The sequence below is a fragment of the Bactrocera tryoni genome, unplaced genomic scaffold (genome assembly GCF_016617805.1).
Source record: "Bactrocera tryoni isolate S06 unplaced genomic scaffold, CSIRO_BtryS06_freeze2 scaffold_206, whole genome shotgun sequence".
In the NCBI taxonomy this organism is placed as follows: Eukaryota; Metazoa; Arthropoda; class Insecta; order Diptera; family Tephritidae; genus Bactrocera; species Bactrocera tryoni.
This window is the reverse complement of record NW_024395929.1, coordinates 7,238-68,185: the sequence shown is the minus strand read 5'-3', so window position 1 is coordinate 68,185 and position 60,948 is coordinate 7,238. Positions and strand designations below refer to the sequence as shown.

Genomic DNA, 60,948 nt, shown 5'->3' with positions numbered 1-60,948 from the left:
ATCACACATATATAAATCTTTTCAAGCTCAAAAATCAATTAAAGTTTTTCCTACTACCCACCCTAACCACATTTCACGGAATATTGGGTAATGACAGCATTACCTTACGTACGCAATAATCCATAGTAAGGATAATTTTATGATTATAGCAAATCACACAAAAATTCATCTAAAATAATACAAAACACAGAACGTAAACGCAATCCAAATTAGGGACACGCATATGAATACTCAAGATAGACAAGAAATGAGGAAACTCATCCATAAACATAGCCATCTTTTCTCCGAACCTAACGAAAGACTGACCTACACCACCAAAGTAGTGGCCGAAATAAGAACAAACTCCGAAACGCCAGTTTACTCGAAATCCTACCCTTACCCATTTTCCCTCAGGGACGAAATAGATAAATAGATAAATAAATTATTAGAAGACGGCATAATAAGACCATCCAGATCGCCCTACAACTCTCCGTTATGGATAGTCCCCAAGAAAGAGGACGCATCGGGAGAGAAAAAGTATAGAATGGTCATCGATTATAGAAAACTGAATAGTGTCACCGTGTCAGATAGGTATCCAATACCAGAAATAAATGAGGTACTTTCTCAACTAGGAGACAACAAAATATTTTCTGTAATCGATCTGAAGAGTGGCTTCCACCAGATTCCTCTTAAGGAATCCGATGTTGAGAAGACAGCTTTTCCGTGAACAACGGAAAATATGAATTCACGCGACTACCCTTTGGGCTTAAAAACCTTAAAGATTTGAGGTCATTCCTCGGCCTTTCAGGATACTATAGACGCTTCATAAGAAGTTATGCTTCACTTGCAAAACCATTAACAACCCTACTCCGCGGCGAAGAAGGTCGCATCTCGAAAAATATGTCAAAAAAAGTCCCCATTACACTTAATAGCGAAGCAAAAGAAGCATTTGAAAAAATTAAATCTGCACTCACTTCCGAAGATGTGATTCTTCAATATCCAGACTACTATAAAAAGGAATTCTGTCTAACCACCGACGCTTCCAAACATGCAATAGGAGCAGTCCTAGAGCAAAATGGAAGACCAATCACTTTCATTTCGCGAACTTTAAGCAAAACAGAGGAAAACTATGCAACTAACGAAAGGGAAATGCTTGCCATTATCTGGGCACTCAATTCCCTCAGAAATTATTTGTATGGTACTGCTAAAATAACCATTTATACGGACCACCAACTCCTTACTTACGCACTCAGTAATAAAAACAACAATTCCAAATTGAAAAGATGGAAGGCACTTTTAGAAGAAGTGAAATAAAATACAAACCAGGTAAAGCAAACGTTGTTGCAGACGCACTCTCCAGACCATTTGAAATAAATTCGTTATCAGTTGCCACTAATTCAGACGAAAGCTCTTCGCATAATTTAATTCCGACCATTAATTCCCCAATAAATGTATTCAAAAATCAAATTTGGATCTTAGCAGACCAAATCGATAGCTATCAATTCAAAATACCCTTCCCTACGTACCATAGGCACATTTTGACTAAACCTAATTATTCAATAGACGACTTGACAGCAATACTAAAGCGCTACCTCAACCCTTCAGTTATTAATGGAATATTCACAACCGAAAAAATAATAGGGCAGATTCAACAAATCTATCCCCTACACTTCAAGAACTACAAAGCTAGGTACACACACGCGAGTTAAAGATCTCATTACAAACGAGCAACAAGAGAATGAAATACTACGAACACATATAAGAGCTCATCGAAACCCAGTAGAAAATAAACAGCAATTAATAGAAACATTTTATTTCCCTAAAATGCTCCAGAAAATTAAAGCAATAGTTAAACAATGCGGCGTATGCGCAGAAAACAAGTACGACAGACATCCCTAATAACCCAAAAATTCAAGCAACTCCTATTCCCGAATACCCAGGACAGATAATCCATATAGATATCTATATTACCGAAAAAACTAATACTGACTGCCATAGATAAGTACTCAAAATACGCCCAAGCGAAAATATTAAAATCAAGAGCTACAGAAGACATTAGAGAACCACTTAGACAGATCATTTTCAATTTTGGAGTTCCACAAAACATAATAATAGACAATGAAAAATCATTAAATTCCAACTCAATAACTTTTATGTTAGAAGACCAACTCAGAATAAAAATACATAAGATACCCCCACATACTAGTACAGCTAACGGTCAGGTTGAACGATTCCATTCAACCCTATCAGAAATTTTAAGGTGTTTAAAATCGGAAAATACAGAAAGATCTTTTGAAGAACTGCTGGACAGGGCAATGCTTGCCAGTACAAGCATTGAGTACAATTATTCAATTCACACAACTACAGGACAAAAACCGATTGAATCATTTTTTGGACGAAGAATATTTACTAATCCCGACCAGTACGAAGAGGCAAGACAGAATAACATACAAACAATAAAACAAAAACAAGAGAAAGACCTAATATTTCACAATAAAAACAGAAGTCCATTTAAAGAATATAAAATTGGACAGACAATATATGTTAGAATCAATAAACGTTACGGAAATAAGTTAACTTCACGGTAAAAAGAAGAAATAGTAAAAGAAAATAAGAATTCTACAGTTTTAACACAAACCGGCAAGGTAGTCCACAAAAGCATTATATAAAAATAAAAAAAAATAAAAAAATTAAATAGGAAAAAATAATTAAAAATTAATCAAAACAATGAACAAAAAATAAATAAAAAAGAGCGCATAGTACGCTTATTATAAAAAAAAATATAAAAAAAATATTTTTTTCTTTTATAAGGATAAAAAGAGCGCATAGCACTCTTATTATTACACTTTTGACAGAAATATATATATTTGTTTTTTTTAGACTTTTTGCCTGCATGGCATACGGAAACGTACAAATACTAGACTATTCATCATCCCAACTAGTCACAATCGACGCAGGTCCCGCAAAACTACAAACAGGCACATTCAAAATAATCCATACAATTGAATTACAAGACTACGACAACACAATAAACCGTGTAGAAATGACAATTAATGATAAATTAGCAAACCATCCATTGAAACCCATCCTGACATCCCTCATAAACCAATCGAAAAATTATCTTGATAGAATTAGAATAAACAGTAAAGTTAGGAGATCACTAGACTTTATAGGCTCCGCATGGAAATGGATTGCCGGAAATCCAGACCATGCCGATTACAATATCTTAATGGAAAAAATCAATAATGTGCTAGGAAGTAATAATAGACAGCTAATAATTAACAAACTGACAAATGCGAAAATAAACGAAATCATAGACAATACTAATAAGATATCTAAAGTGGTGAAAGAAGAAAAAGAAGTTGCGAATGACTTAATATTACAAATAAAATTTAAATTAGAAATTATAAAGGAAGAGCTAATTAATATAGCATACGCCATACACTGGGCCAAATCTAACATAATAAATTCATACATATTGTCTGATAAAGAAATGGAAATAACTAAACAATTTTTAATAGATGAAAACATACCATTCGTTAATGTAGATGAAGCATTAGAATTTGCTGAAATAAAAATCGCTTCAAATAAAGAAAGCTTAATTTATATAATAAATTTGCCTACCACAGAGCAAAACGATTGTAAAACTTTAGAAATAAGACCAATAAAAGAAAAAGAATTAATAAATAAAATCGAATTTAAATCAATTTTAATTTGCCAGAATAAAGTTTACGGAAAAAGTAAAGAATGTAAGTCATATAATAAATTATCGATATGCTCAAGAAATATAGTAGAAGATATTACGAATAGCACATGCATAGCACATCTGCTAAAAAGTAAAGTCGACAATTGTACGAAAATTAATAATCATCATGTAAAAGAGATTGAAGAAATAACAAATGATGTATTGTTTCTAAACCAATATACAGGTTTCGTAAAATTTGAAAACGAAACAATGAAGTTAAATGGCACGTATTTAATAAAACACTACAATACTAATATCGAAATAGATGGTAAAAGCTATTTTTCTAAGGTAATAACTAGTAGCAATCCTTTACCAGCAATATTGCAACCAATGGCAAATAATAGTAAAGTAGAAGAAATGTTATCTCTCAAGTCCATAAAAAAACTACAATTAAATGAAGAAAAAGAAATTTCTTTGCTAAAGACAAAAAATTATATTTATTTTTCTGCAAATGTAACAATTATATCAATAATAATAAGTGTAGGCATATTTGTATTATTAAAAGCAAAATTAAAAAAAACATAGAGTAAATAGAAGACTAAATAAAATAATAACCGGCTGTAATACTACGAAAGTATGCGTTGAACCTCTACCTAAATTTTGTGAAGATCTTTCGAACGACGACGCTCGAATTTAAGGGCGGAGGAGTTAACACCAAATTGGTTAAGACCAAAATCTGGCTAACACAGCAATAATACAAGCACGGAAACACAAGCGAATAAAAACACAAAGTTCAAATAAAATTAATAAACCAATATTGCTGACGACATGTCTGCATTAATTCAACAACAGGAAACGCAAAATAACAAATTGCGGAAATTAACAACAACACCACAGCAGAGTTACAACGACAGCGCAGCCGAGTTTTATACGGTCACATTGAAGTGCAATGTGACCATAAATTATTGATAGGTATAAAGTAAGATATTATTGTTAGTATTAAGTAGTCGAAAAGTAGAGTTCAATAAAACATAATCAAACTTTAAAAAAATTTGTTTTTTTTCACGTTTAAGTGGAAGGATGAATAATTTGCATAAGCATTTCGGGTGCGCGTGCCGGAAGTCAAGTCGTTGTTACTGAGATTGCTGCGGCGATTTGCTTAAGTCAGTAAGTTATGTAGTAGTTGCGCAAGTTATGTTGTCGAATTGTTGATAGGTGTTGTATTAACTTATATATGTATGTATGTTCGTTCTCGATGGAATTTCCATTGTTTACGCTTCGAAAATTTGTAACATGTGCAAATTTTCAAAGCTGATACATTTTTTGCCACACATGATTCAAATCAGTCCAGCAGAAAATTGTTGTTGTTTGCTGTATTCATAGATTTACCCTTACATTTACTAGTAGATTTACTTATAGTTTACCCAAAGTTTCACTTCAATTCAAACAATCGTCGCAACGCTATGAACTGACATGATACGATTGCAACCGAAGCCAGCCATACGTTTACACGATCGTGGCTGCCGAACATCAGGTCAGTTGACACTGGTGGCTACTCCAATTGATTAACAGTGTTGTCTATGCTGAACTGAGTTGATTTGATTGTGTTTTTGGCATGACTGTTTGTTCTGATTTTACTATACTCCCCTGCCAACCACGGCTACACGCTTGTGACAAATATTCCAATACAACCACACATTTTTTCTCTATGCACTAGCACCAAAGCACATTTTCGGGTTATTTTTTGTTTACCTTAATGTGATGAAAAAAAGTTTCTTTCATTGCTTGATTTATTTGAATGAGTGCGAAGGAGAAAACATAATTGTCAATAGTGACAAAAGAAAATCCCAAAAAGGGTAATAAAAAAACGATTGAAAGACGCATGTCATTCGTGATCGTACTATCGTAAAGGAGGCTCGTACAACAAGAAGGTAAGTGAATGTTTTTTTTAAATAATTTGCAAATAATTACTTCATTTGTTTTTACAGCATTGGAATTAGCAGCTGCAGCAATATCATCAAAAGCAGCAAATATAAATTGTTAAGTAAGTATGTGAGAAAAAGCGTGTGTTGTTTGAAATTGGATTGCGCAGTTCAATATAATACGCAAAAATTATTACATATGTATGTACATATATATAGTTATAGCTGCAGGAAGCTTATAGTTTTCGACATATTTGCGTTTAAAGTTGAAAATTTGCAATATTTTAATTACATATTTTTGATATATAAAATTAATCTTGCACTTATATTTTTCACTTTTATATCATCTAACACTTCACTAATTTATTTGTACACATTTATTTTATATAATATAGTGCAAAAATAGCTTTTAATATACATTTAAATTATTGTTGAATTATGATTATTTAAGAATAACAAATGACTTACAAACTCACAAATAATCAGTGTTACTATACTAAAATATTTTAAAACTAAAACAAAAAAAAATATAAAGAAGTATTATACCCTAAATACAGGAAACATAATCGTTGATAAACAATAAAAAATATACGCAAAAAGGAGTAATAACATAGTAACAATAATTTAAATGTATATTAAAAGCTATTTTTGCACTATATTATATAAAATAAGTGTGTACAAATGAATTAGTGATGTGTTAGTGTATATAAAATTGAAAAATATAAGTGCAAAATTAATTTTATATATATAGAAAATATGTAATTAAAATATTGCAAATTTTCAACTTTAAACGCGAATATCTCGAAAACTATAAGCTTCCTGCGGCTATAACCATATATATTCGTCATCTGGAGAGTCTCCTCTATCCGACCATTCCCATTTTATTCCAGTAATCCTGGGACGGTATACTAAAGCCGACCCAAAAATTTAATGAAGCCGCAGGTATTCATCGTAAAAATCCGCCCTCAATCCTTATAAATGATAACAATGAGGTGATATTTGACATAAATGAAAAGAAAAGTTTATGAAAGAAATATATTGAAAACGTTTTTTCGGATGACAGCAGATTGAACCAGAACCTTCACCTCCATCACAGACCAGCTGAAAATGCAAGTTAATAAATGACAAAAATATTACTCTCTTAGTAAAGCTTTTTAACCAAGTTTATGACAATGGCCAATATCCATAAGAAAAATAATGCGAAACATTGTAGTGACTACAGACTAATTAGTCTAATGTCACATGCTCTCAAGATATTTCCAAAAGTCATTCACGCCATAATATATAAGAAATATGAAGAGTCAATGGGCAAGACGCAATTTGGCTTCAGAGAAGGTTTTGGAACACGCGAGGCATTGATCTCTATACAAGTTTTGGTTCAAAGCTATTAAGATTTCCAAAAAGATGTATTTTTATGCTTTATTTATTATAAGAAAGCTTTCGACACCATTAAACACGATAAACTTATGGAAATTCTTCATTCTATGGGAATAGATGACAAAGAGATTCGTTGCATAAGAAATCTACTTTGGCAAAAAACTGCCCATATAAGCATCAATGGTGAAATAACCGAAGAAATATCTATTTCACGAGGTGTAAGACAATGATACATTCTGTCACCCTTGTTATTTAACACATATTCGTAAGTAATATTTCAAGAATCGGTTACCAGTATATCAAGGTGTGAAAGTGAATGGTATTTTTATAAATAATATACGCTATGCAGATGAGATACACTTATAGCCGATAGCTTGATGGGATTACGAGAACTTTTAAACCGAGTTAACTTACGTAGTGACGAATATGGCCTACGCATTAACATAAACAAGACAAAGTACATGATTATTAGTAGGAAAAACATATATGTACAATTAGGGAGTTCACAAGTCGTACTATTTGTCGTATTTGGTCTATTGCGCTATTGTAATACAACAGTTGTAAAAGTTTTGTTTTTGTTTCGCAAGTAAAATTTTAATATCACAATACAACTCTGAAAGATATGTTTGCCTTGCTATTTGTGGATGCTATTCGATCAGCTGTTTCTATTTACATTCTGATTTTGTTAATTTGTCTGCAGGCTATTAGTTAAAATATTTAAAAACAAAAATGGAATCACCCCGAGATAATGACGTAAGTATTCTTGAATTAGAAGAAATATATGTAAACATGTATTACTAAATAACGTTTTTTAATTTTAGGTCAAAGCCAAGCGTATCCGTTGCAACCCAACCCGTAGATGGGCGGCAGCAGAAGAGAAGTCTCTAATTGAGTTTCTGTTGGAAAATCGGCAACTTGAGGTTTGTTTTTATTTCTTGAAATATTAAATTTAATAATTTGGAAACATATATTTAACAGAAGCCGTCCGCTCAAGATTACTATAAGCAGTTCTGCATGGCAAAAAATCTAACTATGGAGTGGAAGCTTGTGCGTTCTAAAGTGCGGAACATGAGAGTGAGCTACAACAAAGCGAAGCCATGTCTTCGACATGGGAAGGCTCGACGGGAGCAGGTAGCATGAGTGGCGAAACTATTAAAAGTGGGTATTTTAGATGTTTCAGTTGCCAATTTATTTGAATAACCTATATTTTATTTAAGTTACTCTACTAAAAATGTGCACTTTTTTTTACGAGCTCGAAGACATTTTTGGGAGCAGAGTTAATGAATGTGCCGCAATCGAAGATACGATGACCGCTGAGTATTTGGATTTTGAAGGTGCTGTAGAAACTCAGATAGCAGTACCGATTGAAGAACCGGAGAGCTCCCAAGGCCCAGATTGTGTGTTACATTTAAATGGTAACGAAAGTTCTGCCGAAATTAGTTGTACGCCAAGTACGAGCCGTAAGGGCATATACAGCAGAACGGGGGTTTCGGAAATAATGAAATTCCAAGCCGAAGTCATTAGTTTCAAGAAAGAAAAACTAGAAGCAGAATTGGCAGCAAGAGACAGGGAGTTAGTTATAAGGGAAAGAGAATTGGTGTTAAAAGAAAAGAATTTTGATTTGAAAGAAAGGAATTCTAAAAGCGAAAAAAAGCGAAGAAAAGCTGAAAGTTCTTGAGCTCGAAATGAAAGAGCGATTAGCTATGGAAGAGCTTAAGCTTAAATATAAACAATTATTTTAACGTAACTTAAATGATTTAAGGTAATATAGTGGCGAGCACAAATGAGTATATGTATAGTGATTTTTCTTACAATATTCGCAATGCTTTTCATGACAAATTTTTTAAACGAATTAGTTTAAAAAGCATATAAATCGAAATTTCAATCATTTTACAACATTTATAAAAATCCAACAAACTCCCATATGAACTTTTAAGAAATTTTTGAGTAAGTTACAAATCCGTCAGCAAAGAATGATCTAAAATCAACGGAAATTTTAAGGCACTTGAAACTTGGCATAATAATCTAAAATAAAATTTGTGGTGTTCGTCATATCTAAAACAACAAAATTTAATGTAATAATTTTTTATAAAAGTATAGCTCTTTCTATTATATAAACCATACAAATAAAAGTTTCAAGCTTTTTACGAAATTCACAAATATTTAATTGTGTAATTTATATTATAGAATGAGCTATACTTTTATTAAAAAAAATATTGAAAATGAATTAGTAAACGTAAGTTCCAAACAGTATTACATTGAATTTTGGTGTTTTAGATATGACGAACACTTACATATATACGATTTTATAAAATATATAAATGCTGCAATTTATAAAATAAATATTTGTTTACTTTTCTATAAAAGCTAAAAAACAAAAAACAAACAATCCGACCAAAGTACGTATGTGCATATCTATATATATATATATATATATATATATCTAACCAAACAATTTAAATGAAATAAAATTTGTCTGATTTAGTGAAATTAATCGTTTATTTTTTGTAACATTTGAAAGCATGGCGTCATACCGAATTCTGTACAGGTAAAGTGGAGGGTAATACTAGTAGGTAAAGTTAACTTTTTTATTTCAATGAATATTTATATAAGTAAAAACGTTAAACAATAGGATGGTTTTGAATAAAGTTCAGTAGACTTTGTCTAAGGTTTGTTGATGGTAATAAATTCACACTGGGTTCCACGCTGCTTTCATGATATTCGGTTTTGGATAGTGTGCAATCTGAACTTGAGTTCTTTTAGACTTGAAAATTTTTCTTTCAAGGCCCCAAACAATTTTCAATACGTACGCGGTATTTGGAAAAGTATTTATTGAAATTTTCTCTTTCTTCTCTGCTATATTCTGTACTATTTTTCCGAAACGGGGTTACTAAAAATGGCTTTAATGGATATGCACTATCTCCAGCTATCCATTGCGAGGTTGACAAAAATCTATTGGGATGTTTTGAGAGCAAACATCCCGAGAACATTTTCGCATCATGAACACTTCCCGGGTAACCAAGTGTAAGTTGTCTTATGCGTAGCCGATGATCACAAATAACTTGAATTTTTACAGAATATTGGCGCTTACGGAAAAAAAATATTTCGTGATTCCTCACAGGTGCTTCGGCCAACTTAATTTCAGACCCATCAATGTATCCAACACACCCAGGCATTTCCTTTTCTGTTCCTGCAATAAGCTTTAATCGCTCCCTTTCATCGGGCCAGTATAAAAACCTTTGTTTCAAGTTAATAATAGCATTAAAAACTCGCCTGGTTACAATCTGAATGCCATCTCCTATATCAAACAAGGATGCCACTTTACGAACCGAAAGACCTTCACCTGATGATCCTAATCGAAAAAGGACGATCTTAAGTTGTGTATCGATCGAAAGTTGTGCTGCGTTATAATCATTTCGAAACACATCATCATCTTTTATTAAGTTTAGAAGGTAAGCAAATTCTGTTTGGTATAAGCGCATCATTTGGCAAAATCTGTTTTCGTCAAAATGCTTTAATACATTCCGCTCCCAATGGTTCGACTTAGGAACTCCTAAGTGAGCACTTCAATAATATAAGCATATTCACTCTAAATTGTTCATCCACTTCTTCCTGCTCATCGTCATCACCTAAAAGAATTACATTTGCAAAAAATTTTTGGAGGAAATAATGGACAACTTACTTAATTCCAACATGAGTATGTCTTGTAAGTATTTTTCGCAAATTGCAGCTATTAATTTGCTCTTTCCACTTCTTCTAGGCATTTTAATTTTTATAAATTTTTTCTGTTTTGTTTGAATCAGCTGATTAATTGCAGAAATAGCGCATGCAATAGTGCATTAAATAGTACAGGACGCTCACAAGATTCGTTTTACAACTATCATAATTTAATAGGCAATAGACCAAATACCACAAATAGTACGACTTGTGAACTCCCTAAATGACACACACCTCATGATTAATAAAATTCAATCGAAAGAGTTAAAAATTTCAAGTACCTTGGTTGTCAGATCAATGAAAGTTGGGATTGTTCAAAAGAAATAAAATCGAATTTGCGCCAACAACTTTTCTCAAATACAAAAACATATATTATACGTTTGGTCAGTGCTTCTCTATGCGATGGAAACGTGGACTCTAAAAAACACAGATATAAACAAGCTAGAGTCCTTCGAAGTATGGCTTCTTAGAAGAATTCTAAAAATCCCATTGACAGATAGAGTTACAAAGTTACAAAAGAAGTTTTGAGAAGAGTGAACCGCAATAGAGAGTTTTAAAGACTATAAAACAAAGAAAAACAGCCTGCCTAGGACATATTATGAGCCACTCTAAGTATGAGCTCCTACAAATAATTATCCAAGGAAAAATTTAAGGAAAACGGGGTATTGGCCGTAAACAACTTTCGTGGCTTCAAAAGATTCGACAATGGACAGGAATCCAGAACGTTGGCAACCTTATACATAGATGTGGCGAGAGATAGAGAGAAATATGCTGCGATAATTAAAAATCTGTAATTTTTTTTTTTATTTTTTTTTAATATACAATCGATATATTTAACATGAAAACATTACATTATTATATTATTATTAAGCTTATTAATATTATACATATGTATTATTATTGGCAAATAAAGAAGAAGAATAGCAGGGTTCTGTTTTTTCCGCTATTAAACCTGTTTGGGTCTTTTTTGCTGAACTCCAAATTTTTTTTTTGTTTTTTATATTTTGGTTACTGCGCCGTTGGAATCTTTCCCGTTTTTAAACAGTGTAAGTGCTTATATTTTTCACCGCACTTTAATCACTCTGCTTGATTTTATTTTATTTTTTTTTTATATTTCTCAGTGCCTTACTTTGCGGCTCGAAAGAGCAATGTTTAAGCAGTAGTTCACTTCACTTAACCTTTTGAACACTTACCACCATTTTTAGTTTGTTTTTAAATAAAACTCCCCTTTTCGGTTGGTAATAAGGATATTTGAATTCAAAAATTTAGGTTTTTATTTATGTTGTGCAAATCCGCGTATATAAATGTAAATGTAACAACGTGTATAATAAACTGTGAAAATTGTTAGCGTAATAGCGTAACACCGACAGCGGGTGGCGGCGGTCGAGAAAGCGACTGTTGTGACGTGCATGTTCAAATGCAGACGAATAAGCACTGAACTGTTGAGATGCTGACTTTTTTGTGGAGTGGTACCCAGTGTGGTGTGTGATTGTGTGTGTTGATGTGAGGTGCTCTCGCGTGCGGGTGGTGTTGATGTGTGGGTCCTGTGGTATGTGGGTTCTGTGTGTATGGTGAATTGGAGTGTTGAGGTAGTAGCATTAGGCTTATCTCATTTAGCCAAATTTAAATTAAAATATCAAAAAAATTATAAGTCAGCGGCAACTTGTATGTATATGTATGTATGTATCATAAACCATAGTCGTTATAAGTTTTGTTTAAGAAATACCGTAATAATGATTATTCGTTCAGTTTTACGATTATCTCCGGTAGTGATTAATTTTATTATTTTTATAATAAATCATAAATAAACATTATTTTTAGCAAAAAACACGTATCACAAATAGTCGTTATTATAACAAAAAATCATTTTTTTGTTTTTGCCAAAATAAAAAAATAAAATTAATTTTTCGTTCAAAAATGAACGGATGCGTTTGTAGTAAAGGGCTCCATTTAGTCGGAGTACAGCAATACATTTAGTATTTCTATTATACTACATATTAAGAATATTAAACGATATATGTATGTAAGATAATAAATATGTAATACTCACGGTTATAAGAACACATGCAGTACACTAATCAAATATACATACTATGTAGATAGCTACATTCAAATATATTAAAAAAATGTTTTTTTTACGCGGACAAAGCATCGGTAGCCTGTCAGTGTGAAACTTTAATCCGAACTAAACCTCCTACCGTCCTGTACACCGTCACTCCCGGTACCACCGTCAAGTGTTACGTCGGGAGGGTGGTTAAGTGATAGTCATACGTACGTGGTGGTCAAAATGCATTCAATTATAAGTTGCATTTACTTGGCCGCACCTCTGTTGGTCTGATAATAACCCGCCTCGTACATTGTTTGTCGCCAACCCTTCCCGTCACGTTTATGTTGGTGTGTTTGATTCGTAGTTGTTCGTCACATTTAAAAGCTCTCTCCTCTGCCACTGTTCGCTGGCACTTTGAGATTTCATAACTCTAGCTGCAACTTCGCAAGCAGCTTTCCACTTCTCTACTGATTCGACCATTTGGTTTACAAAGTTATTGGGAGTTGGGTCTATACCGAACGCATTTTTTAATGTTGCCTCTCATGGTTATATTTCGGGCAATAGAAGAATGTGTGTTCCACATTTTCGACAGTCGCACCTCCGCATAATCACATACATATATCGTTATTTTCGTGCCCGAATCGTTTCAGATATGCCCAGAAGCAGCCATGTTTTGTGAGGATTTGAGTTTCCATGACAGCCGGTTCTATGCACCGGAATTTATCCGACCACTGTCTGTTTTTTCGGCGATCTAACCCCGTTTGGATCGGTAAGTGTTAATATTTGTTTGTCGTCATTAGAGCAATGCCTTGCAGCAAAGTTGCTCCATATCCTCCTGACTCGTGCTGGCATTCAGTCCAGCCCGGGCCCGGAGGAATTTGGGTTAAAAGGATCCATCAAACTTCACCTCGGTCAGGTGTAATACATGCAATGGATGGAGGTATCTTAAGATCTGCTTAAGACCCTTTGGGAGCGGACCACGAGTTACGTGGCCCCATGTTGCCGACGCAATATTGCGACACTAGCCTCCACGGCTGTGCAATCTGCACACAGTTCGCGCACTGCGACGTCACTCACCCCGAGTGGCTAACAGAGGACCTCCATGGTCCCCAGGAGCTCAAACAGGCAACATAGCTCCCACTCTGCCCAGAATAGGCTCAGACATATTCAATATATAACATGCATGCAATGAGTCTCCGCATGACAGTGCCCCCCCCCCCTTGCATGCCCTGCCAACCCCACTCATCTAACACCCCTTTCCCATAGGTCCGACCCCGTCGAAACAGCACGTTTCCTGGGCCTCCCGCTAGATGACGTCGACGACAACCTGGATAGCCGTTGCCATCCTATCGGGGATTGATATACCGTTAAAAAAACAACAAGATTTGAGTTAGGTGGAAATTTGTTTAACCGTGCGATCTATTTAGCCATATTTCAACGTTGTGGCAGTGGTTTATGGTCTCTTAAAAATAATTCCCAAGTATTTAATTGCTGATTGTGTAGTCTTGCTTACACCATTACTGTTGAACATGGTAACTTCACGGACTTTTCTGCCAGCAACAAATACCGCTTCGGTCTTGCTCTCTGCTAGGTTCAGTCAGTTTCAGTTAGTTTCGAGCCAATCGCTTATTAACGCTATTCTATTGTTGGTTATTGTAACTATATCGTGTGTGGGTTTTGCTACAATAGCGATATAGCCTCCGAACCCAATGATGTGAAAGTTTTTGGGTACTTTTAGTCGCAGTACTCCATCATACATGATGTTCCAGAGTAGCGGTCCAAGTACAGATCTCTGGGGTAATCCACGAATGATTTTATATTTTTTAGATCTTTTGTTTATGTTGTAGCTCAAAGTTATTTTCATAGAAGCTTTTTTGTGCACGCAATATATATACTATGCCAGGATGCCGAGTTAAAGGCATTCTTTGCATCCAAGATTATAATCCTACAGTTTCTCTATTGTGCCTCTTTTGCATCTTTTCCCCACTTATAGCCCCCTCAGCAAGGGTGTTTACTATGTTTACCGCTGCGGTTGTGGATATTGCCTTCCTGAATCCGAATTGGCATCGTTGATTACTTTATTTAGCTGTTGGTATATGATCCACTCCAGAACTAATCCTGTGGAGTCTAGCATGCAGAGAGGCCAGAAGTGGAACGGGTCAGTCATTGGATTATTAGGTTTTGGCAGTAATATCAAATATTGCCTTCTTCATATGGTGGAAAACCGGCCTTTTTGAATGGACACGTATATTTATTATACATTGTATATGTTTCTAACAATCGCTGTTTTTAGCGCTATATTCGGAATTCCATTTGCTCCCGGGGCTTTATATGGTTTTAACCGATTGCATGCTTTTCGGGCTTCTTCATTCGAAACAGCCGGTATAACCTGGGTTTGTGATACTCTCACGATCTCGTGATGGAGTGGGGTCGGATAGGGAAGGGTCCTGTTTTCCCATTACCGTTTTATATGCGAGTCCCCAAGCGTTGTTTTCGACATCGCCGCACAGTTTAACGAAACAATCCTGCTTACTTTTTTAATAAACTGTTTTAGTAATTTTCGTTTGCCTGAAAGTGCTTTTGGAGAGTGGTGTATTCAGATGTACCACGTGACCTTTGGTACAAGCGCCTTGCTTGCTAGAATTCTTTAGGTAATCTTGCGATTGTCTCGTTCCACCAATACACTGGTGAATGGTATTTGTGTCGAGATAGCTTGGACATTGAAGCGTCGCATGGAGACTTGATACAGCTCACAAAAGAGGAAGCAGCTTTGTTAGCCGACGACGAATTGTCGGGAAGAGTGGTTGGTCTGAAGGCTTCTTCAAAATTGCATAGTGTTCGCTAAAGGTGTAATGATCACTAATCTCGCAGTGCGAACTAAACTAGAATGTTCAAAAGTTAAGTATATTACCGATTGTCGAACTGTTGAATTTTCCAATCATCATAGCACTTGGGAAAATCCTCCGTCCTGATGGCCACTAGAGCTTTCTTCAATTCAGCTTTTTCATCTTCAATTGAGACAAAACGGTATCCTCGTAGTGCTCATGTGAATTTGCTGAATAGACAGAAGTTACACGAAGGTAAATCAGGCGAATGTGGCGTTTGTAGTACGATATTAATTGAAAATGTGGCGAAATGATAACAAATAACCAATGCAGTATGAGATGGTTCATTATCGCACTTCTTTGCTCAATAAATTCGGACATAGTAAAAATCACTTTTAGAGCATCACATAACGACGCGTTTCTCAAATACTAATGAATATTTTGACGTGAAATTTATCATTGATGTCACTAACAGTTTTACCAACTCACAGAAAGAATTTACAGACTCGAAAAATACGCGAAGTATAAATTAAAAGTTCACCTTTCAATTTGTTAAAGGTATTTTCGTTTCTTTTTTCGCTCCGTGGCGCCAATTGGATATTCCAAGCGAAGCCAGGTCCTTCTCCACCTGGTCCTTCCAACGGAGTGGAGGTCTTCCTCTTCCTCTGCTTCCCCGGTGGTTACTGCGTCGAATACTTTCAGAGCTGGAGTGTTTTCGGGCAGCAGGACCTAACCAGCGTAGCCGCTGTCTTTTAATTCACTGAACTATGTCAATGACGTCGTATATCTCGAACAGCTCATCGTTCCATCGAATGCGATATTCGCCGAAACTCGTAACGTCGACTCATCGGTTTCTGTCAGGCTGACATTGTTGTTGGTGTTAATACTGGTTCCTAAATAGACGAAATTGTCAACAACTTCAAAGTTATGACTGTCAACAGTGACGTGAGCCAAGTCGCGAGTGCGACGACTGTTTCTTTGATGACAGGAGATATTTCGTCTTGCACTCGTTCACTGCCAGACCCATTTTCTGTGCTTCCTTGTCCAGTCTGGAGAAAGCTGAACTAACGGCGCGGTTGTTGAGGCCGATGATATCAATATCAATAAATGCCATCCCACAGTTCCCTTATACCGAGTTGTTGACGAATGCTCTCAGAGAGCAGGAGTGCAAGCCGATAACTCTATTCTCCATCATTTACTCCACTCCTAACAGCGCGCATCGAGTCTCCGGAGTAGTGTATGAAATCGGGAGAAAACCATCAGTTTTTAGCAAATGAGAACCTGATTTGCTTTTTATCCAAATGGAAGCACAATTCCGAAACGCTGGAATTTCAATCGTGGCCGCAGTCAAACACCAGCACGCGACAACAAACAACGTTCTCGCAGTCGTTCACAAAGCCAAGTTAGCAAGTTTCCGAATTAATATTATCATCATCGATTCGGCGCTGATGCCAAGAAGTGTTCACAACCGTGCGCATTCAAGAAGGAGGGAAACTAAAGACCGCTTCGACTCCGACGGTCAGCGAAGCGGGCAGTCAAAAATCACGCCGTCCCTTTACCACCGATCGTAAGACTCATCTTAAACTTTTAGTCGACACAGGAGCAGATTGTTCAATTCTACTTAAATCATCAATTAAAGAAAAACTCAAAACATCGAATTATTCGCCGCCAACGGATCAATCATCAGCACATATGGTAACAAACTAATTTCAATCGACTTAGGACTACGAAGAGAATTCACATTCAGTTTCATAATGGCTGACGTCACAAAACCAATTTGGGTGCAGATTTTCTCGACAAATTTGGTCTTCTGGTTTATGTCAAAGGCAACCATCTCATTGACACAGTAACCAAACTCGAAACAAAATGCGTTTTTAATTTCATCATTTATGAGCCCGTATTTTCAATCAACAGCGACAACGTATGTATGTAAAAAGCTGCTAACTGAATTTAAAGATCTCACGACACCGACTTGTTATGACAAGACAAAAGCAACGAAAACAGCTGTTCGTCATCAAATCATCACCAACGGACAACCAGTTCATTCACCCGCTCGTCGTTTAAATCAAGGGAAACTCGACAACGCTAAGAAAGAATTTGAGTTCATGATAAAGATGGGAATTTGAATGGGCTAGTTCATTAAAAATGGTTCCAAAAAAGGATGGACTTTGGCGACCGTGTGGAGATTATCGCCATTTACACGCTCAAACAGTTCGTGATCGCTACCCAGTCAAACACACGCATAACAAACGGGAAGGAAATTTTTTTTCTGTTCTTGAGTTGGAGAAAGCTTATTGCAACATTCCAATCGTCGACGAAGATCGAAAGAAGACAGCCATAATCACTAGGGTGGGTCGATTCCGGACTTTTTTCGATTCGGGATTTCTAATAGTGCGGAAAAGTTGCCTTAGTATTTCCTGATTCCAATGCAACTTTTTGTTTTGAGATCGGATTGCATCTTCAACCCCAACTCCGGCCGTGAAATTTCGGAAATTCGCCTAAAGTCGTGAAATTGTCTACCTAGCGCCTGAAATACGCATCTCATGGCAAAATGTATAAAACAAAAGTTATTTGTCACGTCATTTGCTACCGAAATGGTATAAGTGATCATGGCCGTAGGACGAACCGTTCCCGAGATACGAGCGAAAATGCGGCGCGCCACAGCGCAAGGTGAAAACCGGCTTGCGGCCACACTTCTTGACGTTGATTTCACCGAGTGCTATCACTCACATTCATTCACTTACGCCAAAGGACACGTTCGGATAGGTCTCCACATAAATATTTTTTCATCGAGTTCCTTCACTCTTGTCGTTTATTTCGCTGAGTGTTATCACTTATATTCTCTCAACAGAACACAGAACTCAAAATGTCTTTATCTAAATTTAAATTTAGACAGAAATGTCCTGTGGTTGGCATATATCCGTACAATCTCTTTGAGTCCCAGTTACCTACTTGCTTAAGGAACATCCTGTCTTTTGTGTTATCAGTTTGAAAGATTTCGTATAGGGCGACTCCGAGGCGACAACTATGAACCTAGGAGTAAAGAGGTTACAGAAATAGTTGCAAAAAACGTTGAAAATACTTTCAAACAGTCATCTTTTTTTTTTTTTTTTTGCAATATCTTTTTATTTGTTGAATCTGCTGTTTGTTTTAAAAGCGTAACAATAAGTTTTCAAATCTTAAATCTGTTTAAAAACTAGACAAGCTCAAGCAAGTGTTTGAGCTGTTTTGGTGATACGTTGCTCCTTAGTACGCAGGCATATCTCTTCTTTTAAGGCGTGTTTGATCGCAGGAATGTACCAAAGCATTAGCCAAAGGGTTTGGGTGATCTCGGAGTTTAGATATATATTTAATTCTGCTGTCTTCTACTTCTTTCTTTACCATAGAAATACCAAGGTCTTTATGGATATTTTCATTACGCATGTACCATGGTGAACACGTGATTGTTCTAAGCATTTTTGATTGGAACCTTTGTATTATATGAATATTAGTTGCACAGGTCGTACCCCATAGTTGAATGCCATACATCCAAATCGGCTTTATGGCCGCATTATATAAAAGCACGTTGTTGTCTAGGCTAAGTTTGGAGTTTTTATTTAAAAGCCAATTTAAATTTGCAGCTCTTATCTTCATGCAAGTTATTTTACTAGATATGTGTTTTCTCCACATAAGTCTTCGATCTAGGTGAATACCAAGATAAGTTACGTCGTTCGCTTGGGGTACTAGAATATTGTTCATTTTTACTGCCGGACACATTTTAGGTCTTAGTGAAAACGTAACATGCCTGCATTTTTGTTCATTCACATTTATACGCCAGTTGGCTAGCCATTCTTCGACACACCTTAAGTGTTCGGCTAATATTCTTGATGCTATTATGTGGCATTTGTTACGGCTCACTAAAGCTGTGCCATCCGCAAAAGTTGAGGTCAATATTTTATTAGCTGTAGGAAGATCTGCAGTATATATGATGTATAGAGTTGGGCCTAAAACACTGCCCTGGGGTACACCAGCCCTTATCTGTCGTTCGTCAGATATGAAATCTTTCACTTTTACCATAAATTTTCTATTTTTTAAATAAGACTCCAATGTTTTATACAATTCTAAAGGTAGAATGTTTTAATCTCATAAAAAAGGCCTTCATGCCACACCTTATCAAACGCCTGAGCCACGTCTAGAAATAAAGCTGAACAGTACCCTCTTTGCTCAAATGCTTTTCTTATTTCGTTAGTAATTCTATTTACTTGCTCTATCGTGCTATGTTTTTCACGAAACCCGAATTGGTGCGTTGGTATTATATTATTTTCGTGGAGGAAAGGAGACATCTTTGATAGTAACACTTTTTCAAATATTTTAGAAAGACAGGGTAGAAGACTGATTGGTCTGCATGAAGACGGCTGTGTTAAGTCTTTCCCAGGTTTATCTATCAAGATAATCTGCGACTTTTTCCATGAAATAGGATAGTATCCGATATTAAGAATTGCACTGAAGAGCGAAGAGAGCACTTCTACAGCAATATTTGGTAACTCAATTAGCATTTTTGGGGTAATATTATCATGCCCTGGTGACTTTTTTATACTCTCGCAACAATGTTGCTGACGAGAGTATTATAGTTTTGTTCACATAACGGTTGTTTGTAAGTCCTAAAACTAAAAGAGTCAGATATAGGGTTATATATACCAAAGTGATCAGGGCGACGAGTAGAGTCGAAATCCGGATGTCTGTCTGTCCGTCCGTCCGTCTGTCCGTCCGTCCGTGCAAGCTGTAACTTGAGTAAAAATTGAGATATCATGATGAAACTTGGTACACGTATTCCTTGGCTCCATAAGAAGGTTAAGTTCGAAGATGGGCAAAATCGGCCCACTGCCACGCCCACAAAATGGCGGAAACCGAAAACCTATAAAGTGTCATAACTAAGCCATAAATAAAGATATTAAAGTGAAATTTGGCACAAAGGATCGCATTAGGGAGAAGCATATTTGGACGTAATTTTTTTGGAAAAGTGGGCGTGGCCCCGCCCCCTACTAAGTTTTTTGTACATATCTCGGAAACTACTATAGCTATGTCAACCAAAGTCTACAGAGTCGTTTTCTTTAGGCATTTCCATATACAGTTCAAAAATGGAAGAAATCGGATAATAACCACGCCCACCTCCCATACAAAGGTTATGTTCAAAATCACTAAAAGTGCGTTAACCGACTAATAAAAAACGTCAGAAACACTAAATTTTACGGAAGAAGTGGCAGAAAGAAGCTTCACCCAGGCTTTTTTTAAAAATTGAAAATGGGCGTGGCGCCGCCCACTTATGGACCAAGAACCATATCTCAGGAGCTACTAGACCGATTTCAATGAAATTCGGTATATAAAATTTTCTTAACACCCTGATGACATGTACGGAATATGGGTGAAATCGGTTCACAACCACGCCTTCTTCCAATATAAAGCTATTTTGAATTCCATCTGATGCCATCTCTGTATAATACGAGTATAAACATTAGGAACCAATGATGATAGCGGAATAAAACTTTACAAAAATACGGTATTTGAAAAATATGTAAATGACGTATTATGAAATCTCGATTATCACTTTACCATGCGAGAGTATAAAATGTTCGGTGACACCCGAACTTAGCCCTTCCTTACTTGTTTTGGTTTAAGTTCTTTTATTATTCTAATAATTTCAGTAGGTGAAGTCTTTAAAGACTCGAGTGGCTCGTTAACTGTGTTGGGTAAGCTGGACAACTCGAAGTTGTTCTTTGGGCAATTTGGTTGAAATACCTTTTCTAGGTGATTTGCAAAACAATTAGCCTTTTCCTCGTCACTCGAGCCCAATTTCCATGTGTCGTATAGGCATATTGGAGACAATTGGTGGCTTCATGGACTTTTAGGCTTTCCAAAGGGAATTTTGCTTGCTTGAATTTGGACACAGCTTCTTTATAAACATTTCAGTGTTGAATTCTTCTTCACGTTTAATTGTTTGTTTCTTAATTTACGTACAGCATTTTAATTGAAGCTGAGGGGTAGGGGAGCAATTTATCTGCCATACACGCCTTGCACGCCTTTTTTCGTTTACAAGCTTTTCTATTTCTCTGTTAGTAATTTTTCTGGCACTAAGCGGCTTATAGTTTTTGTTTGGTGTTGCTAAGACAGCTGCTTTAGTTATTATATCATTGAGTTCTTCTATGCTTTCGTCGATATCTCTACCTGTATTTATTTTGTACTCAACATTAATGTGGCTACTCACGTATTTTTTATATTTTAGCCAATTCGTTTTATAAGAAGTCAAACCTACTTTTGGATTAACGAATATGGGTTGTTTACATAACTTTATTAGTACAGGAGAGTGATCAGAAGATAGATCAGTACTTGTATCAGCTGTTATAAGCGATTTATCTATATTTTTAATTACAGCAAAATCAATTAAATCTGGTATTTTTTTTACGATCACTAGGCCAATATGTCGGCTTACCAGGAGATATTATGTCAAGGTTATTGTGCCTATTTATAATAGTGTGATACAGCTGTCGTCCTTTCGGATTAATTAGCCGTGAGCCCCAATATGTGTGCTTTGCATTGTAATCTCCACCTGCTATAAATCTATGGCCTAGTGTTCCAAAAAAGTCTTTGAATTGGATGTCTGTAATTTCAAACCGAGGTGGGCAGTATATGGCCGTCAGATTTAAGTCCCCGCAGCGATTTTTAATAGTTATTGTTGTAGCTTGTAATTGCGCGGTGGCATAAGATTCTGATGTGTGGTGATTTAACCGTTTTCTAACCAACACTGCTGTTCCTCCATGTGCCTTTCCATCTGGGTGGTTTGTAACATAGAGTCTAAATCCCGGAGAAAGAAATTGTTTTTGTTCGTAAGATGAGTTTCTGACAATAGCATTACATCGATACGTTTTTCATCCAGAAATCTAATGAGTTCCAATTTATGTTTGTTAACACCGTTAGCATTCCATAAACAAATGTTCAATACACTCATTTTTTACTTAAAAAAGTTTGCAACATTTGGTTTTGTGATTTGATTACCTCTTTAATCATATTTTGCATTGAAGCCATAAATTGTGTCATACATTGGGTGAGGTTTAAAATCATAGTTTCAACGCTTCCATTTGGTTGGTTTTGGGGCAATTGCATTTGTGTAGTATTGCCTTTCACCACGTTTGCATAACTCCCTTGTGTAGCATTGTCCTTAAGATTTACTGGTTTTGAAATTTGGACGGGGATTTTAATATTTTCATTAGATGGAATATTCATCATTTGGTTACGACGTGCTTGGATGCCCTGTGACAACTTCGATTTTAATTCTTTGTATACAGGGCAACCCCTGTAGTTAGCAGTGTGATTTCCTCCACAATTGCTGCATTTTTTATTTAAATCCTCTTTTTTAAGAGTACATTTTGAAGTTGGATGTAGATCACCACATACATACTACACATACACTTCGTAGAGTGCAATATGCTTTCGTGTGTCCATACTCTTGGCAGTTTGTACATTGTACTGGACCATTTCTCTTGTGTGGTTCCTCAACGGTGATTCTGCGATGGAGAAGATATTTTAAATTGTAAATCGGGTGTATTTCATTTTTCTTTAATTTGTTGGAATCTGGCATCCATTCTATTTTGAACATTGGTTGTGGGACTTTGTTCTTGTTAAAAATATTTACTACTGATTTAATGCTAAAACCACCTTCTTCTAGTGCTTCTCTAACATCGTTAGAGTCTACCGAAAATTCTATACCTTTTATGACAACAACTAGGCCTTTTGAGCTCTTCAGTTGGTAAGAGTAGTAATTCTTGTTATCATTTGATAGGAATTTCACAATTTCTATGAAACTTTTTTCAGTGTATGTTTGAATTTTTGTTTCATCTATGTTACCTTTTTTCAAAGGCACAATGTGGAAATTGTTTGAGTCTATTATATTGCTCATTTTTGAAACAAGCGCATTTGAGCTACGCTCACGCAAATAGATTGGAGGGGGTTTGGCATTCACGACCGTGGTGGTACCCTTTGCTTCGTCGTTAGGCCCTTTGCTTAATAAGGCAAATCTGTTGCCATTAAGAATTTCTGGCTTTTTGGTGTTTGGCGTGTTTGCTTGAAATTTTTTGGTATTGACCGCTGTTTTAATAGGACTCAATTTCCTTTTTACATTAATGTAGCGATCAATACCAGTCTGAACTGATGGCCCTTTTTTGCTTGGTACATTATCACCTTGCATTTTATTTTCCTTCGCTGTCCGGGTGCTTGCTGGCTGCATAGTGGCTGCTGTCAGTGAATTTGTTGTTGCCCGATTGTTGTTTACTGCTGCTTCTGCTGACTGCGCTTGCTTAGTCTTTCTTTCATCTGATCGATGCGATGACTCATCATCGCCGTTACATTTGTTTTTGCCAGGAGTTGCTTTTGTTGGCTCGACAAAACTGAATTAGGCATTTAAGGAATGCCTACGGTTTTGCGGTTGAGGCTGCGAAGCACTCATAATTGTTTGTTTTTTTGTTTTGTTTTTTGTTTTTATATATTTGTTTTGTGCACTATTTGTTAATTTTTATTATTAAAAGTTTGTGTGCACTGTTTTTTATTTGTTTGTTTGTTTTTATTTATTATTTTTGTTTGCTTACTTTTTGCAAAAATTAGAATCACTGAGCGAATTCAAAAACACGTCCGTACGCTTTGAACACAATCGTCGAAGACATCAAAAGTCATCTATTCCGATAGTTTCACACACCAGAGTTGTACAAATGCTCACCACATACCATAAGAATTTTCTGACTCTTAAACAAATGTTTTTAAGGAACCCAATAGGTTTGAGCTCTAAAAGAGACGACTTTGTCTCTTCTGCCGGAAAATTATTTTACATCGCTGCTTGTAAATGCATTTATTTTTCTTCTTGCACTTGTCCAAAGGAAAGGAAAGTTCCTATCAATGAACAACCATTTCTCTTGGACCAGAGAACCAGAAGAATTGGTCGCATTGAAAGTGTTGATCTACCTGAAATAAAAAAGATTGGAAAGAAAAATGAACGTAAAGAAAAGCTATCAAAACGTCATTCAACATCAACACTTACCAGAAACGTATCAGCTAGAACGCGTGACCATTCAGATCAGCCAGACTCTCAAACAGACGACAACAATGTAGGTGCGTCGCACATGGATTCTTCCAAAAACGATTCTGATGATGAATTTTCACTTCCATCCTCTTAAACCAAACAAAACACACTAGTATTAGAACACACTGCTTTAGCTGCCCAAAGATTTGGAATAAGTGATAGAGCAGCGGCCTTGAATATTTCATCTGCTTTTCTGGATGCCAAGAAAGCAGGTTTGATAACAGAGGATCAGGCTAGCTTTGTCACTGACAAATGCAAGATTAGTCGGGCAAAAAAAAGTGTTGGAGTTAAGCTCCAAAACACCGTAAGTATTGACTCTGCATATGGGCTGTATTTTGACGGCCGCAAAGGCAATACACTTACACAAGTCAGCGAAGGTGAAAAGTACTACCGCGACACTGTCAAAGAGGAACATATTTCTCTTATAGCGGTACCTGGTTGTCATTACTTTGGCCACGTCACCTCTCCTTCCGGGTCAGCTGAGGATGAGACGCAAGTTATATGGCAACATTTACAAGACAATTCAGTTGATGTGGATATCTAGAAGTGGTCGGTGCTGATGGCACCAACACGAACACAGGTTGGAAAAGTGGAATCATTCGGAAACTAGAAGAAAGAATAGCTAGGCCATTACAGTGGGTTGTTTGTCTTCTACATTTCAACGAACTTCCATTTCGTTCTCTTTTCGAACACTTAGATGGTGTCTCAAAGAGTACATTCTCTGGCGACATAGCTAAACTGTTCCCTGATTGTGAGAAGTTGCCTGTTGTCAAATTTGAAAGTTTTCCATACTGCCAATTACTTTCTGAGGTTATTAATCCGACCAGCTTATCTCTATAAAATATCAGAAGCTGTTATTTCCGGTCAATGTTCCTCAGATTTAGCGTCGATGCATCCAGGTAACATGTGCAAATCTCGCTGGCTCACCTGTGCAAATAGAATTCTGAGATTATACATTTCTACTGACAAACCAACAAAGGAAATAAAGATTTTGGTCAAGTACATACTTACAGTTTACTCACCTTTGTGGTTCTCAATAAGATTCAACAGTTCAATCAAAGATGGCTCGCGCCATCTCTATGCTGCAATTCAAAGGTCGAGATACTTAACTGCTAACCTGGGCAAGGTTGTCGATTCATCCATTCTTTGCTCTTCCAGAAAACATTCTCCTTTGTATGATGACTGACTAACGGATAGAAGTCAGAAAGTTGGACCTTGACCGTCTTCTGTCAGCCAGAGAAGCAGAGTCTGACACTGTAAATGGAAGGGTTAGATGTAATAAAGTTCCAAAGCTGAATTTCAAAGCTAATAATTATTACGATATGATTAACTGGAAGACTATTACCTTGACTGTTTCACCAGTTCTTTGTTCAGTTTCTAACGAAGAACACATAAAAGGGCTGTCGGGAGACACTGCAGAGGTATGGAAATTTAGTGAATTCCCCTCTCACACCGTGGCAGTCGAGAGAACCGTCAAACTGGTGACAGAGAAATCTTCTAAGGTTATTGACCCCCAATCTCGTGATCGTTTTATACGCTCTACACTGAAATCTAGGCAACAAGTGCCAAAGTTTAGTACAAAATCTGATTTTATCAATAAATTTGACACAGATTCAGAATAAAACAAGCCTGACATATGGTTGGTTGGTTGCGTTGGGCTTGGGAGGAACCCGAAGAGCAGCCACCTGCTGAGAGCTGCAACAATTTTCACCTTGCGCTGTGGCGCGCCGCCTTTTCGCTCGTATCTCGGGAACGGTTCGTCCTACGGCCATGATCACTTATACCATTTCGGTAGCAAAGGACGTGACAAATAACTTTTATTTTATACATTTTGCCAAGAGATGCGTATGTCAGGCGCTAGGTAGACAATTTCACGATTTTAGGCGAATTTCCGAAATTTCACGGCCGGAGTTGGGGTTGAAGATGCAATCCGATCTCAAAACAAAAAAATGCATTGGAATCAGGAAGTACTAAGGCAACTTTTCCGCACTATTAGAAATCCCGAATCGAAAAAAGTCCGGAATCGACCCACCCTATTAATCACACCGTTTGGGCTGTTTGAACTCAACGTTATGACCTTTGATTATGCAACGCCGCGCAAACATTTCAACGATTCATGGATCAGGCAGTATTCCGTTTGGACTTTATATTCTACTACATCGACGACATTTGAATCGAATCGAAGAACAAAGAAGAGCATTTTCAACATATTCGCGTAGTTTTGGAACGGTTACGCGAAAGCGGCTTGAAAATTAACGTCGCTAAATGCGAATTTGCGCAGGAAGAGATGTTATTTTTGGGTCATCGATTTGGTAAAGTCAGCATTCGACCATCAACCGAGAAATTAGACGCTATCGCAAATTATTCAAAACCAGAAATAGCCAAGAAACTTCGTAAGTTCCTAGGAATGATTAACTTTTATCGCGATTTTATTCCTAATGCGGCTCAAACTCAATGCCGACTACGCGTTCTAATCAAGGGCAACAAGAAAAATGATAAATCGCCAGTTATTTGTATCGAAGATGCCTTTTTACAAAATCCCGAGAAGGCATCGCCACGATAATTGAATCATTTGGATTTCATCGGTCAGTACACCGCCGATATCTGTTAAGATAACATCGTAGCCGATTTTTTCTCACGCATCGAGAGTTTATCAATCCGCGAAGCAATCAATTTTGAGGAATTGGCTGAGAGTCAGAAAATCGACCAAGAATTTAATAGTTTTTTGAAGGGCAACACGTCAAGTTTACAACAAAAACTAGTTAATATCCCGAACGTAACCAAAGCCATTGTTGGTGACGTTTAGACGGAGCACGTACGTCCATTCATTACTAAAGATTTTCGTCAACAAGTATTCAAATAGGTTCACAACACGGCTCATCCTAGTAAAAAGTCAACAATCAAAATGATCAGAGAGCGCTTTGTTTGGCTTAACATGAAAAAGGACATTACCGAAATGATACAAACTTGTATTTCATTCCAAAAATCCAAAATTGCGCAACATAACAGAGCAGCACTTCAAAGTTTTTTTACACCAAGTAAACTTTTCGAATGGATTCACATTGATTTGATCGAAATTCACGTCAAAGGTCGCAAAGTTCGCGTTAGCATAGATAGAGTCAAAGCAGCATTTTTGCCAATCGACGAACCGCCATCATAAGCATCAAACGCAATAATACCACCAGACACAATCGTATTAACATTAAGCAAAACTCAAACCAACTACACTCAAACCCAAAGCGAGCAAACAAAGTCAACGAGAATCGGAAGAACCGTCAACAAACCTAAACGATACGTTTCTTTCGCCGACAATTAGCTATTAAGTTTTCATTTTCATTCATTCATTTTATTTCATTCACCGACACCTACAACCTCTTTATTTCGAGTGTAACTTATCCAGGTTACACCTTGGCCGATTTTATATAGTTCACTTAGCCAAACCCCACAAATTTGCTTTTCGGCAAGTGACTGTTTTAATAAGTCATGTGCCGCTTGACAATGGTTTGCGTTCAGTTGTAAAAACCTCATGTGACCTGTTGAGCTGCTTACTTGTATATTGGGCACTTGACGCTTCCAGTAAAGCGATCAATTTCCTTTGTATCGGCTTTCAAGCAAAGCAAACATTTTGGCTTGTTGTTTCAGTCCTTTCTTGGTGCTCCCCTTCGCCACATCTCCTACAGAGTCTGGACCTGTCCTCATTAGTGCAGGGTTTTGCAATTTGTCCATAGTCGAGACATTTAAAGCATCGCTGTGGGTTTCCATATACTATGTACTCGAATAAAGCAATTTACCCATCCAACTTTCAGCTTTTTAGCCAGTAGAAGCTGTCTACCTGCCTCAACCGGGAGTTTAATGGTTGCTGTTTTGGTGTCTCCATAAGATTTTCTTAAGCTCTTAATTGTTGATATAGTAATTTCTGGGTTTTCTAACTCACTCTGTAGGGCATAAAGAAACTTTTTCTTTGCTTGTGACTTTATCAAGGTCTTTGCACTCCAGTGGAGTCTCCTGGGTCAGAAGTTTAACGTGGGCTTGGTCCTCAAGACATTTTTTCCTGGTCTCCTGAGAGTCGGTTGGAATGAGTCGGACTTGATTTTCCATAGAGTCTCCGCATAGGAAAGGTACCCATTTTTTTTAATTAGTATCGCTTGGGGTTTTGTTAGCTACTATATTTCACTGTTCCTCCATTGGATTTGTTATTGTTGCTTTATTTTCAGGCCCTTTTGTTGGCTACGTGTTTAATTGTCTTATTGCTGGCGACTTTGCAGTGGCTTCAAACATTTGAGTAGTATAAACACCATTCGCTAGTATAGATCGTTTGAACTAACTAATTAAACTGGTTATTGCTTGTGTTTTTGACGAATTGATACATGATCGTTTGTTTTGTTGTTTGGTCTGCTCCTCTGCCATTAGTTCTTTAGTAAGCGTGTCGCATTACATCTTTTCGTCTGGGTGATCAGGTGGATTGCCGACTCTCTAACCTCTGTTACTGCTTGTTTTTGCAATTTCGAAATCTTGTCTGGGCGCTTTGTCGATCAGAGGATCGGGGGTCTTGTTGCTCTTTGTGAACGGACTGTAATACTCCTTGTAAGCAGAGATGGTATGTGCTGCTTAAGCCTAAAGCTCAGCTACTCTTATAGCATACCAATAGTGCAGCTGATGCTCGGAAATTCCTCAAGATGAAATCCCTGCGCCTTTTGGAACTAACGTCATGTAAAATACATTTAAACATATTTATATGAAGTACGCATATATGTACATGCATATATGTGACCTGGTCTACGAAAAGGGAGCTAACGTGCGAAAACTAGTTTTATGGAAAAAGCTGTTAAAAATAATCGTCAGTTTCTCGTTATCTCGATAATTGTTCTCCTTTTTTTTGACACCTAAGCCCCCTTTCCGTAGACCAGGTCACATATATAAGATTGACATTTGCACAATTGATTACAAATGCACATGTGCATAAACAATATGCAACATACATACAAACATACACATACATTTAGTTCTTTAAGATAGTTTGAAAAATTGTATTCAAAGACTTGAAGTATGAAAATAAAATCAGAATAAATTATTGCTCACTAGATGACGTGTCTATCAATTTGGGTCCCCCACCAGAGGTAAGATAAAAATGTATAGTTCGTTTGGTCTTACAAACCAAATACTTATAGTTAACTGTGTTTTTAACTTCTCAGTATTTTCTTTTAGAACAAATCTCTCTAAAAATTTGAAAAAATTGAACTGCAAGCATAGTTATTGATCTAAGTATGACTTCAATTTTCACGTATACGATATATGTACATATGATCTGAATATATGTACACGTAATATCGTAAAGCTTTTACTAATGCCGTCATATAAGTGAGATTTGTATCTTATTATGTACTCGTATAACTTAAAATAATATTAAACATTGTCATTGGTATTTGATAACAAAAGCATCGTTGCCAGTTCTCGATGTTTTTACATGCTGGTGTTCAACATATCAGATGTTGAACATACTGCAAACCTTTTGTGAGAGGCAACTTAAGTCAATAATAAAGCTTACTTGGAGCGATTGGAATGAAATAAGAAGACTAACAGAGCCTTTGGAACCGGGGTTCACAGCAACTGAGAAATGGCAGAACAGCCAGTTATTTATGGGCGATTTTTATAGGATATGGCTAGAGCTTAAGTTTACATTTAATGCAGTTAATACCACACAATTCTTCTTATTCTTCTTAATTGGCGTAGACACCGCTTACGCGATTATAGCCGAGTTAACAACAGCGCGCCAGTCGTTTCTCCTTTTCGCTACGTGGCGCCAATTGGATATTCCAAGCGTAGCCAGGTCCTTCTCCACTTGGTCCTTCCAACGGAGTGGAGGTCTTCCTCTTCCTCTGCTTCCCCGGCAGGTACAGCGTCGAATACTTTCAGAGCTGGAGTGTTTTCGTCCATTCGGACAACATGACCCTAGCCAGCGTAGCCGCTGTCTTTTAATTCGCTGAACTATGTCAATGTCGTCGTATATCTCGTACAGCTCATCGTTCCATCGAATGCGATATTCGCCGTGGCCAACGCGCAAAGGACCATAAATCTTTCGCTGAACTTTTCTCTCGAAAACTCGCAACGTCGACTCATCAATTGTTGACATCGTCCAAGCCTCTGCACCATATAGCAGGACGGGAATTATGAGCGACTTATAGAGTTTGGCTTTTGTTCGCCGAGAGAGGACTTTACTTTTCAATTGCCTACTCAGTCCGAAGTAGAACCTGTTGGCAAGAGCAATCCTGCGTTGGATTTCCAGGCTGACATTGTTGGTGGTGTTAATACTGGTTCCTAAATAGACGAAATTATCTACAACTTCAAAGTTATGACTGTCAACAGTGACGTGAGTGCCAAGTCGCGAGTGCGACGACTGTTTGTTTGATGACAGGAGATATTTCGTTTTGCCCTCGTTCACTGCCAGACCCATTTCTTTTGCTTCCTTGTCTAGTCTGGAGAAAGCAGAACTAACGGCGCGGGTGTTAAGGCCGATGATATCAATATCATCAGCATACGCCAGCAGCTGTACACTCTTATAAAAGATGGTACCTTCTCTATTAAGTTCTGCAGCTCGATCTATTTTCTCCAGAAGCAGGTTGAAAAAGTCACACGATAGGGCCTTGTCTGAAACCTCGTTTGGTATCGAACGGCTCGGAGAGGTCCTTCCCGATTCTGACGGATCTCTTCGTGTTGCTCAACGTCAGTTTACACAGCCGTATTAGTTTTGCGGGGATACCAAATTCAGACATCGCGGCATAGAGGCAGTTCCTTTTCGTGCTGTCGAAAGCAGCTTTGAAATCGACGAAGAGGTGGTGTGTGTCGATTCTCCTTTCACGGGTCTTTTCCAAGATTTGGCGCATGGTGAATATCTGGTCGGTTGTTGATTTTCCAGGTCTGAAGCCACACTGATAAGGTCCAATCAGTTTGTTGACGGTGGGCTTTAATCTTTCACATAGTACGCTCGATAGAACCTTATATGCGATGTTGAGGAGGCTAATCCCACGGTAGTTGGCGCAGATTGTGGGGTCTCGTTTTTTATGGATTGGGCATAGCACACTTAAATTCCAATCGTTGGGCATGCTTTCGTCCGACCATATTTTACAAAGAGGCTGATGCATGCACCTTATCAGTTCTTCGCCGCCGTGTTTGAATAGCTCGGCCGGCAACCCGTCGGCCCCTGCCGCTTTATTGTTCTTCAGGCGGGCAATTGCTATTCGAACTTCTTCATGGTCGAATAATGGAACGTCTGCTCCATCGTCATCGATTGGGGAATCGGGTTCGCCTTCTCCTGGCGTTGTGCGTTCACTGCCATTCAGCAGGCTGGAGAAGTGTTCCCTTCATAATTTAAGTATGCTCTGGGCATCGGTCACTAGATCACCTTTGGGGGTTCTACAAGAGTATGCTCCGGTCTTGAAACCTTCTGTAAGCCGCCGCATTTTTTCGTAGAATTTTCGAGCATTACACCTATCGGCCAGCTTATCAAGCTCTTCATACTCACGCATTTCGGCCTCTTTATTTTTCTGTCACACAATTCAAGCCAATGGAAATTTAATAGCAAACAAAGCAGTTCATAGCAGTATTTACTTAGACCCTCTTATTAGGAGAGCACTGACAAAAGTCACTAAGTATTATGTTGGACAGAGTACAGTTTAAGGAGCTTTTAGCTCAAATTCTCAATTTGAAAAAGATTGTAAATACACCCAACTCTTTTTTTACACGGTAGATACGTTCCTCAGAAATCCGTGTAAAAAAAAACCGCGTACAAAAAGAGGCGTTTCCTGTAGTAAAATCGGGAAAAGGATCCATATCATCTGAAAACCGTGTAAGATGAAATAGAGAACTATATTTACTTCGAAAAACCATGTAAAAAAAGTTGAAAACTATAAAATTTCAGATATGCATACAAACTGTATGTTCATATGGCATTTTATTGAGCATTAAAACTTAAAATACATAATTCATACAGGTGAAAAATTGGGAGATTAAGCAAACAACAAAAGATATCTGTTAGCCCAGAACTAAGAACAGAAAAATTAGAATAGAAATAGGGAAAAAATATTTACATTGCTACATAATTATTCGTCGCTACTTGATAACAAGCCCAATTGTTTGCGACGAACTGGACTAAAGTCGGTATCGTCGCTGGATATATCCATTTCAGCAATGTAAATATCATGCGATCAAAATGTGTAAGTAAGAGTTATCGAATAAGGGGATTTGCCTTCAGCAATAGTGCTAAGTGTGATAAAAACAAACATAATTACAAGACAGTTTTTTTGAAATCGTAGTAGATTAAAAATTGTTTACAAAAATTTTTTTTTTCAACCGTGTAATTTCAAATCCGTTTAAAAACAAACCGTGTAAAAAAAGAGTTGGGTGTATATACGTATATTTAAGCAAATATATAACATTAAAAATTGACTTTAAAATACTATATTGCCTAACAGCATTAACACCATTAGAAGCACCTAATGCATTATGTTCTTAAAATTCGACCACCTACTCACTTGAAAAGAGTTTTTGGTGCTGGTGACGAAAGAGATAAATGTGTCAGTTTAAACATGAATAAAAGGAAATATTGGAAAAAAGAAGGATCTGCACCTTTTTTTGCAGGAGGAAGTTATTTTTTGAATAACTTTCATATCTCGGATCTGAAAGTAATGGAAACTATAACGTATACAATGCTATACAATACTATACATATTTTAATTTTAAGTGAGATGGAAAAGGGCGTGGTATTCATAAAATAAATCAAAACAAGAAAAAACGTTAATTTCGGTTGCACCGAAACTAATATACCCTTCACAGGTGCATTTCTTTTAGTAACTATGTGTTCAGTTTGTATGGAAGCTATATGCTATAGCCATCCGATCTGAACAATTTTTTCGGCAATTATATTATTTCTATGAACAATAACTCATACCAAATTTCATGAAGATATGTAGATCGTCATACAGTTTTCCATACAAGTCCTTTATTCCGATCATTCAGTTTGTATGGCAGTTATATGCTATAGTTAAGCGATCTGAAGAATTTCTTCCGATAAAACATTATTTCTATGAACAATAACTCATACCAAATTTCGTGAAGACATACATATCGTCAAATGCGAAAGTTTTGCATACAAGCACTTGATTCCGATCGTTCGGTTTGTATGGCAGCTATACACTATAGTGAGCCGATCTGAATAATTTCTTCCGACATTACATTATATCTATGAACAATAACTCATACCAAATTTCGTGAAAATATATCGTCAAATGCGAAAGTTTTCTATGCAAGCCCTTGATTCCGATCATTCAGTTTGTGTGGCAGCTATATGCTATAGTTAACCGATCTCAACAATTTCTTCACAGATTGTTTGCTTGAAAAATAATCTGTACCAAATTTCGTGAATATATCTAGTCAATGCAAAAGTTTTCCATACCAGCACTAGATTCCGATCGTTCAGTTTGTATGGCAGCTATATACTAAACTAAGCCGATCTGAACAATTTCTTCGTATATTACATTATTATCTTAGAAAATAACTTCAGCCACTTTTTGTGAAGAAACATTGTCAAATGTGAAAGTTTTCCATACAAGAACTTGATTCCGATCGTTCAGTTTGAATGACAGCTGTATGTTATGGTGGACTGATATCGGCAGTTTCAACGAATGAGCAGCTTCTTGAAAAGAAAATGATGTGTGCAAAATTTCAAAACGATATCTTAAAAACTGAGGACTCAGCTCAACATATTGATCATTTATATATGTATGTATGTATACTACTGTGCCCAAAAAATAAGGTGACATTTGAATTTAAACTGCGCGCATCGAAGGATTTGGAGAATTATTTTTTTTTTTAGGTTGGTAGTACTGTCAGTCACATTTATGTCAAGTTTCATGTCAAAATATTCATTAGTGTTTGAGATACGTGTAGTTTTGTGAGCTGCTAAAAGTGAGTTTTTTGTTTTTTGCGATGTCGAAATTTGTTGAGCAAAGAATTTGCATTAAATTTTGCTTCCGGAAGCAATTTTCTGCTGCGGATACGTTGAGGATGGTGCAGAAAGCCTTTGGTGATGAGGCTATGTATACACAAAATTTTTACAAGTGGTATAGTGAGTTCCAAGCCGGCCGTGAACGTGTCGAAGACGAAGAGCGTCCAGGGCGAACATCAACCTCAACCGACGAAGCTCACGTTCAACAAATTAAAGATTTGAAAAACCGTCGATTAACAATTAGAGACCTTGCTGATGAAGTTGGCATATCAAAAGGGTCAGCCAATACCATTTTGGATGATGATTTGGGCCTCAAGCGCGTCGAATCTCGACTGGTACCGAAAACATTGAATTTTTTGGAAAAAAGGCGTCGCGTTGAAGTGTGTGAAACCATGCTTTCCGACTACCAGGGTGTCATGAAAAGCATTATAACTGCCGATGAGACTTGGATCTATGCTTACGACCCCGAAACAACCGATCAATTGAGCGAATATCGTGCCAAAAGAGAGCCGAGACCAAAAAAATCGCGCCAAAGTCGCTCAAAAATCAAGGTCATGTTGACTGTTTTCTTCGATTATCGTGGTGTTGTGCATTATTTATTCCTCCCAACCGGTCAAACAGTCAACAAGGAATATTCTTTAAACGTTATGCGTCGTTTGCGTAACGCCATCCGCCTAAAAAGGCCGGAATTGTGATCATTTTGCCAAAAACTTAACCCATATCGTTCCGCAACCACCATATTCGCCTGATCTGGCGTCGTGCGACTTCTGGCTATTCACCAAGCTCAAAAGACCGCTCCGCAGCGAAGACGGAACTGAAGGCCATTCCGGAAAGTGACTACAACCAGGGTTTCGAAGATTGGAAAATCCGTTGGCATAAGTGCATTGCATCGGGAGGGGATTACTTTGAAGGGGATGACATTGATTTGGAAGAATAAATAAAGAATTTTCAAAATAAATATAAATAAAATGTCAATTTTGGGCAATCATAAAAATCCGAAATTAAAAACTTAAATGTTGCATTTCTTCTGCCCTATGCCCGGGCAGCCAAAGTTGTGTGTTCCTTTCGCAGAAAATAGGCTTCTAATCTGAGAACAGTGCAACCTTTGCCGCAGTTGTGAAAAAGTAAGGGTGAGAGTAGCCCAGACGATGTTTATTTTTCCTTTTTATATTCTTACAACCTGTTGCTACAGAGTATAACAGTTTTGTTCATCTAGCGGTTGTTCAAATCACCTAAAACTAAACATGAATCTGTAACCTTAGTAAAAAATATGAGTTTGTAGATAGGTGTGATTGACGCCAAGCGCACAAATTGCCATTGACCGAAAACGTATAAAGTGCCATAACTAAGCACTAAATTAAGATACAAAATTCTAATTTTATACAGGGGATCACATTAACAACGGGCAGTTGTGGGCAAAAATAAGTTCTCTAATAAGTTTAATGTACATATGTACACATCTCTCAAAACAACTAATGCTACAACAACCAAATTCGCTTAATGCAAATAATATAAGAATTTCTACCGACACTGTGAAAATTGATGCAATCGGATGATAACCCCGCTAACAACCCTTATAACGGTACGGTTAAAAACTACTAAAAGCGGAACAAATCATAAGGAAAATACGCCAGAGACGTTAAATTTTACCTCCAAAAATGAGAGGACTTTATAGAAGTCGGCACCTCCCACTTTTTGGTGAATCCCAATATCTCGAGACCCGACCGGCCGATTTCGACAAAATTTAGTGCGTGGCATTCCCCTTCTACTCCCATATCACAGAAAAAAAAAAAATGGTAGAAATCAGTCTACAAACACGCCTACTTCTTATATAACACAATTTGAAATTTCATTTGATGTTTTCACTTTCCAGTACACAAATCAAGGAGTAATTAATACAAAGCGATATTATTTTGTACTTTTACAACACCTATTCTCCGAATATATGGACCCTAGTATCTATAGCTAACTTTTGATCGAAAATATTGGTAAAAGCGTGAGATATTCAATTGAAATTCGGACAGAATCCTTTCTTGATAATAGCAATTCTGTGTATCAAAAATGGGTTGAATCGGGTCAATATTTCCCACAGTTCCCATATACCTAATATAAAGATTACCGAACTTCCAGGTGACCTTATGCTGGATGTATGGGTCAATAGGCGTATTTTATTTGACCAGTAAATAAAGCTATTAGCTTATTTTGTATGGAAGACTTAGCCAACATAATTATGTTGGCTTGTAATAAGCTATCGTAGCTTGTATATTGAACTAGAGGCATTGTCAGTTCATCAATATTATAAAATTTTGTGTTTCGTTTAAGTTAAAATTAATATAAATATGAACTTTTGCTATAATTTGAACAAAATAAATATAATTATGTAGTCATTTAATATACTGTTTACAAATTGAAGAATTCAAACTAGCCTGTTCTCCACATCAGACATTTTGAAACAAATTGAATATTAGCTGATTGTTGCCGCCCGCGTTGCCAAAACACTTTGTTTTTAAGCGAAAATATGAAATAAACTCAATGCGTTTTATTTGTCCATGGATTAGCTATTAGCTTATGATGGACAAATAAAACACGGCTAATATTTGACTTTTCGCAATGAGAATTACAAAATGTGTTTTGCTCACAACAAAGAAAATCACAACGCAAGGTGAGAATGTACCAATAAAAAAAGGCTCGTCTGTACAAACTGGCATTGACCGCTATGTTAATATAAAAAGGAAATTAAGTCCTTCAAAGTCAGCGGTCAATCCTAAAAAATTTCCAGGCGGCACACCAAATAAAAAGAAAACGGAAGTTTTAAATGGCAACAGATTTGCCATACTAAGCAATTGTTCAAACGACGAAGCGAAGGGTACCACCACAGTCATTAATTCCAAACCACCTTCAATACATTTGCGCGAGTAATACTCTTGTTGAGAAATTGAGTGAAATTGTAGGTACTAACAATTTTCATATAGTGCCTTTGAAAAAAGGCAATATAGATGAAACAAAAATTCAGGCATACACTGAAAAAAGTTTTATGGAAATAGTTAAATTTTTGTCAAATAAAAACAAGAATTATTATTCGTATCAACTAAAGATCTCTAAGGGCCTAGCTGTTGGGGGTAGGGTATAGAGTCCGCCGTAGACTCTAGTGAAGTCAAAGAAGCATTGGAAGAATGCGGTTTTGGTATTAAAACAGTTGTAAATATGGTAAAGTACCACAGCCAATGTTTAAAATTGAATTGTTGCCGAAATCAAATCAACTTAAAAAAAATGAAACACATTCAATATATAATTTAAAATATCAGCTCCATCGCAGAATCACCTTTAAGGAATAAGAGAAATGGTCCAGTACAATGTACAAAGAGTATGGACACACTATCAAAAATAGCTGCGGGAACTTAAACTCGACGGCCATATACTGCCCACCTCGGTTTGAAATTACAGACATCCAATTTAAAGATTTTTTGGAACACTAGGCCATAGATTTCTAGCAGGTCGAGATTACAATACAAAACACACATATTGGGCCTCACGTATTATTAATCCGAAAGGACGACAGCTGTATCAAACTGTTATAAATAGGCACAATAACCTTGAAATATCTCCTGGTAAGCCGTCATATTGGCCTAGTGATCGTAACAAAATACCAGATTTAATAGATTTTGCTGTAATCAAAAATTTAGATAAATCGCACATAACAGCTGATACATGTACTGATCAACCTTCTGATCACTCTCCTGTACTAATAAAATTATGTGAACAACCCATATTCGTTAATCCAAAAGTGGGTCTAACTTCTTATAAAACGAATTGGCTATAATATAAAAATTACGTGAGAAGCCACATTAATATTGAGTACAAAATAAATACAGGAAGAGATATTGATGAAAGCATAAGAGAAGTCAATGGTGTAATAACTAGCGCAGCTGTCTTAGCAACACCAAACAAAAACTATAAGCCGCTTGGTTCCAGAAAAATCACTAATAGATAAATAGAAATGCTTGTAAATGGAAAATTCGCAGATTATCTTGATAGATAAACCTAGGAAAAACTTAACAGAGCTAGATTTAATAGCCGTCTTCATACAGACCAATCAGTCTTCAACCCTGTCTTTCAAACGTAATTGAAAAAGTATTACTATCAAAGATGTCTTCTTTTCTCCACGAAAATAGTACAATACCAATGCATCAATTCGGATTTCGTGCGAAACATGGCACAATAGAGCAAGTAAATAGAATTACTAACGAAATAAGAAAAGCATTTGAGCACAGGGAGTACTATTCAGCAATATTTCTAGATTTAGCTCAGGCATTTGATAAGATCTGGCATGAAGATAATCTTTTATATAAGATTAAAAAAATTCTACCTTTAGAATTGTAGGAGTACAAAACATTGAAGTTTTATTTAAATAATAGACAATTTATGGTGAAAATAGGAGATTTCATATGTTATGAATGACAGATAAGGGCTGGTGTACCACAGGGAAACGTTTTAGGCCTAACTCTATACATCATATATACAGCAAATCTTCCAACAGCTAACAATGTATTAACTTCAAATTTTGCGGATTATGTACACAGCTATAGTGTGTCGTATCAACTGCCACATTTTAGCATCACGAATATTAGTGAAGAATTTAAGTTCTGTCGAAGAGTGGCTAGCGAACTGGCGTATAAACGTGAATGAACAGAAGTGTAAGCACATTACATTTTCGCTAAGACCAAAGATGTGCCCGGCAGTAAAAATAAACAATATATTAGTACCCCAAGCAAACGAAGTAACATATCTTGGTATTCACCTAGATAGAAGGCTCACGTGGAGAAAACACATCTCTAGTAAAATAACATGTATGAAGATTAGAGCTGCAAATTTAAATTAGCTTTTAAATGAAAACTCTAAAATAAGCCTAGACAACAAGGTGCTTTTATATAATGCGGTTATAAAGCCGATTTGGATGTATGATATTCAAATGTGGGGTACGACCTGTGTAACTAATATTGGAAATAATAAATGGAAATAATTAGGTTAGATCACCCAAACCCTTTGGCTGATGCTTTGGTACATTCCTGCGATCAAACAAGCCTTAAAAGAAGAGATATGCCTGCGTATTAAAGAACGACGTATCACCAAAATAGCTCACTCACTGGCTTGAGTCTGTCTAGTTTTTAAATAGATTTAAGATTTTATTACTTATTGTTGGCTTAAAAAAAAGCTGATCCAATAAATAAAATAAAATTAAAAAAAAACAACATCGGTGTTGGATTCGTTGTGGCAGAGAGACTTCGTCGCCGAGTACTGTCATTCAATCCGGTGGATGAACGTCTAGGCACAATCCGCATCAAACCGAGGTTCTAAAACTAATCGCTGATTTGGGCAGGGGCCCCGGAGCGCATGGAGCGAACCTATGAGAGCTGCCCCCGCCACGAGGTCAATATCGTGCTTGGCGACTTTAACGCCAGGGTGGGCAAAGAAGGTATCTTTGGCATAACTGTCGGTAAATTCAGCCACCACGAGGGAACATCCTCAAATGGATTGAGGCTGATCGACTTCGCCGTTCGGGCACCAAATAATGGTTGTCCGTTATAACAGATTCAAGCTTTCTATCTCCGGATTGAAAAACCACCAACCAGATCGATCATGTTGTGATAGACGGAAAACACGTGTCCAGTGTTTTAGACGTGCATACGCTCCGTGGACCTAACATCGACTCGGACAACTATCTTGTTGCAGCCAAAACTCGCACACACCTCTGAACAAACACAATTAAAGTTCGACGTTGAGAAGTGCAACCATAACAGATAGTCGCACAATTTTTTTCTGGGCTAGCACTCCTGTTTTTGAGAGCACCCATCAACAACTCGGTATAAGGAAACTGTGCGACAGCATTTCAAACTCCTTACGTACAGCTGCAAACGAAAGCATTGGTTTTCGAAAAAAGCAAAAGAACAGGTGGTACGAAGAAGATTGACGTGTCGCAGCGGAGAGAAAACAGACTGCTTACCTCGCAACGTTAAGATTGACAACAACTCGTGCGGGATGGAATAGATACCGAGAGTTGAAGAGTTATCACTCAAAGAACGTATTTTCATTGATTACGAGAAATACCTGAAATTAATTACTTAAAAGCTTAATGTTAAGAAATATATTTGATGCTCCTACTGTCTTACAATTTTTTTTTTTTTTTTTTTATTTTGTTTATACATTACAACTAGTTCAAATAAAAGAAAGGACTAACAAGCAACTTGAATAGGACTTAAAAATATAATTACAAAATCACAAAACTACTATGAGAGTATTGGCTAATTTGAAAGATCGCTGGGTTTGAGGCGTTTGAGTCGTCTTGGTGGTCCATCACTAGAAGTTAACATAACTACTTCTTCGTTACAATGCTGTAGCAATCTTGCACTATGTGCTATTGCAATTTTTAGTATTTCTGCGTTAACCGAGTTTACGCCTAGATCACGCTCTATATCAGCACATCTACAATACCAAGGCGCTTTGACAATTAGTCTTAGTACTTTATTTTGAAATTGTTGGATGACTTTCTTATTGTTTGCGTTAGTACATCCCCAGAGTTGTGCACCATAGCTCCATATCGGTCGGAGTATTTGCTTATAGATAACTAACTTATTTTCGATGGATAACACTGATTTGTTACCGATTAACCAATTGTAATTTTTGAGTCGCATGTCCAGCTCCTTACGTTTGTTTTTTACGTGAACTTTCCACCGTAGCTTAGTGTCAAGCGTCATTCCTAAGTATTTAATGGAATTAAAGTGCGGTATTCGTACACCGTCTATGAAAATTGGTAAGTGCTGTATCTTGTTGTATGTGAAAACAATGTGTACAGACTTAGCTTCATTCAGTTTTATCTGCCATTTATTTGCCCATTGTACGACTTTATTTTACAGCTTTTTGGAGATTAGTAGTGGACTCGTGTTCACTTCTACCAACAGCAAGCAACGCGGTATCATCTGCAAATGTGGCTGTTGTATAATTGCAGTCTATTGGCAGGTCGTGCGTGAATAGTATATAAAGAAGAGGGCCCAACACACTACCTTGTGGAACTCCTGCTTTTATTTCCCTAAGAATAGAATATTTGTCTCCTTGTTTAACGCGAAAGTAGGGATCTGATAAGTACGATTTTATGATGTCATAATGCTGTTTCGGTAAAATCTGTTTCAGTTTCGAAAGCAGTCCTTTGTGACAAACTTTATCGAACGCTTTTGCAACATCCAAAGCTGCTGCAGAACAGAACTTTTTTTTCCTCAAAGGTTTTTTCAATAATATGCGTAATCCTATGGATTTGATCAATCGTAGAATGGTTGGCTCGAAACCCAAACTGATGCGCTGGAATTATGGTCTTTCGTTCAATGATTTTATTGAGACGTTTCATGAGAATTTTCTCAAAAGCTTCGATATTATCGGTTGAAGTGATATGGGCCTGTTAGAAGATGCATCATAACCTGGTTTTCCTGGCTTTTGAATCATGATAACTTAAGCAATTCCAATAAGTTGGCACGTATTTAAGATGAAAAAGCCGCGTTAATAATGTTGGTAATTTTTACTATGCTTATTTGAGGAAGCTGTTTTAGGACCTCGGCAGTAATCAGGTCATAACCGGGGGATTTTGTTTTTCAGATTTTGATTTCCTCACTTTAGCTCACTGCTTGTGCAACTTGAGATTTCTTCGCTTTCTTGACTAGAAGCAGTAGGATAATCTACGTGTGTGTTTCATATGGGGAGAATATTTTGGCTAAATAATCCCGAAAATACTTCTGCTTTTTTAAATCGCCTCTGGCCCAGCTATCAGCACTCATTTTAAGAGGACATACTTGAGTTTCTGGTGTTTGTAGTCTTTTACAGCTTTTCCAAAGAGAGTAGTCAGAATTTTTCCATTGCTTAGGGACCGAAGATATTTTGCGAAACTATCATTTTTAAACTTCTTAATTTTCCGATTAAGATCTTTAGAGACTTTATTTAAAATAGATTTATCAACTGGACAACGAGTTTGATGCCACTTACGTCGTAGCTTTCTTTAATTTAATTATTTCTCTTATATCATTAGGATATTGAGAGTTTACAGCAATTTTCTTTAATTCCGGTGTACTTTTCCAAGCTGCGTGTTGTATACTTGTTGTAAAGTGTAAAATTTCAGATTCTAACTGGCCAGTATTTAACATAGAGTCATATTTACTTTCGTAACATTCCATGATCGTTCTAAAGTATTCCCAATCTGTTCGTTTATTATACAAGGCCGCTGCTTTTTCTTTAAAGATGATGGTTTCGCTATAGCTTAAATAGATTGGAGAATGATCCGAATTAAGGTCATAACCCTGATTGACCGACAAATAGTTCCGGATATTTTGCCGACAATGAAAAAATCTATCAGGTCTGGAATCTTTTGATTATCTGTTGGCCAATATGATGGTAAGTTCGTCGAGAAAGCGTAACTTCCGGTTGACTGCAGTGCTTTATAGAGTTCTCTCCCCTTTGTAGTCGTAAGCCTTGAACCCCAGTGCGTGTTCTTTGCGTTGAAATCTCCACCCATTATGAATCTGTACCTGTGTCTGTTTATTAAGTGTTGGTACTCTTCAAATTGGATTAGATGCCTTGGGGACTGTACACAGAGGTAAGTGAGAGGACTCTTAACTCCGTAAATAGTCACTGTTGTAGCTTGAAACTTATCAGTTGAAAGTTTTTCTTCCTCAAAATGTTTGATCGTATTTTTGATTAGTATTGCGCTTCCGCCACGGGCGCAATTGCTAGGATGAATTGTATGGTAAGTTTCATATTTTTAATTTTAAAATAGGTTTGTGACGTAAAATGTGTCTCCGATATCATACATACGTCAACATTTTCCGAGTTTAGTACAATTTCGATTTCATTTTTATGTTTGATTAACCCATTTGAGTTCCATAGAAGAATTTTTAATGATTTAGTCATCTTTGGTATTAAAAAGATATTTTTCAAGCAAGTGTTGAATTCGTCTTGTTTATTGAGTTTCTGTAAGATCTGTGATAAAATGCTGTTGGATGATACATTATCATTATTATTTGCTTGTAGAACATGAGCAAAAGTGAATTTTTTGGTTGTTTCAGCTGTAACTTTAGGATCTTCTTGTTGTTGATGTTCATTGTTTTTTGTTCTAAAGTCTACAGAACCTTCAACTTTTTGGGTTAGACCATCCCCTTTTTTGTGGCCAATTGTGCTAGCTCGTATTTTCTGTAATTCCTTAGCAACAAGGCACCCTCGATAGTTGGCTGGATGTGCTTCGCCACAGTTACAGCATTTAGGCCGCTGTTTCTCTGGTTTCGAACATTCAGATGTTTTATGCTTACCGGCGCACTTAACGCATCTTGGTTGTTTACCACAATAGTTTTGTGTGTGGCCAAACGACTGGCAATGTTTGCATTGTGGTATCATCTTAGGTAGTTTTACCGGTTCAATAGAAACAATAGAGTTCAATATAGTTTTGGTTTCATAAATCTTTTTATGTTCTCCATGGGATCGAATGTTACCAAAAACATATCGAGGGGAGTTTTAGTTTTCCATTGAAGACGATTGACAGCACTCAGTGCATTTAATCCTTGCTCTTTTAAGTCGTTAATTATCGATTTCGGATCAAAAGAGTTGTGTAAATTTTTTACAATAACTCTAATTGGCCTCGTTTGCTTATTCTCAAAGCTATACCAAGATATATTTCTACACGAAAGTGCTTTCGATATGCATCTATAGTCCTCTACGGAGAAAGTATTTACTTTATATATTCCGTTATTTAAAAGCTTAATGGTAAAATTGTTTTTTGCTTCTGATTTTGCAATAGCATATAGTTGTTGATAATTGCTGCTTGTGGCATCTCCAGACACCATAATTGGTGGAGGCCGCGAACTATTTTTTTGGGTTAAGCGGTTTTGCTATGGCGTTATCTGCTTTTTCCTGAAGATCAGGAGAACACTCCGCTTTTCGTTTTTTAGCTGGTCTTTTTTTTAGAATCCATTCCGTTTCTCTGGCTAGTTCTTCCTCATCCGTTGAGAATTCAACCTTATTTTCCAAATTCTGAATTTTTTTTACATCAGTGGACTTAAGCTTTATATTTTCGGCTTTTAGAGTATTTACTTCCAATGAAAGTGTTTTACACATTTCTTCCATTTCCTCTAGCTTTTTGGTTAGTTCTTCGATTGTGACGTCTTTTTTGGCAGTTTTATTTAGTTTGCCCCCTCCTGGAGGTGGTGTCTTGATAATTGGCATAATTGATTTTAAAGTTTGCTTATAATTATATTCATATAACAATTAAAGGTATAAATATAAAATAAACAATACTTGACAACCCTATAACTCAGTTGCCTTGTGAATAATTATTAATCTAAATTTTTAGTATACTTTTAGGCTAAGGTAACATAGGTAATTTTTTGTGGCGCCAAAAAAGTCTCCAAACAGCTGATGTTTTCTCCTCTGTGTGCAATAAAGTGTGATATCGGCGAAATTACAAACCTTCCAATCGAAACTAGTCAGTGGTTGTAGGTCGCTGGTTCTGCACTCCAATACACCTGGATACCGCGCTTTGGATTTTCCGGATTGATGGGCAGATTTTGTTAATTTTCTGCCTTTTTCCACCAAAATTATTTAATTTTTTTAGCACGCACAATTACTCACTCTTTTAACAAGCAGAGCTGCCAACGAATTCCCACTTACAATATCGGAAGGCTTCTTGCGTTTCAACCGGAAATTTTGATGACTCTGGAGGCTTCCTCATTGACATGCTGTCTGAGCCTCAGTTCGTGAGACTTTGCAATTTTGGAGATTTCATTTACCACTGAATTCATGAATTCATGCCTAGATGACGGTGCAGGTTAGCAGATCTAACGTACCAAGGAGCATTAACTAAAATCCTTAATACCTTACTTTGAAAGCGCTGGCTTTAGATCTTGATTACTTGTATATACTAACAGTTTGTTTTGAATTGATAGAGTGGACTTCCTCCCAACTAGGTGGTAAAATTTAGAAAATTACATAACAAGTTCGCTCCTTCTTTTTGACATTATCTTTCCAGGGTAGCTTAGCATCTAAGGTGATACCTAGGTACTTAGCACTGTTATGATGTGCTATAGAAATATTATTTATATAAATCGGGCGTGAATTCATTTGGTGTCGTTTAATTTGACGCGCCACTCAGATGCCTACTTAGTAATTGCGTTGACTGCTGTCTGCACTCGTCGAGTAGATACTGAAGTTGACTCTCCAGCTGCTAACAAAGCTGTGTCATCCGCAAATGTTGCAGTCATATAACTAGAGTCAGATGGGATGTAACTGGTAAAAATTAAATAAAACATTGGCCCTAACCGTCTTAGGTATCATAAAGACTTCAGATAATTTCCAAAGCGATGAAACGTATCTTAGGCATTATGCACTGTTTATAATGTTTACAAGTTTTTTATACAATTCCTTGATAAATTTCATAATATTTCTCCAGTTATTAAATCGTACCCAGGTGCTTTTTTGAGTCTTCCCGATAAGGATTTCGATTTCTTTAATGCTGATGTGTGGCTCCAACTATTTTCACGGTTTATCTCATATCCATCGTTAGATGTAAATGTGTTTTTTGCAAATACAGCAGCTTTCTGTTCAGTCGTTTTAGTCCATGTATTTTCGTGTAGTTTTAATGGTGCTACATGTTTTATTTGTTTATTAATATTTCTTGTAGCTTTCCAGAGCTGTAACTTCAGCCAAATAAATTTTGAAGAAAAAATTTTTAAATTGTTTAATTTGTGTTTTTAGTTTCGCTATACATTTATTAAGCTCAGTTTTGAGAGCAAAGGGCCTAGTTTGCTGCCATCTCCGTCGAAGCTTTCGCTTTTTATGGATACTTTCTAAGACATATATTGGGTAAGTGGTACCACTTAGATTCACGCGGGTATTTGATGTACTCTTCCACTCAGCGTTTTGAATTATTTTAGTGAAATCTTCAATTTCACAGTCCAACTCAATACATGTCGATATCTTCTTAAGATTTTGGTCGACTTTATTCAGTATACTTTTAGATATATATCAGTTAGTGTGTTTATTAAATTTACTTTCCATACAGAATTAGTAGCACTGGTAAATGGTCCGAACTTAGGTCTGAGCAATCTTTAGTAGATAAATTGAGTTTTGGTAGTTTATTAATTACAAAGAAGTCAAGATGGTCTGGTATTTTCTGTCTCTCTGTAGGACAATAAGTTGGTCTTCCTGTAGAAACCAAATTGCATCCAACTGCAATTTAGCTGAAATTGTCGTAGCTTGAATTTCTTCCGACTTATTTTTAGCTGAAATTGTTGTAGCTTGAATTTCTTCCGACTTAATCGGATCCTTCTCGCAGTGTTCAATATTGCTTTTGATTAGTATCGCGCTAAATTTGCAACTGACTCTGACGTCTCATCTTGATAATCAATTCTAATTGATTCCTCTGCACGCGGTTTGCGTTCTCGGTGCGAATTATTTGAATTGAGCACTCACTCATCGGACATTCAGGGATATTGTTTCCAAGTAATCCACCCATCTGTAATGATATTATCGATTTTTTGTGTTGAAAGTGCACAAAATGAGCTGTCCAATCCTAACGAGTCTTCTTATATAGAATTAAGGGCGCCCTTTACTCTTTGTTCATCCCTTTTTGTCCGCCCCACCTAAGTGGAACAAAACTCGTTCTGTTTGAATGCGATATTCGCCGTTGCCAATGCGCAAAGGACAATAAATCCTCCGCAGAACCTGTATTTCCAAAACTCTTAGCGTCGACTCGTAAGATGTTGTCATCGAAATGCCTCTTTACCATATAGCAAAATGGAAATAATGAGTGCCTTATAGAGTTTGCCTTTTGGTCGTCGAGAGAGGACTTTACTTCTCAAATGCCTACTCAGTCCGATGTAGCACCTGTTGGCAAGAGTAATTTTGCGTTGGATTTCGAGGCTCACATTATTGCTAGTGTTAACGCTGGCTCGTAGATAGACGGAATTTGCTTTGCTTCCTTATGAAGTCTGAAGAAAGCAAAACTAACGGCGCTGTTGCTGAGGTCAATGATATCAATATGTACCTTCTCGATTAAGTTCTGCAGCTCAAATAAATTTTTCTAGCAGCAGATTGAAGAAGCCGCCGGTATTGAACGGCTTGGAAAGGTCCTTCCCGATTTTGTCGGAGCTTTTGGTATTGCTCAACGTCAGCTTACTCAGCCGTATTAATTTCCGGGATACCATATTCAGACATGGCGGAATAAAGAGAGCTTCTGTTCGTGCTGCCAAAAGAAACTTTAAAATCAACGAAAAGGTGGTGAGTGTCGATTTTCTTTTCACGAGTCTTTTCCAAGGTTTGTCGCATAATAAATATCTGGTCAGTTGTTGATTTGCCAGGTCTAAGGCCACACTGATAAGATCCAATCAGTTTGTTGACAGTGGGCTTTAATCTTTCACACAATATGCTCGATAGAACCTTGTATGCGATATTGACGAGGTCTATCCCACTGTAGTTGCAGATTGTGGGGTCTCCCTTTTTAATACGCTTTTATTAGCTTCACTTGTATGTACAATATGTATGTATGTATGTTGGTTTGTAACTTTTTTAAGTGGTACTAAAACCTAGAATATTTGAGCGACACTGTAGGAAGTCGATAGTTAGCTTAAGCAGCTCACCAAAAAGATGCGCTTAAAAGTATGCAACATCTATATAAAACTAGTTTTGGTGACATTTGAATAGCATACTGAGTTGGGCGTCGACCGTTCATAAGATTCAAGATTGTACCAGAGAACGTATATTTCTGAATTATTTATAAATATACGTTTTCTGGTTGTACAGTAGATCATGCAGTAATTTATCTGGGCTCTCGACTGTTTGCTGCTGGACAAGCTTATATAGCACTTAGTCGTTGTAGATCTTTGGACGGTATTCGAATTGAAGAACTAGACTGTTCAAAGTTGACAGGTAAAACCCAATGTAACAGTGAGGCTTTAGAAGAAATGATTCGATTTAGCCACTACTATACAGTATACTACTAAACTGTATCTGCCAGAATACCAAAATGAGACTCATGACTAACAGAGCCACTAAATTACGATTGTGACAATTAGAGACATGAGACAATCGTGACAAGCAGAATACCGGCATAAGAAGTAATAATTCGTAAAGGCGTTAATGGAACTTGGTCGCAAATAATATAACAATTAGTCAATGAAAGGTTACGAGTAGATATTAAATGCCGCCTAATTATCGATTTACTTAACCAATACTACATGTTATAGTTCATATTTTAACAAATTTGGGGTTTCTCATATCAAACTAAAAAATCAAAAATAAATATAGTTTAAAAAAACTAAAAAAAAACACGCTTTTAAAACATATCAAACTAAAAAGTGAAAAATAATTCTTTGTATAAACTAACAATAATAATGAAGGAAAATTCCTGCATTATTGTGAGGAAACCGTGGGGTGCTTGGCGACATATGCTTCATATATGGAGCATTCCACGTATCATTGGGTTTTAGGGGCACAAGCGTTCGGGTATTATATACACTGACTTCACCCAGGCTTTCGATTAAGTAGATCTCTTGATTTTAAACATATTCTTGATCTTCTGGGCTTTCAACCAATACTTCTTCAATGGATATATTGCTTAATAATATAACATAATGTGTCTTCAGATGTTCCACAAGACAGTCATTTTGGCCCGATCCTGTTCATCTTATTTTTTAACGATATCTCTTCTGTCATTGAGTTTTCAAATATTTTATTATATGCCGACGATGTATAGCTTTTTAAATCATGTACATCAATTGATGAAAGGTGTCTGTTGCACACTTAACTGCTGCAGACTTAAACAATTTGGTGCTTGGTGTGATAGAAATGATTTGTCATTAAATTTTCAAAAATGTAAGACAATGTGCTTTTCTCGTAGATCTGTTACTAAGGAACCTAAGCTTAATTTTGATTGATACCTTGAAAGCAAAGACTATTCTCAGTTTTGATAAACGTTGGTCTAAAGAATTTAGAGATCCTTATGTTACGAAAACACTTTTTACAACTTTGGTTAGGCCTATATTGAAATGAGGCTCTGTTATAATGAATCCTAGTTACCAAATCCATTCTGACAAGTTAGAGTCGGTACAAAAAGTTTTTACTTTTCGTTTTAGGGCATTTCCGATGGCATTCTGGACTAAGTCTTCCTCCATACAGTAGTCGTTTAAAACTTGCTTGGTGTTATATTCTTAGTAAAAATTCTGAATACAAAAGTTAGTACAGGAGAATCGCGAAACAGTTAACCAAAATGGCCCAAGGTGTTTTTCTTTTTCGAATTATGACTCGCATGACTCACTTTTATTCATAACAAAACAGAGACTTTGATTTAATTTAAACTTTCCACATTATACATACATACTAACGTACATATAAATTTGTAAGGGCTGGTTTAAAGAAGTGGTCGAGACTTGTTTGTTTCTTTTCTTTTGTGTAATATCTCCTGACAATATTTGTGCGCATATTAATAAGATGTGATATCTGATTTGTATCATTCTTGTTTTCATACCACTTTATCAAGGTATTGATGCAATCAACTCTTTGCATATCTTCCTCGATAACCGGTTCTTCAATTTCATTGTCAGACACTTCGAAATCTTCATCATCTTCCGTATTTGGTCATCGTTCCAATTTTCGATGTATTTACTGCTGACATCCACCTTGGACTGTAATGATTGTACCTCTCGAAGTGTATAAACGAGAGAACTATTTGATTTAATCAGTGTAAGCAGTGGAATTTCGTCTTCACTGTCGTATTGATCATCGTCCAACTGTTTTATATTTCTCCACGCTTTGGCACAGCTCTTGGCAATTCATCCCTTGCAGATTTAAGAAACAAGAAGACTTCACGAATTGAATATCCTTGCAAAATATTCTAAACCGGAACGTTTTCTTGAGCTACAATGTTCCATAACAGTTTAGCCCAGCATCGTAACTTGAGCAGTCTAATGGGACTTTGATCCATGGGTTGCAAAATAGCTGTCACGTTAAGTGGTAAAAGCATTGCCACAATCTTTCCATCATCTGACTATAACTTGTCAACTGACTTATGTATGGCCAGTAAAGTTGTCAATCAGCAATAATGCTCTGGGTGGTAAATTATTTTCAGCAGAAAATTTGCGAACCAGAAAAATATTTTGGCACACTTAAAATTAAAAATGATAAATAAAAATAAATTTACCTTCTTAATAAATGAATGATGGAACCAGCAGAAAAATAGCTCTAAATTTACCAATGGTTTCAACTTATGCGAACCATCTGCGTTCGCACACAACATAAATGTAATTCTACCCTTAGCAATTTTTCGGCCAAGTGCCGTCTTTTCGTTTTCCGCGACAAATGTTTTATCGGGCAGAAAACGATAAAATAATCCAGATTCATCTGCATTTTTGGTAGCAAATTATAAATTAATGGCGTTATTTCTGACTTGTCGCTTGAGAGGATTCTCCCACAAATTTTTAAGTCGTGAAACCGTATCGTTTCTTGAAATTTGCTACCCATCCATTACTTGCATGAAATTGTTTTCCAGGGTGCAATTTGGCAAATTCGAGCTTGGCTGTTGCCTTTAAAATTGTACTACTCATTTCACAATGTCTTTGGCTTAAGAACCGTTTATACATCCTTGCGTTCTTGAGGCAAGGATATTACGATTTATGTAAGGTTTTCTTGGTTGGCTCTTCGTTTGTGCTTTCCATTGCCTTCAAAATTTCATGACGTTTTTTCTTTGTTTATGAGATGGCCGCCTTAGATACATCATAATTCAACGCCAAACGATATACCTTCATCGATTTTTTTTAAAATCTCAGCTTTTTGACGCAATTTTAATCTGATTTGCAATAACTTTTTCTGCTTTGTTGACATTTGACTGACTATAAAAAACTCACAAGTTCAAATGTTCATGACAAACTGCGTGTGCACCTCGCGACACCGACAGTAATTTTTTACATAGAACTTCGGGGAATGCATAGCAGTGATTTTTCTTGCTAAACAAACAGTTGGGTTTGAAAAACATGATAAGCTCAAAAAGGTAAACCAAAAGTTACCTTTTTAGAACAGTATGTGGACGCTCAAAATCGGTCCACTTAGCCGAAGGTTTAACTTTCTCGCGAGTTAGCTTTTCTGGGATTCAACTATAGTTCTTTTCTCCTGCCTGAAGTTAAATTTAATATCCCGGTTTAGATCCTTAAGGAGGTATTCTACTCTAGTTTTGAAAAATTCGATTTTTTTCATATATTTAAAGTTTAGACCCTTAAGAACATATCCTCCAAAGGATTTTTAAAAATTTAAATTCTTTTAAGAGCTACAGTTACTTTAGTGACGCAGCACCTAGCCCGGTTCGGCCGTATCGAATTTTTTAAACGCGTTTTTCTCGAAACTACTTTTTTCCACACGGTACCGGCATTATCTCAAGTTCTATACAACCGATATACTTGAAATTTTGTGTGAACCTTCTTTATATAATCCTTTATCGTTCCTAATCGTGTCAAAATTTCTGTTTTTAATATTGTAAAAAAATTCAGGAATTTCAAAAAAAAGCGTAAAAAATGATTTTTATTTTCACAGAGTCGCCATTTTTCAAAAAAATTTTTTTCGTGTTCCCTGAGGTAGGGACTATAACAGCATCCTTACTGATTAAGAATTTCTTTTGATTTTTTTTCAGACCACCAGGAGAGTCAGGATCAATGAAAGTCAAAGCGATGCCATAAAATACCTCTGATCTGTAGGAAGTTAAAGATAAAAAATCAGGATTGTAGTGTATTTTCTATGGAAAATTTTTACATGTCTTGGTCCAGTTCTTAATGTTAATATTTAGGGCTAAAATTTTCAGGGAATTTTTTTGGAGTATTTCCAAGGAAATTTCGTGACGGGACTGAAAAAAATTAATTCTTCTTCTTCTTGTTTCTGTCCTTGTCCCGTCCATCGCATCTCTTGGACGGCGGTGATGTCAGCCTTTGTTTTTACGAGGACATCAACCAGCTGGGCAGCGGCACCTTCCCAATTAAGGGACCGGATATTCCAGGTGCATGCCCTCAATTCGTAGTCCTTATTTCGTTTGCCATGGTCGTCATCAAAAGGGGGGTCTCTCATCCGAGGCTAGTTATACTTGTTTTTTTTACGTTGCGGGTCCCAAACCCAGCGCACAACCCTATGCAGGGGATGTTTCGCCTTCTCACTTTAGCTCGCCTTCAAACGGATGTTCTTAGGCTACCCAGAGTATACTTGGTCAAAGACCGGAAGTAGTGAGCTGCTTGAGCCATGTGTAAAAGAATCGTTTCTGGCCACTCCCAAGTGAATGGCGATCAGAGAACTTTCCTCACTTGCGTGAACTTCTACACATGACTCCATTGGTTAAAAAAAAAAAAACACCCTAATGTATATAAAAAGGGGGAAAGTATAAGTAGTTCAAATTAATTTCGAAAATTCATAGTAATTGAGTATTGTAATACATTTGGAAGAGATGATGTTTTTGGTAATATAAAAATGGTAAATATTTTACATAATAAAAAAAAAGTATAATTTATTCAATTATTATCTAATTCACTTTATTAATATATTTCTTAAAATATTTGATTTTAGATTTATAAAGTCACTTGACGCCCCAGGTGCCAAAATGATTTGCATAACATTTTTTTGTTTGAATTATTCAATTAATTCAAATATTATGACAGAAACTAGCAAAAAAGAAAAAAACAACAAACACATGCGGGGGCTGTAGCACATGAAAATTTTCATTAGCTCTGCTGTGCTACCGCTCCCAATTTTTTGCTACCACTACGCCAGAGCATAGAGCAGAATTTAATTTTTTGCTCCCGCTCCAGCTATCGTTTGTTACCTAACAAAACTCGGAGCAGAGTAGAGCACATACTTTTACATTGTTATGCTAAGGCTATGCTGTGGCTCCTGGCAAAGTGAGAGCGGTAGCGATAGCATAGCAATAATTTTAGAAATTTTGCTGCTACGGAGTAGTAAATGCGAACCCTGATGTAAAGGATCGCAAATGATTCTAAACTAATAAACAGATAAGAACTAGTTGTGTTATACCGTTGAGAACACCTATGATTAAGATATGTGTCGTTATTTACGGTAGCTTCCCTGTTCGGGTGGTGTCAATTACCAGTGCGCTAAACATATTAACGATTTCATGCATTACTGGTAATTAGTATTTTCGTTAATGATTGAATTGCAAGGACGCTTTACTCGAAAAATTAATTGGCAAAACGAACCCTTACAACAGTCCTTTTGTTTTTTTGTGTTCATTTCGCGATAGACAAAGAAGCTGTACTAAAAACAAAGACAATGCGAATATGGAATTGCAATAACAACATAGAAGTATAATAATGTATAACGGACACCTATCAGCAATCGAACTATTAGCTCTGACATGCGACAGCGCTAATATGCATTAGTGCGCTTAATTTACATTTATTTGCGCATTTGACCCATGTTAATGCAAGTTTGTAAAGCACAAGAATTTCGTGCATTTAGCTGAATTTATCAAATTTGAGTAGGCAACACTGCTCAAAAATTGCCGATTTTTGCTATTTTTTGACAGATGTCGCTTGAAGTCTGCTGCTTCCTTTGCGTTTACAGCATCAGAAGTATGCAGTTTTATATTGCTAATTAAATTGTGTGCAAGTATATTAACAAAAACAAATTTTAATATTTTTAGATGGCAGAAAATAAACAACGCATAGTTTGCTATCCATTTTTCCTATATTCTTAACTTTTTAGCATACTTTTATTTCACTTTTTTTTTTAATAAATAAACAAATTTCACTATCAGCTGTCTAAATGCACAAGTCTGCCGTCTGTCACCATAAAATTTCAATGCGCATTACCGTTGCTTAAGGCGCATTAATTTTGCTCGTCTGTCAGGGCTTTAAGCATGCTTGTTCTTAATTCAAATTATATTTTGTCACTTTTGTGGCAAAAACTTTTTTTCAAAAATTGACGCGCGCCCACGCATCATTTCACATTAACTCGTTTAAAAGGAAAGTGCGTAACTTTTGTGCGGAAACGATAATAATATATATACATAATAAGAGAGTTATAGTAAAAAAATGTTTATTGAAAGTGAAAATTTATTTGATAAGTACAAATAAATATAGTAATAATTAATAAATAAAAGTTTAGAGATAAAACAGTTTGCTTGTGAAATAAGCCAGCGTGTTATTTAATGGCAAAGTGTTGGTACATTTCACCAAGCAAATTTTATAATAAATAAAATAACTAATAATAAAAAAGTGAAATAAATAATAAAAAATGAAGGTAACAAAGAAAATTGTAGGCAAGAGGCATCTGCGTCGTTTAGTAAGAAATGAGAAGAATAGGTGCGTTGAAAAATTTTGAAATGATACAGGAAATAGAATTAGAGGAAAATTTAAATGTTTTTGAAGAAGATTGTGTAGAGCGTTTTAATTTAAATGAAGAATTAAGATAGTGGTACATAAAAAATAGAGTTTCACGCGCATGTGCAATTGACTTGATGAAAACTCCCCGAAGTAGAAATGTCAATGTGAGTTCGTTTTATAAGTTCGATTGTGCGTCCAAGCCATATATTTGGCGAATATTTGCAGGTCGGATTAAAATGGCACTTAAATAATATAAGCAAATTGGTTCAGTTAGACGACACCTTAAACATTGATATTAACATAGACCAGGTATGGGCACATTTTTAGCCCGCAAAGTGCGCACGAGGGAGTTTACGGAGGGAAGGGCATAAAATGTTGCGAAAAAATCAATTACATTCTTTCCTAACTTAATGTTCATCGAGGGGTAAGTAAAAATTCATTTTAACTACAATTGGGAAAACTTTTCTCAAGTTTTGGGCTTCTATACATACATATGCAAGGCAGTTTTATATGTATATCTGCATATATGTATGTATACAAAAAAAGATACATATATTTTGTTTAAACATATTGCAGTTCCATTTAATGAAAATGCTTATATAAATACATATATATTAAATATATATATATATAAATATATATTAATATATGTGATATTTTCAGTTTGGTTGTTTTATCAAAATATTCAAAGAATTGAGGTTTTTTTCTATAATTTTTCTGTTAAATTTTAAAAATCTAAGTTGCCTCTGGAAATGTATTAAAATAATAATACGCGCTATAGAAAGGGAACACATATTTTCAAAAATATAAGAAATCATCACATAAAAATATATTTGCGCGGTATGGCATTATTGATTGAGAGTGGCTAAGCACCCAAATAGAATACAAACGCTAATGGCAGAAACATCGTATTTCGCTTCTCCCTCCGCTACGAGCGGCAACCGTTTTGTTCTCGTTTTCATGCTAACAATGTTTCCATTACTCAATACGCATATGTAGTTTTGCACACATCTAACTTTTCAATTATAATTTTTCATAATATAAAATATCAAAACTGAAATAAAACTAGTAAAACTAGTTTATATATTAATATATTTTAACATTCGACTCTGATTTTGAGTTAGTTTAAGAAACTTTCGAACATATTGAAGACATTTTTTATAATTTCAACAGTATATCGATATTGGCAACCCTGCGAGAGAGCAATCTGCTGACGCGTTTCTACGGAGAAAACCCCAAATCGTTGGAAATTCTATGGTAAGCGGGCGGTAGAAGCGGTGTTGGCTTATCATTCACATTGCGCTCTCATAAGATTCATTTGGGCATATGTGTTTGAAGAAACAGTGGTTCAAAACCTGAAGTTCTTATTAAAATTACTTTTTATTAGGAAGTTTAAAGAAATAACCTGGTTTGAAACTTTTTGATTCGAAAATTATATCTTTGTTTGGAAGTACCTACACTTGCGAATACTTTTTTTCAATAATGAAATTAAACAAACATTAAATAAGAAGTAGGTTATCTGATTTAAATTTTGGTACAATAATGCCTGTAGCTACAGCAAATTAGATTAAACCAAACATAGAATTTATTATTTGAAATAAACTAAATTAAATGCTGTTATAAGGACATATTAAAAAAAATGATTACTAAAATAAAATATTTATTATACTTTTTGTTATTTGTCTTACATTTTATAAATTTATAATTATTACAAAGAAGCTTAAAATTGTTAGGGAATTTTACAGTTATTACCCACAGTGCAACTTCACATTTATGCGCTCGCTCTCATTTGTAAACATGGTGTGGAAAAATACGTTGCTCTCATTTGTAAATATGGAGTGCTAAAATACGTTGCTCTCACTTCCCTCTTCATGTTTGCCCGCGATGATCCCCTCATCTAGCCCTCAAAATGTGCACTCGTGCCCGAACGGGCAAAATGCCACTGAGGGCTAATATGCCCACCCCTGACATAGACGGTTTACAGCTTTTTCGAAGTTCAAGAATTCAGTTAAGGCCAATTTTAATTAGTATAAATAATATTTAGGGAAGGCCGGTTTTTCCTGTTGGTGTTTTTGTTGGCAAGTCTAAGCCTAAAAACTGTGAGGAATATTTAGGAGCTGGGAGATGGGATAGATACCGACAGTAGAAGAGGGAAGCGAGACGCATTTGCAGACAGAAAAAAAGTGGCCGAAATGCGTGAGTATGAAGAGCTTGATAAGCTGGCCGACAGGGGTAATGATGCTCGAAAATTCTACAAACAGATGCGGCAACTAACAGAAGGTTTTAAGACCGGAGCATACTCTTGTAGACCTAGGGACCGATGCCAAGAGCATACTAAAACTATGGAGGGAAAACTTGGCCAGCCTGCTGAATGGCAGTGAAAGTACAACGCCAGGAGAAGGCGAACCCGATTCGCCAATCGATGACAATGGAGCAGACGTTCCATTGCCCGACCATGAAGAAGTACGAATAGCAATTAGCTATCCAAACACGGCGTCGAAGCACTGATAAAGAGTATGCATCAGCTTCTTTGTAGAATATGGTTGGATGAAAGCATGCCCGACGATTGGAATTAAGATGTCTCTAGTCAATCCATAAAAAGGAAGACCCCACAATCTGCGCCAACTACCGTGGAATAAGTCTCCTAAACATCGCATATAAGGCCCTATCGAGCGTATTGTGTGAAAGGTTAACGCCCACTGCCAACGAGCTGATTGTACCTTATCTGTGTGGTTTTAGACCTGGCAAATCAACAACCAACCAGATATTCAACATGCGTCAAATCTTGGAAAAGACCCTTCAAAGGAGAATCGACACACCACCTCTTCGTCGATTTCAAAGCTGCTTTCGACAGCGTGAAATTACATATATCGCGATGTCTGAATTTGGCAAAACCAATACGGCTGTGTAAACTGACGTTGTGCAACACTGAAAGCTCCGTCAGGATCGGGAAGGACCTATCCGAGCCGTTCGTTACAAAACGAGGTTTCCCTATCGTGCGACTTCTTCAACCTGCTTTTGGAGAAAATAGTTCGAGCTGCAGAACTAAATAGAGAAGGTACCATCTTCTATAAGAGTGTACAGCTGCTGGCGTAAGCCGATGATATTGATATCATCGGCCTCAACACCCGCGCCGTTAGTTCAGCTTTTTCCAGACTGGACAAAGAAGCAAAGCAAATATTTAGGTCTGGCAATGAACGAGGCAAGACGAAATATCTCCTGTCATCAAACAAACAGTCGTCGCATTCGAGACTTGGCACTCACGTCACTGTTGACAGTCATAACTTTGAAGTTGTAGATAATTACGTCTATTTAGGACCCAGTATAAACACCACCAGTAATGTCAGCCTGGAAATCCAACGCAAGATAACTCTTACCAATAGGTGCTACTTCGGACTGAGAAGGCAATAGAGAAGTAAAGTCCTCTCTCGACGAACAAAAACTAAACTATATAAGTCACTCATTATTCCCGTCCTGCTCTATGGTGCAGAGGATTCCACGATGACAACATCTGATGAGTCGACGTTGCGAGTTTTCGAGAGAAAAGTTCTACGTAAGATTTATGGTCCTTTGCGCGTTGTTCACAGCGAATATCGCGCTCGATGGAACAATGAGCTGTATGAGATATACGACGACATTGACATAGTTCAGCGAATTAAAAGACAGCGGCTACGCTGGTTAGGTCATGTTGTCAGAATGGACGAAAAGACTCCAACTCTCAAAGTATTCGTCGCAGTACCGGCTGGGGAGCAGAGGAAGAGGAAGACGTCCAGCCCGTTGGAAGGACCAGGTGGAGGAGGACCTGGCTTCAATTGGAATATCCAAAATGGTGTCTACGCCAGTCAAGAAGAAGAACAAGTATATTCGTGTTTTAATTTATTTATATTTTTTTATTACTAGAACTCCTGGAAAAAAAATGGGAGAAATTTCTACACAGTACCAAGTTTTGGAAGAAGTAGCACAGCAGAAAGTGCTAATACAGCAGCTTCTAAGATAGCGCAACAACGACTCCCCGGCGATAATTCACAAATTTCCTATTAAAAGCAAGGAAGATTTGAGCCACATTAATAAGGAAATAGAAGTTGCCGGAAAGAGGAACTACGTAAGTAATTTTTTTTTCGTTTTATAATTTGAAATACTTTTCAGTAAATTTCGAAATATTTATCGTTTTAACACTTTACTTATTTGCAGGTCAAATGTATGAGTCAACTTCTCCAGGGTTCTGGGTTGGTGAAAAACCTAAAAAATAGAATAACTGACGAATTGGCGATGCAGTACAATATTAGTGGGGTTTTGGGCAAAGATTCACTCAAAAGGCTAAACCATTTCTTCGATGCCCTTAGTGGTAAGAAAGGAACTAGCTTATTAGTTAAAACAGTTAATAACAAATATTTTTAATTATCTTAGAGTCCATTCCAACCGGGATTGACAAAGGGATCGCCAGAGGATCAACTGCGGCAAGCCCTTCAGCGTAAAAAAAATAGAGTAACAAAAAAAATTATTTAGTAAATAAGAAAAAAAAACTAAAATTGAATGTAAGATAATTTTATTATAATATTTGAAAGTAGGGAATTAAATTAAAAATTACATATAAACGAATTTAATAAATATATTGCTTTGTACTTAATAAACATTTGTTTTATTTTGGATTAACGAAACTACTAGTCAGTTTGGAATTAGTCGATTTGGAATTTGTCAAATCACTAACTATTTTGAATTAACGAAACCACTAGCGATTTGAATTAGTCAAATCACTAGCTATTTTGAATTAACATTGCGGGTAATTGGGCTGAAATCGGTCCTAATGATTAAGAATTAGTCACGTCGTTAGGTCTTCTCCGATGGTACCGAAATACAGGGTTATTATTAATATATGTGTTCGAACTCTGGATGTGATCTAAATGAAAAATTAATAAATTTAGAAAAATTCCAGGATAGTTTGGACACAAAATGGTCAGAGTTTCAACGAAACCATTTAAAATTGTCCACAAATCCCAAAAATAAAAAATACAACTATTTTAAAAAGGTGAACACAGCAGCACAACAACGGCAAGGCATTTCAGCGACGTAGCCAGAGATAGCGTCATGACCATCATAGATGAAAACTCCTCCTCCCCGAGCACTATACAGGAAAGATGGGTGGAGATCGACGTCAGATTGTCGAGTTGGTGCTAAGCTTTGTACTCGACAATCCTGGGGGTTATCAGGGGTTACAGGATCAACATGTGCGCGGACAAGGCCCTGCTATAATTCCGGACGGGTGGTGTTGCCAAAATCAGCAACGCCTTTGAAGGTCTCCAATTGAGGCTTATACCCGCCAGGGACATTCCGAAGAGACCTCGTGCTCGCATTTGGCTACCCCTCTAGAGGAGCCAGGCGAAAAACTCCTGAGGTGCATCAAGCTGCAAAACAAATCTATACCTGGTATAGATGAGTGGCAGCTGATCAAGGAGGAAAAACCAAATAAAACAATAAGACCAATACTGGTGGCCATTTGCGATGAGTCCATTGAGGCTCTCAAGAAGACTGACTACAAAATCAGCTTCGGAATTCGCAAGGCCAGACTAAAAATCTTCCAAGGCGACAAAGCGGCTGATGAAGACGACACGGAAGAGGTCGACGACGCCAGCCAGCTGCTAAGGAATGTGGGCATCGAAGAAACCCGAGATGCCCAATAACTTAAGATGCGTACAGATAAACCTGCAGCAGTCGAAGACCCTAATACAGGAGCACTGGGCCAATGAAGACACCATTAAAGGGCTAAACAGCAACAAATATAACCTTTTTTACACACTGAACAAAGGTAAACCTAGGGCATGCATTCTTATCAATAGAAATATAAATGCATTTCTTTGTCCTAATTACGGCACAGCAGATATCACAGTGGTAAAGGTGGAACAGAA

The 60,948-nt window shown here is 36.6% G+C and overlaps 2 protein-coding genes and 1 pseudogene across 2 annotated transcripts; 1 reads left to right on the top strand and 2 right to left on the bottom strand.

The window, feature by feature from the left end:
• The first annotated feature begins 8,032 nt into the window (after positions 1 to 8,032).
• LOC120780169 lies at positions 8,033 to 8,729 on the top strand. The gene is made up of 3 exons (XM_040112447.1): positions 8,033 to 8,121; positions 8,181 to 8,535; positions 8,726 to 8,729. Exons 1-3 carry the CDS (start codon positions 8,061 to 8,063, stop codon positions 8,727 to 8,729), a joined length of 420 nt encoding a protein of 139 aa, XP_039968381.1. The 5' UTR covers positions 8,033 to 8,060.
• A 6,645-nt stretch (positions 8,730 to 15,374) lies between these two features.
• Positions 15,375 to 23,770, bottom strand: LOC120780168. Its single transcript, XM_040112446.1, has 2 exons — positions 23,163 to 23,770; positions 15,375 to 15,411 (listed from the first exon to the last, which is right to left on the bottom strand). The coding sequence occupies exons 1-2, from the start codon at positions 23,768 to 23,770 to the stop codon at positions 15,375 to 15,377; spliced, it is 645 nt and encodes a 214-aa protein (XP_039968380.1).
• Positions 23,771 to 50,054: 26,284 nt separating this feature from the next.
• On the bottom strand, positions 50,055 to 51,554 carry LOC120780167 (annotated as a pseudogene).
• Positions 51,555 to 60,948: the final 9,394 nt, after the last annotated feature.

Coding starts and splice junctions, on each gene's coding strand:
- LOC120780169 (XM_040112447.1), top strand. CDS start 8,061: ATGTCTTCGACATGGGAAGGCTCGACGGGAGCAGGTAGCATGAGTGGC. Junction 8,122..8,180: donor GAGTGGCGAAACTATTAAAA/GTGGGTATTTTA, acceptor ATTTTATTTAAG/TTACTCTACTAAAAATGTGC.
- LOC120780168 (XM_040112446.1), bottom strand. CDS start 23,770: ATGCAAGGTGATAATGTACCAAGCAAAAAAGGGCCATCAGTTCAGACT. Junction 15,412..23,162: donor ATGTTCAAAATAGAATGGAT/GCCAGATTCCAA, acceptor ACCATTCACCAG/TGTATTGGTGGAACGAGACA.